The following is a 62,688-nucleotide window of genomic DNA, read 5'->3' on the forward strand; positions in this document are numbered from 1 at the left end:
CTCGAATCTCAAATTATATTCTAGACATTTTGGCTGATAACAGAAGCTCATCCATATTTCATTATTTCAAATGCATTTTCCATGAATTCAGCATGATTTTACCATGATAATATTAACAAGGTGATAGCCATGTCATCTATTTATTTTTCAAAATTTCAACAAGATTATCTCATCAGAATTTTACATTTTATTGTCACTTTCTGATACATATGCTGGGCGGGCTACTTGCCACTTAATAATGAAGCACTGCACCCGGGTGAATAGCTTAAGAAAGAAAAAGAAAAAAGAGGTATGGTCCAGTTTTAAGCCCACAAAGTGTTATAACGGACTGCAATGTTATCGGCCCAGATCTAAATTTTCCAAGGCCCACATTCCCGAAACGTAAACGTTGTCCTTAGGGTTTCCGATACGAAACACCCGAAACATAAACTAAAAAAACCGACACTTGCCACTGTTCTAAAGAGAAATAGATAAAAAAAAATTCACATTTTTTCCCACATTTTCAAGTTGAAATGTCTTGTGTGGAAAAAAACGCATTGAATGAAGAGAAAGTCGAAGGAAAAGATGGTAATGCAGAAGCTGGTGATAAGGTAAACGAAGAAGAAACCAAAGTGGAAGACAGTGAAGATGATGACAAACCCATTGGTAAAAGGATTATAAAGAAGGAACATCCCAAGGTACATTTAAAAAAAAAAAAATTATAACTTTTTGTTTTTTGGGAGTAATGGTTATGGTTTTCTTTTTAGATGGTAGAAGCTAAAGAGGTTGATAGTGAAAGGAATTTAAAGAAAGAAGAAGACCAAGTTGAAGATAGTGAGGATGATGACATGCCCATTGGAAGAAAGATTGTAAAGAAGGAACCACCCAAGGTATTTTTTTTTTATTATAAAGAATGTTGGTTTGGTTTTTTGTTCTTATTTTTTCTAATTAGAGTAATGGGCATTGTTGTGTTTGTTTTGGAATAAAGGAGAAGGTAAAGAAGGTAGAATCTAAAAATGAAGATAGCAAAGAAGACGAAAAACCTATTGCTAAAAGGAATGTAAAGAAGGATGACAAGGTGTTTTTTTTCCCCTCTCTCTCTATCTAGTTTTCGATTGGCCTAGTTGGTTTATGTTCTTATTTCACTTATTGGGCGATGGCCATGCTTTTCTTTTGGTGTTTGTGGGTTTTAGGGATTGAAGGGGAAGGTAAAGAAGGTAGAATCCGGTAGTGATGAAGACGATAAACCTATTGCTAAAAGGAACTTAAAGAAGGATGATAAGGTTGTTTTTTCCTGTAATTTTCAATTTTGTTATGTCGGTTTATGCTCTTATTTCGCTTATGTAAGTAATGGGGGTGTTTTGTTTTTTTGTGTTTGTAACTGAAGGGGAAGATTAAGAAGGTTGAACCTATAGCCAAAAAGAGCACAATGAAGGATGAAAAGGTGATCCTCTAATTTTATTTTATTTTTTATAGAGGAATTGTTGTAATGCTTTTATTCCCTTATTAAGTAATGTGGTATATTCTGTTTTCCTATTTGATTTTAAAGGAGGTGATACAGAAGATAAAGAAGGTAGTGGAAAAGAAGAAGGCCGTCACAGTGGAAGTGACGACAAAGAAGAGGGAGAGGAAGGTGTTTGATCTGCCTGGTCAGAAACGTGAACCACCTGAGGAAGTAATGATTTGTTTTTTCCAGTTTAAAATTTTGTTCACTTTTGTTTTGTTTTGGGGACATTGAAATATATCTTTCTTGTATTTTGGATTTGCAGAGAGACCCATTAAGGATCTTTTATGAAAGTCTGTATGAGCAGATACCTGATAGCGATATGGCGGCATTCTGGTGAGTTAATATTTGGATATTGTAACATATATCATGCATATTCTTCTACTTTTTCTTCTAGATATCTCAGGTAGATGCCCTCTAGGCCACTGACTTTGAACCAAAAATGTTGATTGGAGTAATGAGCATATTGTTTTCTAGTTAATTAGCATATTTTAGTCCCAACGAAAAGAGAGGGTAATATGCAAGAGAGAGGAAGCCAGCCTAATGAGTGAGCTCCCAAATTATGGTCATAACAGACAATCACAATGTTCTACGGTGTCTTCCAATTAAAACACCTGCTTCTTCAAATTAATGTGGACAACTGGACTGCATCCTTAAAAGATACATATAAATTCCCTTTTGAAGAAAGTTGTAACAGTCATAGCATTCCTTCAATAACCATGTTGCTGACTTCAAGGCCTTACACGTCATGTACCAAGGAGCTCAATGTCACATCTGTTCCTTTGGACCTCTTTGTCCCAACAATGATATTCTTGTTTTCTGGCTCCTTCAGAAAAAACCCTGCAAGGCCCATATTGATTTTGCTGCATAAATATGCAGCGGCAATGTAGCTTATGGCATCCAAGAGCCCTGGCAGTTACCCATCAGGAGTGTCCCTAGTCCCTACTTCATGATGATAAGGAGTGAGATCTTCCTGTTCCTAATTGAAACTGAGCACAATGAAGGTATCTTATACTTATAGAGAAAGGCCTTTTGCTCAATCTTTTTTTATCCCCTTTTGTTGGGAGATTCCACATCTTATATCAGCCAAACCTGGGAAAAGCCAATAAACTAGGCCTTGGTAGAGTCCGAAGTGTCAATTTATACTCTTACACTAGTGTCAGATAAATCAACAGATGCTGCTATAGATGAATTCAGGTTAGTTTGTTTTAACCCTTAGAAGAAATGAAGGAAGAGGAAGAAAAGAAAAAAAAAACAAGGAGATGGATGAGAAAAATCTTAGAAGAAGAAAGTCCAAGAAGAGCAATATCATTCTTGTGGTCTATATCATGGGCGTGTAGACAATTGACATACAGTTATGATTAGGTGATCTTGAGAACAAAATAAATCACATAGTGGATATTAATAGGAGTTTGTATTAGTTAATCTGAACACAGAATATTACACAGTTTTGTCCATGTATGCCAATTGCTGTTCGAGATGTCGTGTCTGACACTGATACACTTGGGGAAAGGCGAAATTTATATGTGTACTAGTGCTAACAGATCATTATTCGACTTGGGATCATTCATAATCAAGTCTAATTTGATGTTATTGTTGTATAGTAGATATTGGATAAACAAGTTCTGGAGCCCTTGATCAGCATTAATATGAGACTTTCTTATCGACTTCTTTGAGTCCATGTTCAGGCCCCGAAAATTTCAGAGTGCAACTAGGATTTTGTTACTGCACAAATTGTTGAATGTGATCCTGACTGGTGATTGAAAATCAATGGTTTTCATTTATGGTATTTTTATCTGTTTATATGGCAGCTTGTATTACTCCAAAACGTTAAGCTTTTGGAGAAGACATTAAAATTTACAGTTAAAAGAGTTACAAGTTTAGCAAGGGGCAATCACACTGCGAAAAAGACCCTTGGGGTTGGCAGTTGGCACTTTCCCAATAAATCTGACACCCCTACTGGACTAAGTCTTTAACCCACTAACTAAGTAACTAGAGCCAAAATTTTGCATATTCCTCATGTTTGAGTTTAAACCGTAAGGCACAACCTGACACTTCTAGCTTTTATCAATACCCTGCAGAACACAGTGAATTTCTTTTCTAGTGGGATTACAATGGTAGTTGCAGCCATCGGATAAAGAGCGAGTCATAGTGTCATGGTTCTGACCTTGATGTTAAATGTCTATATATGCTTCATTACTTTCTGGTTACATCTTATGAAAATATAACTGAGCGATGAACAGATATTGAGGGTATGAATCTGGGCATTGCCAATTCTCTGTTTGATGTACGCCATATTGTATTTAATTATGAAAAAAATCTTACTCCAATCTCACTATGATCACAGGATGATGGAGAGTGGGTTACTGCCCATGAATGTGGCAAAGAAGGTTTACGATAAAAAACAGAAGAAGAACCAGCAGAAGTTCAACTCGCCTATCAAAGCAGTTACTTCAGTCAAGAGAACCACTACCCAGTCTGTGATTGTTAAGAAAACCACCTCCTCTGCTTCCTCAGATAAAAAGAAGCCGGAATCCAAAACCGTGTCAAAGCAATCGAAGAAGCAAAAAGTTGAAGATAGTCAGTCAGAAGATGATGATGCTTTTGTACCTTCGGCTAAGAAGAACTCTGAATCCAAAACTGTGTCGAAGCAATCAAAAAAGCGAAAGGCTGCAGATAGTGAGTCAGACGATGATGATGATTTTGTTCCTTCAGCTAAGAAGAAAATGAAGAAATAGAAACCAGCTTGATCCAGTTGACTTATCTACCATAGAGCGAATGATGTTTCCACTTGGTGCTGGTCAATATTACATTAAAACAACTTTTCTAACTCTAATTTAGTGTAGGAGCTTATTTGACTTAGAAGCTATAGACACTAATGAAAGTTATTCTGTCTACATCACATTTGCAGGACTAAATTATATCACTGACTATATGTTTTTTGATGTCCCAGCGTGGACGCGCAGACGGGAGAATTGTTATACAAGCTTGGCTTCTGATTACTTCTAGTTACGTCATTTTGCTAGTGGTTTTAAGACTTTAAGTAGCGTGTGGCAACATAAATCTTTCAAGTAAATTATATTTTAAGGTTATCATAAATTATTACTCTCAAATACGTATTACTCGACTTGGAGATGATTCTGATATCTCTTACGCGCTGCATTTTTACACCTGGGTATCTCATGCTTTTACACTTTTACCCACCATCATTGCGCCAATTGCATCAGGAGTTACTGTTTATTGACAATTTATGCATCTCGTTAATTTGGATGGAGAGAAGAGCATCTAAATTTATTTATTATTATGTATGACTAGTTTCGTACATTGATGAATGATGGCTGTAGAGTCCCTCTAACTCTCTACAGTCGTCCTCGGTTTACTATTGTAGTTGTGTAGTCGACCTGTCGTGGATAGGTGATTATTAAAGAGTTGGAACTTTAGTGGTGTCGTGTTCTTATGAAAAGAAATCTATTTTTAATAGTTGTGGAAATTAAGTGAAGGGCGTGAAGGACAGGTACTGTGATGTGATATTAATAACCAAAGGAAGATTATGTTGTTTCATGTAGCCTTAATTTGGGATGCCTCGTGAAGGGCGTGAAGTACAGGTACTGTGATTTTTTTTTTTTTTTTTTTTAATGACTCGTAACTGTAGCCTTAATTTGGTTTGTTGTGTTGAAATCTTGAAGTCCAGTTTTCTTTTCAAGTGACAGAAGCTTGACAATGTGCTCCAACTCTCCGGGTGAATGGGTGAAGGACTAGTCAAGGAAGTCAAATCATAGACCGCGTTATTTAATAAATGGGTCAAGCCGTCAAGGAGTAGTCAAGGAAGCCTGATCATGGACAGCAGCATTTTGGTTAGCTCATTACACGTCTTTGTCGTATACTTGTGTTTCGCACATAGGACAAAGATATCTGGTTAGGGGTAACAACACCCTGAGAATTGTGTGAAGTGCAACTTTTTAGACTTGCAATTTTGCATACATAATTGTGTGCACCGACAGCACTCTCAATCTTTTTACTGAGTCTTTTCTAGGGTAGCCCTTTTCTATCTATCACAAGAACACAACTATTTTTGTTTTCTGTAAAAGAGTTCAGAGCCAACAACCCGCAGGTATGGAAGGCGCGTTAGGGTAAGTGACAAATGATATGAAATTAGGACTTGGACCAGGTGGAATCATCAATCATGTGGCACTACAAAATCGTGTTTTAATTTCCACTTGGACATCACAAACAAATATAAATATAAAGTAAATAGATAAAACCAATTACGAGAAGATTAATAAAATCTGCTGATTGATCTGCTGATTGATCGCCTGAACTTTAAAATTTTCCATATAATAAAGATTAACTTAAAATTTTCATTTTAAGGTTAAACTATCCCGTGTATCAGTGTATCCTCATATTTCATATTTTTTTAACTAAAACATAAAAATTATATGATATTTTTTTCTAATCAAACACACCATTGTTGTTTGACAGACCATTGTTCATAGTAGAGATGGAGCAAAATTCTAAGTCAGGGGTGCGAGATTATGTGCACACCCTACCAAAAAAAAAAGTATACAATTTTTTTTTTGTAAGAATAAAGATCAACAAAATTATAAATTTATTTCAATTCACAAAATTATAATGTGTTGACTACTAAAAATTTAATATGGACTAACGAAGTTAACTATTTAAGCACTTAAGCCATTAATTGATACTACTATGTCTATATATATATCTATATAATCTAGTTCACAAGTCTACAACAATTCAACAAATTATTAACTTTCTATAATGTTATATATAAGTCTATATAACATTACTATCATGTAGAAAAAACTATATGATATTAACATTGAAAGTAAAAACAAATATTTTATTATTATTTTTTTTAAGTGGAAATTTGATGATAATGATAACGAGTGATAACGAGTTTTACATATAATTCGGACAAGTATGCAACAAGTTGCGCCGCTCATTTCTAAATTTGTTTTTTGTTTTGGTTTGAGATACGTTTGTATAAGAATTTAGAGTGAAAGAAATGAGAGAGAACTTACGGGTTTGTTATAGGTGATTAGAATTATACAAGCTCACCGTTGGGCTTTGTGCCATTGGATATTTGTTTTAGTCTTATTAATTTATCAAACATTCAAAGACATTTGTTATTCTTTAGTGATTTTGGATTCAAAATAAATGATAATTTTGTAAGGGCAAAAAAATAAGTAAAAAAAATATTGGTTTATTGAAATATTTTTTATTAGTTTTTTTTTTCATACTATTTTTTTTCTGTTAATTATATTTTTACTATAATTATGAAAATCTTAGAGGTGTGGTAATAGAAATTTGCTAAAAAAAAATTGAGATGTGCGAGTCTTTATAGTTTGAAGATTTTTCTAGACAATTAGTTATGTGGTAGTGAAACTTTTATAATCTCAAGAGTGGGACCGACTCCCTGTTGTCATCTATGGTTCATAGCACATTGTGAGAAAATAGACACAGGGAGCCAAAATATGAATCTGCAAATAATAGAACTCCATGTATCTAAACCGTTAACCATTTTTTTTTTCCTCTTTCAGTAACCCCAAATACCGGGTCAAGACTCATTACCCCATATTGTGGAAACCAAATACTTCTCCACCAATCCTTTGTATTAGCTCCTTGTCACCATGATGATGTTGGTACAGTCACATAACAATTTTACCTTTTGAATACATCTGTGACAAAATCAACAGCTCTGATCCTTGGTTGCAAGATAATTTTTTTTTTTTTATTTTATCCAAGATAACAAGATAGCTAATGTCGTATACTCTCCATTAAACAAATATCGCCAGTTAGATTCTTGCAGTTAAATATCAATGTGAACAGAATCCAAACTAATCAATGACCATTACATAACCAAAAATGATTCGGTACACCACAATCCACATCACAAAATAACTCCCACAATCCAATCACAAAACTTTAAACACTTGTTAAAAGTTATGAAAATCAATGGTCAAGAAAGTGGTACAGCATTTAAGTAGACGTTGTGTAATAATAAAAGTTGAAAACAGTAAACAAAGAGGAAAGGTATAAAAAATGAAATCAAAATGTGTGTAAGTTGGTCCAAAAAACAGGGGGAGCTTCTCCAGCCCCCCTTCCTTCGTCTTTCTCTCTCATCAAAACAAACGAAGAAAAAAGTTTCAAACTTTGACCACCTTGTCTCTTTCTTCTCTTCTTCCTTCTCTTTGCTCAAAACTTTCACAATCATAATAATAATAATAATAATAATAATCTCTATGTATATTAATGTTGTGTGTTCATGGATATCATTCTTGTCTTTAAAGATACTACAATATTGAAGCTTTTTGCCTAATGGGGATCTGTTTTTCAACTAGTACTACAAAGGTAAGTGGTTCAAACAGCAACAACAACAACACGAATACAAGCACACCACCCAACAACAACAATAACGCAGAAGCAAACAAGAATCAAAGAGAGAGCACAAGGCCTTCTACACGAGTTCAAAATGCCCCACCATCAAGGCAACATAGCAGGATACCAAATGAAAGTCATAGAAATAATAACAGGTCACAGCAACAAAGGAATTCATCAGCACATGACCCGAATGCTAGTAGACATACAAGAAGGCCAAGTGGAGTTATTCCTTGTGGGAAAAGAACAGATTTTGGATATTTGAAAGATTTTGACGACAAGTATACTATTGGCAAATTGCTGGGTCATGGCCAATTTGGTTATACGTTTGTTGCTACCGATAGAGGGAATGGAGATCGAGTTGCTGTCAAAAGGATTGAGAAGAATAAGGTACTTTTTTGTGAAATTTTTATTTTTTATTTGTTTGAGCTCTTTTATGCATTTGGGTTTGTGTCATTTTATGTTTGGTTTTTAATTTTTTATTAAAAAAAAATCCTTCCTGTGTTTTGGTTGGAATTTGGATTGGTGAACTGTTCCATTTTTGGCTAGATTAATGTTGTTCATGGCTTGTTTGAAAATTTAATTGGTTCATTGACGATTTTTGAGTTATTGTTCCGGAAATGGTAGGAGGGTATGTCACATTTGCTTCTAAGATAGCTGGATACCTTATGCCACTGGGTTTTTTCAATATACCTGGATCACTTAGCAAGAAGGGCTTAGACAAATGAGTACATGCCCCTGCCTTGGGTGATCTTCATGTCCTTTTGGAGGGTGCTGTACACTCCTTCCCTCTGATGAGCCTGTATGACGTAAAGGAATTCAAAAGTTGTTTTAGCTTACAATTCTATCGCAATTTGCAATGTGATGGAGTGACTTTTAGGTAGGATGAGGGAGAGGGAATGGCAGATGGCGGGAGAAAAATATGGGGAAGTAGAACTCACCCACATTTGCCACAACAAATGTGGCAGAGGAAGGTAGAAAGGGAGGGAGAGTGACAGTTGCTGTGGGAGGAACTAGAAATCAGCAGAGAGGCAGAAGCAACAAGAGAGGGAGAGGATAGAAACAGACAGACAGCTAAAACATTTTTCTATCTAACCTTAAAGCATTTTATACCGTAGTTTGCTAGAGCACTCCCTTTGATCATGGATTAACCTTCCTTTGGATCTCCCAAAATCCAGGATTTTTGAGCAGCCGTGACCAATGTGGTCAAGGCACAAAGAGGTGCGAGGCGCGGAGAGAGCGCACCTTTAGTGCCTTGCCTCAACCAAGGCGCGGGTGCACACATAAGGTGTGTGCCTTTTGTTGAGGCACAAAGCACACAAGGTGTGCGCCTTATCATCATTTGCAGTTTTTATTGTTTTTTGTACACTTTTGGCTATATGTGACACATCCACACTCGATCCAATAGTTGGATGGTACAATAAATTAAACAAATTTTAAAATGTTATATTAGGGTACACTCTAAACTTGGATTTTTACAAGTTTTTGTTAAGTTGAATTGATTGAGAAAAAGATACAAAGATGAATTAAATGAAGTTTTATGGGTTTCCAAAATTTGAATCATGTGTTCTATTTCGTGAAGTCCTTTTGGCTCAGTTCAATTTGTTTGCTCCTTTAGTTTATTGAAGTTGAGCTAGATTGTTTTGAGAGATACAATTTTCATTTTGCTATTTAATTGTTGCTTACTTTTTTTTTTTTTTTTTAAGTGATTACTACCTAAATGATTCATGATTTTTTACGGGTGTTACTCAATAGCTGACATGTTTACAATCCTATAGAATTGATTTTATTGTTTAGCTATGCAAATCAGTGATAATTCATGTCATATATATATATATATATATATATATATATATATATATATATATATATATATATATATATATATATTTCTTCCATTTCTTTATTTTTTTTAATTACTGGGCGCCTCAGTTCAATAAGGCGCGCGCTGCGCCGTACCCCGCGCCTAAGACACAGAGAGTGATGCGCCTTAGGTGCGCCTTAATGCCTTGACTACACTGGCTGTGACCATATTGCTACCATTATGAATTGAAGTCCAATTCTTTACTCAGACTGGAATGGAAATAATCATTTACCGAACCTATGACTGACTTTTGAACTTGAGTATGTGAAATTACCTCTGCTTATATTCAAGAGAAGGTTATTAACGTTCCGATGAGGAATCGCCTCCAGAGTCCAGCCTACTGTTGTTCTGGCTAAGTACCTGGGAAGCACAGGGTGGAATGGTGGATTGAAGAAATGGAAAATCTAGATGTTATAGCAATCATAGTTGTTTTCCTTTTGGAACTGACATATAGTACAAGTGGATGATCAAGTGGATGTTTTTGCTGAAACATTGACGTTGTATGAGCCAACCATAGAGTCATAGGCTATAGTCTATACTCTGTTGCAAGAAAGTAATTAGATCGGTGTCATGAGTTCGTAATGCTTTTTCGTTTCTATGCTCATTTCTATCACCGATATTTGGTCGGCTTTGTAATTGTACAAGTCAATGAGTTGTTTATGTTGTTGATGCTCTTTTCATCTTAGGTTTTGGTATCACTGATAATATTTGGTGGCAGATGATACTTCCTATTGCGGTAGAAGATGTTAAGCGAGAGGTCAGGATATTGAGAGCTCTAACGGGCCATGAGAATGTTGTTCAATTTCATAATGCATTTGAAAATAGCGATTACGTCTACATAGTTATGGAGTATGTTTTCTATTTAATCTTTTGAGCTTCTTATCATTCAACCACAAGGGTCATTGCTCTAGTGTTTGACAATTTGTTTCTTATCATTTTATCAGGTTATGTGAAGGTGGTGAACTCCTGGATCGAATATTGTCCAAGTAAGTCAGCTCTTTAGAGATTAGAGGATTTTACTTTTTTATCACTCTAACAAAAATTCTAATTGGTATTTCTAGATTGTGGTACATACTATTAATTTCATTCGTAGTGTTTCATGTCTGCACCATGATTTTATCTTTCCACATAACACTAATAAGAATACAAATGATGTTAATTTTTTCCAGTGTTATTATCAAGTATCAACTATTGATCGTACTGAATCTGTGGCTGATTTTGTTTCTTCAGAAAAGATAGCCGTTATACTGAGAAAGATGCAGCCATAATAGTGAGACAGATGCTTAAAGTTGCAGCTGAGTGTCATCTACATGGCTTAGTACATCGTGACATGAAACCCGAGGTATCGTAGTAGAGTGCTGACATCGAAATGATAAGTTTATATATGTGTCATGTAGCGAAATACCAACTATTTTTCCTTATGGGGTGATGTTTTTGTTTGTAGAATTTCCTTTTTAAGTCGGCTAAAGAGAACTCACCTTTGAAAGCCACAGATTTTGGTCTCTCTGATTTCATAAAGCCAGGTCAGTACTAACATCTTTTTAATGTCTATTCTAGAGTATGATGAAACATTTGGATTTGCTTCAAATGAACATATGAAAGGGTAATGAACCGTACTTATATAGAAAAGCTACCTGTTATCACAGAATTTTGATTCTTATAGTTTTAATGAAAGCAAAAGCCCTATAAATTAGAAAGAAATGAGCGCTAAATGACCTCAATAATTTTAACTTCTATCTTCACGATTCCAATTTCTGTATTCTAGTGTGTCTTTAAATGACCGAGCATATTTGATGAGGCATTGTTTGTGTTGTTGTACATGTGTGTTACTAAAATATTGACAGCAACATGCTTCCATAGTTCCATCTATTTTTGTATATTCACTCCCCCCCCCCCTCGCCTTTTATTTTGGTTAAGTTGGAGAAGTCAAAACTCTCTCTCATGTCTGGCTGTTAAACTAAATTCAGGGAAGAAGTTCCATGATATAGTTGGAAGTGCATACTACGTTGCTCCGGAGGTACTGAAACGGAAATCAGGGCCAGAGTCAGATGTTTGGAGCATTGGTGTAATTACGTACATTTTACTTTGTGGAAGGCGTCCGTTCTGGGATAAGACTGAAGATGGTATTTTTAAGGAGGTATTTCATACTCTCTAACTCGTCTATTACCGAGAAATGTGAAGGGGGTACTAGAAGGCTACAAAAGATTCCTACTAGGAAACTCATTTTTAAAGCATAGTGTTCGACATGTCCACACCCTAACTCCCTCAGGGCTCAGTATTTAGCTGACTTATCTTTGGATATTATATGTTAGTTGTCCAGTGTCCATGCTACATATTTTGTTTGATTAATACTACTGATGCATATTTATTATGTTTTCCAGGTACTAAGGAACAAACCTGATTTTAAGCGCAAGCCATGGCCTAGCATAAGCGAAAGTGCTAAAGATTTTGTTCAGAAGTTGTTGGTGAAGGATCCTCGTGCAAGACTGACTGCTGCTCAAGCGTTGTGTATGTATATCATTTCTTATAAAATGTTCTGTACCATAAACACCAGTAAATTAATGAAACCCCTACATAGAATTAGGGATCTTCTCACAAACCCTAACTTTCAGAACTTCTATCGTTACATACTTTCATCTCTCAAAAAATTACATCTTAACAACTGATTTTTCTCTTTTACAAACCCTATAATATGGATTTACTTGTTCTTCTGCATCCTTACTATTCCTCCTTTTTCTAGCACACCCTTGGGTCAGAGAAGGAGGAGATGCTTCCGAGATTCCTATTGATATATCGGTATTATCAAACATGCGGCAGTTCGTGAAGTACAGCCGTTTGAAACAGTTTGCACTCAGAGTAAGCATTTTCATATCGTTTTTGAGAAATGGAAGATATTTTTGTGACTAGCATAGATAAGCTAGGTTCTACTCTCTTACTTTTATTCTCTTGAAGGCATTAGCCAGCACACTTAATGAAGAGGAACTGGCCGATCTGCGGGATCAGTTTGATGCAATTGACGTAGACAAAAATGGTGCTATCAGTCTTGAAGAGATGAGAGAGGTATGATGTTTTCTGCTTCAAGATATGCAGTTCTGCAGTTTTAAATGTGTACATTGACTATATGATTTGATCTGTTTGATTCATCTATCTACATTTAGCACGTCGTGTATGTATAAAATTTACCTGACTTGTCCTGTTGCAGGCCCTTGCGAAAGATCTTCCCTGGAAAATGAAGGAACCGCGTGTTGTAGAGATTGTACAAGCGGTATGACTAAATCACTTATATTGGCTAGCATTTCTTATACTACTTAGGGCGTGAGGATTTTGGACTACTCCTACCTAATCTGCATTGCATTATCTTTTCTGAACCATTTTCTTGGAATATGCCCTGCATTTTAGACACCTCTCTCTCTCTCTCTCTCTCTCTCTCTCATATTTTCCTTTGACCAGATTGACAGCAACACAGATGGGTTTGTGGACTTTCTGAATTCGTTGCTGCCACTTTACACGTCCATCAGTTGGAGGAACATGACTTGGAGAAGTGGGAGAAGCGATCTCAAGCTGCTTTTGAGAAGTTCGATGTGGATAGAGATGGATTTATCACACCAGAGGAACTTAAGATGGTTAGTAAATAAAGCTGCCATTCAGCCTCTCTCTTTTCTCTCTCACTCATTCACTCACTCACGTACATTGGAAAAAAAAAAAAATGAATGTACGTGTATACCAACAGAAATGTGTGAATGTATAATAAATGATGCTTCACTAATTTCGCCTCTACTGATAACAGCACACAGGACTGAAGGGATCCATTGACCCACTCCTGGAGGAGGCTGACGTTGACAAAGATGGAAAAATAAGCTTACCTGAATTCCGTAGACTCTTAAGAACGGCAAGCATGAGTTCACACAATGTTCCGAGCCCAGCAGGCTACCGAAACTCACGCAGAATACTGTAACATATGATATATATATCAAGCTTGTATGCAAGTGTGCTAAAAAGCTTTGTGCATGCTTACAACCCTTATCTACGCCGCAGAAGAACCTTGAATTTTGTAAATGCGAATGGCACCTAGCTCCTGAAGACAGATTGCAGTCAGAGTTGTTCAATGGAAAGCTGTTACGTGTTTGTATGCATAATTTGTCTTATAAAAAAAATTTGTGTAATCACGTTATTATTGTAAATCTTTTGCATGGCTGGGTTTCTTAAATAGTTCCCTTCGATCATATTATGTGTGTATATTATTATCAAGTACAAAGTTGGTGCCTCAGGATTGGATTGTCTTGTACACTTTGTATTTGTAATTTATTTTTCCCTGAGCTCATTTCTCATTTTATTTATGTTGTGGACCTTCTTGGACGTTGAAGGTTGACAAGTTTTGCGAAACTACGTGGCATTGGGCCAGTAAAAGTTCCAAATGAGGCAGCCCGGTTCCAAATTTGGCAGGAGTTTTTCAGGCCTCAACTCTTCTGGCCTGGCCCATTAAAAATATTTTTATAGCATATAGGTTTTCAATCTTTTATTTACTGTTTGTTTGTTACAGCTAATTCCAATGCTCATTTCTGCAACTTTATTTTTTGCAAGACCCAAAAATGATCTGCAATTAGATTAGCAACCAGAATCATGCAAAGTGTTTCCCTTGTTCGCCCTTGTTCTCTCATCAGGTTAAAAACTTTTGTATATTTGTTTTATTAACTTCAGTTGCGAAAAATATAATAATCATTTAAAGTTGTGAATATATTGCAGAAATAGTTCAATTAAGATTCTGTACCCGTGTCGAAGCGTTTCTTTTAAGGGCCCCCGGAGCTTTAAATTACACAAACAAGCTAGGCTATTTGCAGTAACCCCGAATACAGAAGATGGTCATGTGTTGATTCACAAAGAATTGCGGGCAGCGGAGTTAGAGCAAGACAAGTTATTGAGTAAATGGTCTCCTCCAAGATCACTATGGAGGGGACTTTCGGTTTTGATATTGGCAGGGCAAGTTATTATAAGAATTTTTCAAGGGAAAGTTCATAGAAGAAACACCCTTGAACAGCTTGAAAGAGTTGGGCCTAAGTCACTTGGGGTTTGTCTTTTGACTGCAACGTTTGTTGGTATGGCTTTTACTATTCAGTTTGTTAGAGAGTTTACGAGGTTGGGTTTGAATCGGTCTGTTGGTGGAGTTTTAGCTTTGGCTTTTATTAGAGAGTTAAGCCCTGTGATCACGTCCATTGTGGTGGCTGGGCGTATAGGGAGTGCATTTGCAGCGGAGTTGGGAACAATGCAGGTTTCGGAGCAGACTGATACATTGAGAGTTCTTGGTACTGACCCAGTGGATTACCTTGTGACGCCGAGAGTGATTGCTTGTTGTGTTGCTTTGCCCATTTTGACGCTGATTTGTTTCACGGTTGGGTTGGCTTCCAGTGCCCTTCTTGCTGATGGGGTTTATGGTGTTAGTATAAATATTATACTGGAATCGGCTCGAAGAGCTCTTAACCCTTGGGATATAATCAGTGCTATGATCAAGTCGCAGGTGTTTGGGGGAATTATTTCTATTGTCAGCTGTGCTTGGGGTGTTACAACTCTTGGAGGTGCTAAGGGCGTTGGGGAGTCTACTACTTCGGCAGTGGTGTTATCTCTTGTTAGTATATTTATTGCAGATTTCTTTCTCTCTTGTTGCTTCTTTCAAGGGGCCGGTGATTCACTCAAAAACTGTATGAACTAGTTGCTCTTGTCTTCTTGGTGAGATTTTGATATTTTGTATGTGTTTTCTTAGTTCTGTGTTATGCCTTCTATAGTAGTACCAGAAGCATGCAGATTGGATTTCATCATATATTCATAAACAAATCTAAAAGAAAATCTTGTAATGTGCCATGATTGTCAACTATTCAACTTAGATTTTCAGTGCCACATTACCTTCATATAGACATCTGCCTATCATGTCGTTGAGTTTGAATTCTATGCAGTGTGTGTGATGACTGATCAATGAACAAAACCACAAGTCACTGTCTAAAAGCATTAAGAACCATTTAACTCGTTTATGTTTGCACATAATGTGGCGGCGTGGCGCAGATGCTTTAAAGATGATAATGCTTCTGTGACGTAAAGTCATAAACATTGACCACTTCCACATGTTCATACTGGTTTAATAAAGAGTAGAGACCACAAAGTTGTATGGATTCCCATACATTTTTCAATAAAGGAAAGAACTTTTCCAATGCTAATTTAATTTTGGCATCTGTCAGAAGAAAAAAATATTGCTCAGAGTTCAAGCAAACTGGCATTACTCTTCGGTTTCCGGCACTGAGATCAACTGTCTGAAAATTTTGTGGGCGAAAGGCATGCTGGTAATGGATTACACTAACTGGAGTTTGGTTATAACAATGAGGCAGAGAAAGGTAGGGTGTGGTCACACCAAGGAAGTTAGGGTTGTCCTTAGGAGCGTTGGACAAGGTACCAACAGGTGATGGCATTGTACCATAATTTTCTATTGTTAACAAATGCTCAGTTGTCGTTTGCCTGATAATGGAATTGGTGGCACAGTGGTGGTGGTGGTAAGTGCTAAAAATTCGTCTATATTGTTGGTGTTGGTAGGTTGGGCATCGATAAGTTTTTGAACAATCTTACGGATAGTTTATATTTTTCCACTCAATTCCTACAGAGACAGTGATAGAGGGGAATCCTGCATAATGCAATGGTACTTCACTGCAGATTTTTCTGAGTAAATATCGAAAGGTTTTGAAATTTTGGTTATACTGCAGGCTGTGCAGTTTAAGCGCTAATCGGGAGCAAGTCGCTCCAGGAGCTTATAGCGATTAATCGGAAATTAATCGGAATTAATCGCCTTAGTTAATCTATAATATATTGTGGGTTTTCACTTCTCTTTTACGGTTTTGATTGTGTTTCTCGGTGAGCGAAACGTTTTCAATGAAATTCAATATTGATTCGTGGGTTTTTTTTTGTTTTGGGCTTTTTTGTGGACTAAAGTTTAACACTCTAACACACGGTCACACTGTCACACACACAAAACTGAAAAAACAATTAAGCGGCGCTTTTGTTAGACCGATTAATCGGAAATCGCCCGATTTTGATTTGTGGCACCCGCTCAGGCCTCTATTTTTTTTTGTGATCGGATCGGTCAAGTGCCGCATAGCGATTATGCGGTGATTAATCGGCGATTAAGCGGCGCTTAAACTGCCCAGACTGCAGGTGGTATCTAAATTTCTCAAAATTTCACCTGATTCGAATTTGAACTACGCTCCTCTGAGACACTGTTTGAGTTCTTGAACATCGTGTAACACGCCAAAATAAATATTTTGGAGATGTGGAAGGAGGTTTGTTCGATTTGCAACATTAACACATCATAGCCATCACTATCTATGGATAGTGTTCATGTGGGAGTGAATATAGTGCGGAAGAAGTGTAGTCCAATCTTTGATGACTATGTAGTTTGGTGCCCTGACATAAAAGGTAATTTTTCTACAAAGTCTGCGTATGAATATATGATGAGATCAGAACGAAAAAGCCTTCGGTTACATGGAGCAAATTTCTTTGGAATTGCCACATACACCTGAGACCTCCTGTTTTGGTATGGAAATTTTTTGCAAAAAGGGGTGGCCACTGATGAAAGAGTACAAAAAGTAGGTGTGCATTTGGCATCTTGTTATAGCTTGTGCATAAATGAAACTGAGACAAATGACCACCTTTTCTGGCATTGTTCCTTCCCCGACTGCTATGGCAGTAGATTTATACAGTTTTCAAGAAGAATCTAGTTATGAGTCTTGAAGATGCTATGAGAGAATAGAATCCTTGACTGAAGAAAATGTAGAATGCATGTATGGTGGCTGTTTTGGCTAGCATATGGAAGCAAAGGAATAAAGTTTTGTTTGAAGAAAAGAGACCTAATATAGTAGAGTGCAAGTAGCCAAGTGCTATGTTAGAACTCAAATAAATATCACAGGAAATCTGTCCAAAAGACATAGCTACAACTCTAGATTTGAATGCTCAGTTATGCAATTTTGGGATGTCAACCCTAGAACAAAAGGTGCACCAAAGATCAAAACATGTATTTGAATCTCCCCCCTCTCCGAACTTAATGTAATCAAATTGAATATAGATGGTGCGGCTTCGGGCAATCCAGGCCCTGCTGGTATTGGTGTTTCTTATGGAGGAAATATGGGAGACTTCAAGCTGACAATGTGGAAAAGTATTGGGACTGCAACAAGCATCTGGGAAAAGTGTTTAGCTATCCTTGAAGGTGTAGAAACTATCGAATCTAGAGGATGGCTCAGGCTTTGGATAGAAACGGACTCAGAAGCTGCCTCGAAAGCTTTTACAAGTGGTAATGTGCCATAGCAACTCCAAGCAAGATGGACAAACTGCACAGTCAGTGGCGGAGCCAAGGGGCCAGGTTACACTCTGGCTCATCCTGAGTTTTGGTAGAAAAAGCAATTAGTATTGGTAAAACTTTAAATTTTCACTTTCCTTAAGGGCTTCAGCATACCCATTATGTTTTGAATTGTCAATTATGCCTACAAAGAGTAAAATAGAGTAAGTGTCTCTAATTAGATAGGCTAAGGTAATAAAAGTAATTTTGGAATTTATTAGTTGTTTGACTTGAACCTGACGCATTTGAAACACAAGTCCACATGGGTTTCACACTTTCACGTACACTTCAACTAAAAAGATGGCAGTGCACTCGTGCCACTGTAAGTTTGTCATATGAATGTTTGCATGCTCTTCTAACCATCATAGGCCATGTGGTATGTATAGACATTTAAATGCACCTTATCAATTAACAAAACAAACAATTTGATGAACTAACCTATGCAATTAATGATTTTGTTTACTCCTTAAGAAGTATATTAGGTGTGAGTTACGATTGTTCTTTAAAATTAAAAAATTTGTTACCTAAACTTTAATATGATTTTGAATTTGAAAATTGACAAACTAAACTAACAATACAATTGTTTGTTTGCATAAAAAAAAAAAAAAAAAAAATACATGTACACTCTAATTGAATTGCGTTGAAAATTTGTAGTGCTAATCGGCTCACCCTGGAATAAATTCCTGGCTTTGCCTAACACATTGGCAAAGACTGCTACAACTCTCACAGAGAATGAGAAAGTTATTTTTGAAGGCAAACGAGTGGATTCACAAATGGAAATGGCCTTTCCAAACTTTTTATAGATTTTAGTGAAATGTAGTTTACTCCATAGTTAATGAAGGGAAGTAATGGATGCTCCATAGTTTACTCCATAGTTTACTCCTTAGGCAGCCTGTTGTCTCCATAAACGCCTTTTGTTTTGTTTTTTTTTTTTTTTTTTTAATACAATTTAACTTACCCAGTAAAAAAAAATAGCCGTCATTCTCAAAAATAAAAACACATATCATAGCCATTCATTCTACGGGTGTAAGAAATTTGAGTTAGCACTAGATTTCGAGTAAATCAAATTAGTTAGCACTAGATTTGATTTAGCACAAATAGTTCGCCTAAGCTTTCTTGTGTTTGATATATTGATTAGCCAAAAAACAAAGCTTAAACAGAGTGCCTTGAGCAATTATCTTGCAGACTCTCTACAGCAGTTTTAATGAAATTTTAGCGAGAGGGTTGCAGTGTTGAACAACAAGCCCGTGATAAGCTGCCATAGGGTCAGCACTTGGAACAAAATACCTACGAATAAATTATAATTGACAGGAGAATTCATTTAAGATCCCACCAATTGTCTGTGAATAAGAGCTTAAAACATTCGATTTTCTATCACAAGTTAGACTACAAATTCTGAATAAACATCAACAATTCAGAATTTTTTATTATTGCTATTAGAAGAAAATTGGGTAATGATCAAACCCCTCTACTGTAAATGCTCATAAATGGATTACAACATGATTGTGACAAGGTATTAAGACCCTCATTTTGGCCCTTATTCACGCTTTATTGGCACTGGAGTCTCCCCGAATTATTAAGCAGCCACCTTCTTGGATGTCACAGAATTGATAATCGTTGTGAATTCTGGACCCTGGAAAGGAAACATGCGTTTAAGATTAATAATGAAACACGATAAAATATGATATATTTGTGATTTTCCAGTGGGATGGATGTCTCGTCAAATTTGTTTCGACTGTTATTCATATGAGGTATGGTTCATTCCAATTCTTCCCAGCCTGAATGCACGCAAGAACATAATTTTAAGCAGTATGTAGCATGAGCATATATACCTTCAAGGAAGCACCTCCAACAAGAAAACCATCAATGTCTTCCTTCTTTGCAAGCTCCGCACAGTTGCTCCCGTTTACAGATCCTACAGAAACATAGTTTTCAGCTATATAATTCCAATCAATCCAGTAGGAATATATGCTTAGACATCGATAGAAGATTCCATCACAAGAGCACAACTATAATGCAGGACGAGCTAAGACGTAGGAGCCTAAGATTTCTCAGAAAGAGAAAACACTTCAATTTATGGGGATCATATTGTTGTTGGTTTAAAAAATCGATCAAACTGACAAGCTATACTTTGAAAATTAATAATTAAAATTGAGCTATGTTGTCGTTCCATTCAACAGGTCTAAGCTCAACTTTCCAATGATAAGCTTCCAACTTTTTTTAGCGCAGCATCCACAATGCGTAACTTCCCTATAGCATATGCATGAAGCAGAGTTGCAATCAGAAATTTAATACCTCCATAGATGATACGTGTTTTAGAAGCAACTTCAGCTGATACATTCTTTTTAAGCCAATCTCGAACAGCAACATGTACTTCCTGAGCCTGCTCTGGAGAGGCGACTTTACCAGTGCCGATAGCCCATACCGGTTCATAGGCAACAACTATATCATCCCAACTGGGAACACTATCTGCACAAAAATGTGTTGAGATTTTTTTTTGCTCGGTAAAAGTGATATTCCATTAATAAAAGAAAAGTAGGCTGAGAAGGCCTACATTACAAGAGAACAACCGAAAAATAAATATTTACAAGCAATGAAGCAAAACATAAGAAGAAAAAAAAAAAAACCCCATACATGCACCGTCACCCCATGTCTAAAAACATAAGACGATCCCATCTAGCAACAAAAGACTCAAAGACATATGTTGAGATTTAGTGTTCAAATTTAACAACTACCCATTGAAAAGTCCTATCCCCTCTAGATGTGTAATGGACAGCCCAAAACAATCTGTATAGTATTTTGTCTCCATTCAATTCCCTGGTGTCTTCAATATTTCAAGTACAAGTCAAATCCTGGAATAGGATGATAGATGCATTGACTATCTATCAAAACAATGGATCTAAATTACATTTTATATATTCTTTGCATTCCAGTAAGAAAAAAGATCCAGATGACATCGGTCGGGCATGGTTCTAACTTGTACCTTTCAAACCAAGTATTGTAGATGTATAACAGTAATAACCAATAAATAGAAACTGTAGCACTAGGGTTGGTCAACCAAACTATTAGTGAGGTAAAGCACAAATTCAGTCAGGCTTGTCCAACTCCGCTCAAATAGCCATATGAGTGTAATAATGAAATGGCTGGATCCTATATAAAACAGAGCTAGGTTTCAAACCTGAGTGGATCCATCTCCAAGTCGGACAAATTTTTTAAACCATATCCAGGGACCTATTATCCAATCTTGGGATCCTAATCAACTATTTTTGGGGTCAAACAGGTCAATTAATCAGATGAGATCCAACCATTTATCTATGGAGGTATTAAATTTCCAATCCGCCCCGGCCCTCAAAAACAGTTAAACCATATAGGAGAGAAAAATAAAAAACTTGCCTGCAAAAGCCTTCAATTGCTGGAAACAAACATCAAAAGTTTTCCCAGCTTCTCTTTCTTCAAGTCTTTCCCCAATGCAAGCTATTACTTTAAGATTCTCGCTCAAGGCATAAGCAGCTTTCTTCCCAATAAACTGAAGATATCATAATTTCCGTCAAGAATTAAGATAGAGACAGAAGATATAGATATTTACGCTTCATTTCATGACATGACCACATCCCCAAAATGGAGTGAATTATGAAGCTTACAAGAAATATTTACCTGATCATCCTCACCAATAACGTGTCTACGCTCTGAATGCCCCAGAATAACCCATTTGCAGCCTATATCTTTCAACTGCTCTACGCTGCACAATAGAATTGCTGATACGTTACTAAGAAGTTATTATGTCCAAAAATAACCCACTTGCAGCCTATATCTTTCAACTGCCCTACATTACACAATGGAAGTTAACCTGATTTCTCCTGTGAAGGCTCCACCCTTTCCAACCCAAGAATTCTGAGCTGATATCTCCACCCTATCAGTCAAAGTATTCTTGACCTGATCAAGGTAAACAAAGGGAGGTGCTACAACAACATCTGCAACGCCAATGCAGCAAACAATTATATATTTCACCGTAGTGATATAGAGTATCCAAGATGTATCGGCAGATTTCAAACTTATTTAAGGACCAGATGTAATTATATAAAAGCTTGAACAAAGATGTTATATGATTAATAACATAATTAAATCCTTCAAAAAAAAAAGAGGCGAAGAAGAACTTTCATGTTAAGGACATTTCATATCTTACCAACATCCGCTTCCAATGTTGCATTATTCAAGTCAGAAACAAGTTTGTTGATTGAGTCCTTTGTACCATTCTACATCAACCAAAGTCAGAAGATCAGGAAAAATAGGTATTAAAGAAATGTCAGAGTAGAAACCAAACTAAGAGATATCCCAAAATTGCAATGAAAAGGAAGAAAGATATTCATCTTTGTGTTTTAGATCAAATTTTGAATTATTTAAATATTGTGTCTAGATGTTCAGCAGCTGCTTTTCAACAACCCATGAACATTATATAAAATGATTACTATTACAGACTCAATTACTCATGTTGCCCCACTTGCACACAACTGCAAAAGTATCCACACATTACATTTATAAGACTCGACTAATATTTTCTAGTGCTACCTTGAATTCAATAGAAATACATGTTTTTTTTTTTTTTTTATTATAAGCGAGCGGAGAGTGCATAACATGTAGTCTTAAATCTATCATGTAAAAGGTATCCATATTCTTCAAATACCAAGACAACTAATGTGGTAGTATGGTAAAAGGAAGAAGAAGAAGAAGAAGAATACTTACACATTTCCAGTTACCGCCAACAAAAAACTGCAAGAACAGGAAAAAGGAAATATATTAATTTAGCAATTGAGAGCTCAATGTCCGGATAAATTAATGTTATATAAGTTGTACATTCAGATCTGGTGTACAAAAATAAAGCAGGCGATGAAAACAATGTAATTTAAAAAGAATAAAGAAAAACTAACCGTGCCCGAACCAGCCATGGCAACAACACCTCTGCAACTTTTTTTAGTAGAAGAGATACGAAGATGTGAATCAAACGAGTTTCTAGACTCAGATTGGTCAAACTTCAAACACGAGCGACGCAGTCCAGAAAAGGAGACGAGCTAGGAGGAGTAATGACGGCTGCTGCTGTTGATTTCGGGTTCGACGCGAGAGATGTGGAAACCAATGCCATTGCTCACACACGCACGCACCCACGTTCTTTCTTTTTCAGATAGAAATACGGACGAGGTTGTTGAGGATGATGTCTGTTTTGCTTTTACGAAGAGAACGGTTAAGTGGATCTAGCGACTCTTTTTTGTACTTGCTCTAATATCTGCCCTAGATATGGGATAATTCTCCTTCTGCCACATGTTTTTTCTTCTTTTTTGTTTTTTTTTAAAGTATATTACTGATGTTGACTTACCAACCATACAAAAGAATTTTGGATTCAATTTGATTTTTTTCAGTGTACACTTCGATTGTGCCAATGTATGGCTGGAATGGATATGTGAAACACAAAATACTGTCCCTTTACTCAAGTAGTGCTTCTGTGTGCTCAAAAAAGTTTTTCACTAGAATACTGCAAGGGGCTAACTACAAATGGATGAGCATCAGGCTGTCAGATGAATAAATACACACAGTTAACAGTAATTTTGATTCATAAGGTGGGTTACGCGACATCAAAAGGCTCATACCAATATCCTAGATGGAAGTAGTTAACAATATCTATACACAAATGATACAGTTACTGTTCAGAAGAAATTGTCAGTGGATGGTTGTGCTGCCGTAGTGCCATAAGCATGCAAAAAATGGTTTATACTTTATACATCATCTGCAATACCAAAATAATGAAAATGGGTAGTGGCTACAGTTTATGTTCATCTAAGAGAGTCCTTCTTATGTTCTGTGGATTACAATCACGGTACATATCAAGTTAACATCGTCAAATGGGGAAGTAAAACGTCAATATTAAACAACCCATATGGGGTCATATGGACAGATCCGTGCAAGTGTGAAGTCTGCTCTTTTGATAATCAGAGTCTGGCACTGTTAAAAAAACACATTAATAATTAATAACAAAGAATAAAACAAATCCTAAATAACATAAAGTATCCGTCAACCAAACATAACTAGAAACAAACATATTTGCCAAATGCTACCAACAGAACTAACTCGTTTATCATGCGCTAATATTTGTGGTACTTACGGGTGTGCCTCATACTTGAGGCACTTCAACAAATTGGAATATGGAGCCAAGGAAATGCGATCAGATTTGGGCATAAACGTTTGGCTATGTATTAATAATGGAGCATCAAGTATCAAAAATCCTGTTGTACTCATCGTTCTTGTTTATACTTTCGAAGCTTGTGCGGTTGTGCCTGGATTCTTTAGTAAAACAACTTGTCTCACACTCAAGTGTTAATGCACGTTAGCTAGTAACACAGTTTTAGCAAATCATTAGAGTTATGCATGTCGGTGATAGAAATCATAGAACTAAGGCTGGTGTAACAAGTCCTTAGTCACACAAATCAATTTTGACCCATAATGCTTAGGATAGTGCACGGTAGCAATAAAAAGACGTAATTTTCTGTTAATGTGATAAATTGAATAACTTGCATACATCTAATCTAATCTAGATGGATTTTGGAGATCTTATGAGACAATGGGCCTGATTATGCGTCTCATGCAATCCAAAAATAAGTCTTCCAGGTATGTTAGAGATGTTCAATCAAGTCAAGATAAAATTCACGAGCTCAAAATATGCATCCACAAGTTTGTATAGCAATGGTACAAGATAAACTACCAGATAGACAGGTACTAGGCACGGAGGTAGAGTAAAAACCTGAAGATTCGTCAATTGGCAGCCTTCGGACCACCTACACTGCCGGAGGAGCTATCTTGTAGACCTTGAGATGAACACCTGCTTGAACAGCTCCTCTCTGCTACACTACTTTGCTTCTTATGTGACTGTTTCCCTTTCTTTTCTCCAGAAGACAGCTCCTACAAAATAGTGTAAGAGTTAGACTGTGCACAAAATCAAGAGTGTGTGATTTCCTTCAACTCTTCATTTACTGCAACCAATTACAAAATCAGCATAATCTCACCTGGTCTGCAGCAGATCCAGGAGTCTTCAGTTCCAATTCTGTTGCTACATCACTGGAGTCGGCACTTCTCCCAGTATTGCTGCCCTTATGAAGAGCTGATGACTTGCTCTTGTGATCTTGTTTGTTTGGTGTGTGAGACCTACTGCTTGCCTGTGGATGTAGGGATGCATAATGGGTAGATGGCTGTTCAATCGGGGGATTAGCAGGGGATGAATAAGGGATATAAGTCGAGCACGGATTGGGAATGGCACCAGGGTTCTGACTTCTGAAGAAGGGGTATGGCTGCATAGATGGGTGCATGGGAATCGGGGCTGTAGGAACAGGAACAGGCATGGGGTAGGGATACGTAGGTGGTCCCATCATAACTGCAGGATCCATACCAGACCATGGGAACATAACTCTGATTCTTTGCTGGTACTGAACATTAAGGTTATCAATATCTGACTTTATCGAGGCTTTCTCTTCTCTGAGCTCATTCTTCTCCTGTGTTAACTGTTTAACAAACACAGGTAAGAAACAAATCCATATCAATGAATCCTTCAAACTTGCAGAATATTATATGAAGGTAGAAACATTACCTCTCGTGATTCTTCTGAGAGTGTTGCATACTCCGCTTTCAGTCTGTTCACCTGTGCAGTCAAATCCTTAAGCATTTGGACTGTATCACCTAGAATAGTTGCTTTGTCATTCTTCGGCCGATCAGGGTCTGCAATGTGAACGATAGTCTATCATGCAAAAGCCTTTAATCTCTTCAATCTCTTATTTAATGTATCCTCAGTACCCCTATAGAGACGATTACCACGACTACAAAAGTATGTGAGAAAGGATAGAGATATAAGGTAATATGGTACCTAGTGCATTCCCCAACTCAAGAAACTGTTCATTGAGTCGGTCCCTTCTCAACTTCTCACGGTCTGCCTTCTGAACTTTTCTTGCAGCAATAGGATCCTTCACTTCTACTTCTGTCCTTTGGCTGGAAAAAACAAACCAGTTATTTATTTTCCCATCTGTGTCTAAAAAGCTCTTCTAATTCTTGTTGCAGAATTAAATGCATAAATAATTGATAAATAATAAAATAAAAAGGCACTTAAAGCCCATTGAAATTATTATTATGAACAAACATAATTCAATGTTTTGAAAGGAAAAATTGCAAACCTGGACTCGGTTGGCAACATATTAGGTTGATGATGGTGATGAAAATCTGTAACAGAAAAATCTCCTTGAATTGATTGACAGAAACCTTCAGGCTTCCATTGATCCATTCCTCTTTTTTTTTATTCCAATTAATTAGAAAAACAATTGGGAAATCAATCTAATAAGGTTTCAATGAATTTTTCCTAAACCAAATAGATCACTTGCTTTTCATTCAAGTGATTTTTTCTGCTTCATCGAAACGTTTGCCACGTGGTTTTATGCTAAAGTTAAAGTGGTTTTATTCCATGTTGGGTTCGGGTTAGATTTTCAGGCCCGATATAGGTTTATGAACTTCGTGGGGAGTTGGGGTTACGTACTTACTACTTAGGGTGGATTTTAACAAATTGTTTTTTCTTTATTGGCGTGCGACCACTTTTTATTGGCACTTGATTTACAGCGTAACAAATGCAATTTCAAGTTTTCAACCACACACAACAAAAACATAGCTAGAATGCAAAATGGGACTCCTCAATCAAAAGATTGCAAATTGTTGACTTGAAAGTAGTATCGTAGCGTGAATAAGGGCTTCAGTTGAGCTTACTAAGAGTTAATGTTGGGCTTCAGTATTAAAAATAAATGTTGCACAAACTATTGTAGAAGTAGAAAATAAGTTTAGGAGAATGTTCGGAGAGTGAAAGATGGGATGGATACAAGAGGAGAGAATAAACTTTGTGAGAATAATATGATAAACTAAGCCCTTATTCACACTATGATACTAATTAAACAATTTTATTGAAGTTATTATGTGTAACTAAGTTATTATTTAGTTTAGCACCGAGTTGAAAAATCACACAATTATAGTTGAACAATGAAAATTTAAAATGGCATAAAATAAAACTTTTGTGCAAATTCAAAACTAAAATGAAATACCACATTTTAGCGGGAAAAAAAAATACAGCTTTGGTCAATTTAGCGAGAATATATGTCATCATTTTTAACTATTTTGAACTACAAATCTACTTACAATCTAAGTATTTTTTTTAGGTAATTACATTTATTTATGTATCAAATATTACAAAATGTACATATAACAGTAATATATAACAGTAAGATTGTTAAATAATAACTTAGTTACACATAAAAGCAGCTGTTAAAACCATATAGACATAATATCTAAAGACATACTAAGAAGATTATGAGGAAGATTTAGTCGATAAATTTTTGTAGTATGGATTAGCAGCCCAGTCAAAATTGCAATGAAGTTATCCAAGTCCGAACATCATCTGGTCAATCGACATCAAAAGGTGCGTGTATGCGTGGTCTTGACTCTTGACTCTTGAGCACTATTTCATTATTTTTCCTCAAAGCCAAAGAATGACACGCCACTTTCACCACAAAATTCATTTGGTGCCATTGTTAATATCCCCCTCATCTCACGTCATGTCGCCTCAATTATAGCAATCTTGACGGCACTCCTAATCTACTAAAAAAAAACATCCATTCAATCATCAAAAAAACTTTCTCGCGATGGAAAACAGTAAAGAAAGTAACGCAGAACCGAAATCGAATAATAACGAAAACCCTAATTCCGTTACAACAGAAATCGAACCCGAATCGAATAGACAGACTTCAAGAACCCCGTTTACCAATTTAAGTCAAGTCGATGCTGACATGGCTCTTGCTCGTACTTTACAAGAACAGGTTTGTTCAATTAATTAAAACTAATCAATTAATTATTGCTTTTTTTTTTGTTTACTAATTAGGGTTAGTGAATTTTTATTGTGTTTTAAGGAAAGGGCTTATATGATGTTGAGAATGAATAGTGGAGAAGGGAGTGATGATTATGGAAGTTCAGTAACTGGAAGTTATGTTGAAGAAGAAGATTTTGATGATTCAAATGATGATGATGATGATGATGATGATGAAGAGGAAGATGCATTTGATGTTCACGAGAATTTAGAAGAAGAGGAAAATGAACAAGTGGTTGAGTTTGATCCGTCTGCGTTTAGTAGTGACGAGGCGTTTGCTAGAGCTCTTCAGGATGCTGAGGAGAGAGAATTGGCTGTTAGATTGATGGCTCTTACTGGCGTAAATGATATAACCGGTTGTGAGTGTTTCTAGACTTGCCTTTTATAAGCATATGATAATGGAAGGTGTTGAGTAGTTGTTTAGTTATGGGTTTGTTTTGCTTTTGGTTTATATAGGGGTTGCGGATGATACTGAGGACAATGATGATAACTCTCAAGTAATTTTCCTTATCCTTGATTTTGATGTATTATGAGATTCAAGACTTGTGATAAGTTTGTGAGATGCAGAGTGAAGTATTAGCTCTGATATGTACTTTTGCTGCACTGAATTGAGTTTGATATTATTCACCCTTTAGTGGTTAGTACAACTTCCAAATATAGAATTTTCAAGTTATACTTTATCTATGTCTGGAATTTGTATTACCTCTGTATGGTGAACACTATCTTATCGTCAACACACTCTATACTGCAATATGTATTTGCAACTCAGGTATCTGCAGCTACAATCTTTATATATGGTTGACTGGTTGTTTTGGTCTTATTTTTATGATACCCATGAGTGTGTTTTACTACATGTTTGTTGTTTGTCTGTCTGTCTTGTCATTGCTGACATTTAGGCATCAAGTTCATGGCAGTAGAGTAGTAAGTAGAAAACAGTTAATCAAATGGGGAGAGGCTCAGTTTGGGCCGACTCTTCCGTATACTAATAACTAAAGATTAAATTCCATGAATGCTATTCTGACAAAGTGAAATTAATTAGCCAAGCCCAGTAATCAGTGATCACTCTTTGACAATGAACAACCCCAGTTTGATAATACTGCGTCATGTCCAAGTAACAACATGGTAGATATATATATGTCACCTGAACAGCTGAATGATGTGATCTAAGACAAATGGAACTGCAAACTTTGCCCTTAATATTTATTTTCCTACCAACACCGTATGATTTTGTTTTTATATGGTTTTCCTTGTAATTGCTTTTTAATCAGTATCATTGCTACTTTTACATTTGCATTGTTTAGAGTATTTGTGCTCACAAGCCGTACGCAGCTGACTATTGTCTTACTATATTGAAAGCATTGTTGGATTTCGTATTCATGTTGTTATTGTGATTTTTCTATTTTGTCCTATTGTGCCATAATTTCTTTGTTTTTACTAGTGCCTCAAAATGTAGTTTATAAACTTCAGGCAACCTCCCTACCCAGGCCAAACACCCTGACCATAACATTTGTTTTACTGCTCTAAGTGGTCATTTTTGAGTTACATGGCTGTATCACAGTAGTTTTGTATCATTAATCTTTAGTGAAAACCCTTTAATCCTGGGTTGTGCTGCATTAATGTCTGGATCATATATCTTTTTGTGTTTTCAGGACACGTGGGAGGAGGTTGATCCAGATGAATTGTCGTATGAGGTAGACCAATTTATCTGGTTGTTGCTTTATAAATTAGGAGCTTCACCGCGGTTTACATAATATAGTCTGCTTCTATCTTTACAGGAACTGATTGCATTGGGTGAAGTTGTTGGCACTGAAAGTAGAGGACTTTCTGCAGATACAATAGCCTCTTTGCCTTCAGTAACATATAAGGCTCAAAGCAATCAGGATGGTAGCGCTGAGCAGTAAGCACAACACGTGTCCTCAGTTGTCAGTAGTAGACAGTTTTTATGTGATTATGATATTATGGTTGTAATATACAGATGTGTCATTTGCCGGTTGGAGTATGAAGATGAAGACACCTTGACAGTGCTTTCATGCAAGCACTCATACCACTCTGAGTGTATAAACAATTGGCTTCAAATAAACAAGGTATGTGCTGTTGTTTACTTGTTTCTATCTGGTGATAAGCTAGTATTCAATGAGTGCTTTTCGTGCAATGAGGTAGTATTACAAAAAGGTGTGTGTGGTGTTCTCATTCTTAAGGTTGTTTCCCTTTTTGGTTATTTTCTTTAGTATGTGAACTGCTACTTTCTCCAGCGTTTAGGCATGGCTAGTCAGTTTGGTGCTTTAGCAATTACTTTTTGATTTATATGAAAGTTTCCGTTGCAATTCTATTTTCATATAAAATTGACATGTTTATAGTTGATTGAGCTAATCTCCAAATCGAAGGCATTTTTTGAGAGAATAGACATTATAGAAATAATTTGTAGTATATCTAAAGATTAGTGCCGGACTAGCTGAAAATCAGAGTTTATTGGTCTAAATTTCTCTAAAAATTAGCTTTTTATGATTATTTTCAATCAAACTTAAGCTCAAAACGAATAATCGGGGTTGAGGCACTCTTGCCTTTTGGAGTTAGATTGAAGGTCTGCTGCACTTTTCTGTATTTATATAGTTATTTTCTTTGTGTTGGGACTTTCAGTTGTTGGATCATAATCAAATTACATGACGAGAAAACTGATCTAGTAGAAGCACAACTCGAGGCACATTTTTCACTGGAGTAGATTACGGGTTTGTTGTGTACTTTGAAAAATGATTCTTGTGTTAAGATTGTTTATTGTTAGATATGATTTCCCTGACTCAGGGACTGTTGTATTTCTACTTTTGGTGGTGGAGTTGATGTAATGGTCTCCATATAGTAAGTATACAATTCACAGAAGGCCTTTTTGGAAACGCAAAGAATGTTTGCATCTGTTTAACCCTGGGGAACTACCTAGAGAACTACTCATTTGTTGTTCTTTGAGCAGACCTTGCCTCCCACTGTTGCGTCCACCTTGTTACATCAGAGAAGAGGGGTCAAGGAACTTGATAGGTTTTCGCCAGCCAACTTCTGGGGTTGAAAGGTCACATTTCTCCAATAGCCAAGCTATTTATCTTCCCATCCCCATTACCTCCCATTTCCCCCGAAACAGATCTTCCTTGTGGAACATATTCTTGGTTCTTAGTTTCCACCGGATTATTGCATGCATTTGTCCATAACTCCAAATTGTACCTGAAAGAAATCAATGACTTAAATTTGTCATGATTTTTTTTCCCGTTTTCTGATTGGTCAATCTTACAGCCTTCTTAATTCATATGGCATGATATTTTGGTAATATATGGGTTTTTACTCTGTAATTCTTTCACATGCAATGTGTGTTCTCAGCTGGATGGCTCTCATAACCTATGGGTCTATGATTGTGCAGGTCTGTCCTGTTTGCAGTACCGAGGTTTCTACTTCTGAGAATAGATAGAAGTGGTAATAAGAAAAGTTCAACGCTCCCTGTCCCTGTTTTCGGTATTTTATTCCCTCATTACAGGGGCATTTGTATTTTGTTATGCTTACAGACTTTCTTACTTGCTTGTCTAAAACATTCTTTAATGTGACAGTTCTTGGGCTTTGGTATAAATTGATTGTAAGACCATTCTTTCTTAGACTGTATGAATCTTCCCTGGGTTTCTGAACGGATTGCTTGGTTTCTAGAGGTGGTAAGGGTCATTTGAAAATGTTAATCGGTCTCGAAAATATGATTCTTGCAAATTCATTACTTGTTGAGAGACTCTTGATTTTGGTAGACTTCTGAAGTAAATCGCATGGCTCCTAAACCAAATATTTAGTTCATACTCTTTGATTCTTAACTTAATTTTTTTGATAAGCGATTCCAATGTGTTTTGTTTGGTGGTTTTTCTTTCGACGTTCAAGTCAACTACTGCTTTGTGAAATGAACCGAGCTGCTTTTCAGGATTAGGGACAAATAAATTCAATTTGCGATTTTCCAGACAGCACATCGAATTTTGAAAAATTGGTGAAATTTAATATAAACTGGATTCAGCTATTGCTCCCTAAAAATCATAGAAGTAAAGTGTGAAAAATGCCTCAAGATCAACTGTTTTCATTGTTCTTGAGAGAATGGAGTATATAACTTGTAGTTGCTGACTATCAAAGTCAATAAAATCTTTGGGTGATGATATAAGAGGTTTAGGGCTCGAATCCTATCAGCCAAAAAAAAATGGAGTGCATAACTTCTAGGGGGGTCGCAGGGATAAGCGCTCCTGCTCTCCCCTAAGACCTGGTTAAATTTGTTCACATTAGCTTACACATTTCCACGACACTTAATTTTTTTCTTATCTCATAGTCATCCAGTAAATCTGTCGAGCCCTGCTCTGCACTTTCTTTCTTGCGAAGTTACGGTTTATACAATTATACTAGTTTTCGAATCCATCCTACAAACGGGTGCCGTTATGTTAGATTATTCTAAATAATATTAGCAACTATACATAGCTATGAGATATGAAAATTATTTTAATCACTCATTCAAATTAAAAGAGAAGCAGCAGACATTGATAAAACCCATTAGTTAATATCTGATTTTATTTTTGTAATATACATTGATTAGAGCAATTTATCTGTTCAAAGATACCTGTCATTCTTTCCCTGTGGTTTGATGATTGGGGATAGCTCTTAAACTCCATTTGTACACAAAACCTTGACTAAAAAATGATTACATTTATTACTAAAAATATGATTCTATATGTATAAAAATGTCTGATAAGTCATCTCATCTCCAAGATCGAACAGATAATTACGTAGAGAGAATCATAACTCTACCATTCCCTCTTTATAATTTCCTTTAGATAATTTCTTCTTCCTAAATTTGTATGCACTGATTTCTAAGCATGTCGTTCTTTTCTGCAATCTGAAATTTGTTACAAATTTTTTCTATTTCTTCGTAGTTATAGTGTACTATTTCAAAGCCTATCTCACTGCGCATAAAATCAATTGCTTTTTTCGATGCTGAATTTTCTGAATCTTCTCGAGTTGTTGAATTTCCTTCTAATTGGTGATTGTCTTTGATGTTAAAGATTGGAACGTCAATTGATATTTAATATTTTGGTGCAGTGCATCAGCATATCTTTGAATTTTAGAGGGATAAGTTTTTGAAATTGAATTCGCTACATCAATTTATAGATCAATTTATTGTTAGGAAAACACTTAAAAATTACAGTTAAGCAAAAAAATATGAATGTTAAATCTGTTTACCTTTTTATTGAATTTGTTGAGACTCAAGTACCGTTCTTTATTCTCCTTGATCATGAGTTTGGTATTGTCTAAAATAATACTTCTAATATCTGTACTAGATATTCCGTGACGTGCTTCAATTCTTCCAACCTAAACTTTAAAAAGTTAGTGATATATAACATATGAAAAATCATATTAAATAAAAAAACTTGCCTCTGTTCGTTTTTTGAAGAACTTTCGCTTGATTTTCAACTCCTTGAAGTTGTAGTCAACAACTTCGAATTCATTAACTTTTTGTGTAAATTCAATTGCCCATCTTGCTGCAGTGTTTTCAGTCTCTTCAATGGATTTTGATGGTACTCCTTTAAAACTTATGATTTAAGACGCACCTTCCACACCAACTACATCATTTCTCACCCTGACGCTTGCATTGTACATTCCGTTATGTATTGAACTTTCGTAAACAGGTTGATCCAGATTTAGCTTTTTCATTATTTCTTCCAACATAGGTTTGAATGACACTTCAATCCCTCTTGAATATTGCTCTGTTCTCATCTCCATAGTGATCCTTTTATGTGTTTTTGTATAAGATAGCCAAGAAAAAATGTTATGTTCACATTGTAATAAGTAGAAGATTATTTTTTTAATTGAAATAACTAAATGTAGCAATACACATTCAGAAAAAAAAAAAATACTTGTTTTAAAAAATCGTACCTTTTATGCTTCTTGTAGATCCATATTTAGAACAATATATCAACTTATTAGACATGATATGGCAGAATTATAAAAATTTGATAGGCAATATTGGAAAACTTTATTTGATTCATGTATTGGTAAAACTACTCTGCCTTATGGATGTGGCATTTGGAGTAAAAATAAATGGGTGGCCATATTGTTATTGCCTTTGAAGCTAATTCTAATTTGTTTTGGGCTGAAAGATATGGCAACGAAACATTGGGTATGAATGATTTATTGGTTAAATATTGTGGGATTAGTGAAATTTGGGTATGACTGTTTTATTTTCTGCTTATTGCGTTGTCACTGGTATTCTTGCCATTGTGTTTTTACCTACGGATAGAATATCAATGGTTCAATTGGTTCAACCCAAAAATTTATTGGAATGTGTACCTTTTTTTTGTAGTATCTCTGAATCCTTGTTTATGATGTTAAGTTTTCTTAAAATTATTTTACTTGAGACATTGTTGTCATGTGGCTAGGCAGTGCCCAAAATTTGAATATGCCCAAAATCTAGATATTAATCTTCTTGGTGTTTTTTTTTTTGACGTAGTAATGGTAGATCTTCTTGGTCGTGATGGACATTTTGAAGAAGCCTTAAACCTTGCAGCCACGATGCCTATTGAGGTGTGTGTGGAGCACTCTTTGGTGCTTGTCGGAACCATGGAAATCCTGATTAGAGAAAAAGGAGTCAGAAAGAACCCTGGCTGCAGCTTGATGGAAGCAGAGGATGGGATTATACATGAGTTATTTGCTGGTGACATTACACACCCAAAGTCAAAAGAGATCAAGGAAGCACTGGAGGATCTTTTACAGATATCATTTGGACTATTTACTACGACTGCTAGAATCCCCATTAGGATTGTAAAGAAACTCAGAGTGTGTGAGGATTTCCACACTGTGATGTGTGGTGCGTCTCTGATTATGAGGAGAGAGATTGTTGAGGGATAACATGAGGTTTCACCATTTTCATAATCGATTGTGCTCTTGTGGTAATTTGTGGTGATTTAGGAGAGTTTAAATAATGGAGTTGCAAAACTGCCCCGATAATACTAAAAAAATCTAGACATCTAAGAATGTTGCTGACTGCCTAATTCTTTCGCACTTCCAATGGTGTGTTTTTTTTTAAAGATCATCTGGTATTTGAATTGGCATTAGAATACTGAAGGAGGAACTCACTATCTCATTAATATTTGGAAGACAATGTCCAGTGTTTACATTGTTGAATGTTCAGAGCATCCACTTATTTATAATTACCATTACTCACTTCTTTTAGAAGGTCAGCAAACGAAACAATGCTATGATACGAATACCTACTCCAAAGGTGACAAATGACTTATATTTTTTTCGATATCGAACACAATATAATTTGAAGTAGTCGAATTGGAAAAGCGAGCGTGCTAATATTATAAATTTAAACTAAAAATTAATAGACTCAATAGTTACAAACTTTCATAAATAAGAAGCGTTAAACCTCGGCCATTAAAAAAATATTATGTGACCAACATAATAAAGTTTTTGTATTAAAGTACTAATCCTCATGGTTTTCTTTTCTTTATTATGGAACTCTCCATGCCCTTCATTCCTTTAATTTTTTCTTCGAGATAATATATTTTATCTTTGTTGTGTTTATCATCAACCAAACAATCTAGCATAATATTTTTGAGGATGTCGAGTTGATTCTGTTTCTCTTCAACTTCTATTCTTTTCTTCATAAGTTCTTTGAAATTGAAGTCTTCAATTTTCATATCACGTTCATCCTTTATAAATTGTATTGTATGAAAAGCTGTTGAATCCTCTGCTTTTGCAACAGAATATGTTGGGCTTCCATCAATTTCTTTAACTATGATGTCTTCACTGTTAAAGAATAAGTCTTTTGGTACCTTTAATGTTACAGTGCTTTTGAATCGTCCGCTCTCTAATTCTGTGTTGTAGACCGGATCTTGTTGAATGTTAAGTCCTGTTTCTAGAATTTCCTTTAATATTTTTTTTTACATAAGCTGTAATTTTCATACGCCATTATCTACAATATACATAATAAAATGAAGTCAATAAATAATTGTAAATAATAAAGAAGAGGGAAGAAAATAGGCTACCTGGTTTTTCGATATGTGTAGTTAAATTATTTTTTTTTAGGTTAATAGATTATGTTTTACTAAGTGATTGGAAGTTGACTTTTCGTAGGTTTTTAGTTTTATATATCTCTTAAATTTTGATATTTTGGAACAGCGAGCTTCTCCTTTTTTGTAGCCTCCACTCTATTAGGAGCATGGATTATGACACGTGTCGGGTATTTTGAAATTTGGATTTTGAGTTTTATGGTGTGGGCACGTGCAAAATGTGTGAGGGGTAGTTGTTGCATTTTGAAAGGGCATCACACCAGACACACCACAATAGACGGTCAAACTTGGTAAATGAATCGTTAACTAACGATAGGGTTACCTAAAGCTAAGAAACGTAAAACTTTGGGTCCAATGCAAATACCCATATTATTGGGACGACCTAAAGCTAAATCACCATATTTTAAATTAGATTTTTATTTTTAATTAGGTAGAAGCTATTGGGCTTAGAAACCTATAAGTATACTATTCTTTTGTTCCTGTGAATGGACTTGCTTCACCATTTTCTTCTTTTGATTAGCATCTCCTGCTACCCATTCTTCCGCCCATCTGTTTTTTTGATAATATTCCCATGTCACGTAAACCTTAAGGATTACTAAATGTTTATCACCTTTTATAAAGGAGATTATGTTATTTTGTGGCTTAGAGTGCAAGTATAGGAATAGGAATTTATGAATTGTACTCAAATTGAACTCACAAATTTCAGATTGAATTAATGAATTAAAGTAAATAAATCCAAAGACACTACTAAATACCTCAAATAGTTTAAAACCTAAACATCATTAATGTATCTCAAAGTACAGAAGTTGTTGATGAAATATGAATAAATCCTAATAAAATTCCTAGTAATCTTCCATCCTAAGGCGATATTTTTCATCCTTTGATCTTAATTTACGGGATTTTTTTGATGGAGGATTTTCTTCAACATAGTCTTCATCGTCTTCTAATATATCCGTAACGCTGAATGAAGGGAACTTTTTTTTTATACTATACTCATTCAGCTTAACTTTGAAAATATACTTCTTCCCCGCATTCTTTTCAAGCTTTTCCTTAATTTCTTTAGTACTTTTTCCCTGCTTTTTGACAAAATAAATATAGGTACGGTTCAATTACGAACTCTGTATCATTTTATAAATTAATTTTTCGTATTAAGTCATGTACTTGCCTCAGAAGTCAACTCCATTATTTTTTGGATAGGAAACTCGACTATTTTCTGCGCCTTTTTACCAAAGACGACAAAAGCTATTTGATCTCCACTTTCATCTTGTACACATAATTTAAGTAGGTACCTGTTAATGTTTTAAAGTTGGAATTAGTGATGAATTATAAAACCGAAGATGTAGTATTTATTAGTGATTTCTTTACCTGTCTTGTGGAGTCTTGTATGTTGTTTCACAATTAGTGCAAAAAGGTTCCGATCCTTTGTCAACATGCTTATAAGTGCAGTTCTCGCATGATTTGTAACTCCACTGGTTTCCAAATATCTTCACAAACTTTGCCCTGCAAGTGAATTGCTTTCCCTGCAAAAAATATGTTTATTAGTTCAGTTTTTATTAATTTCAGCACGGTATTATTTATGCATTTACTTGGTATACCTAATTGTGTGTTTCTTTTCCTAGTGAAATTAGCTCCGAAATTGAGACTCTGTCTTGATTCATTAGTTCCTTCATTGAAGTAGGTCCGTCTGTCACTGCTTGTTCAATTTGAACTCTTGTATTTCTAATTTGATATCTACGAAAAATAAATTAGGGATAAGTCATATTTGTTAATGCTTTTGTGAGGAATAGTAATGCTTGTGTTAACGAATATCACATGTTTCTCATCTGGTCAACGTGGCCAAAATGTTCCAAATTCAAGTACAACTTTGTCGCAGATGTTAAACAAAGTTTGTATTCCTCTGTAAAATATGAAAATTCAAAACATTAGATTTGTACTTACTTCCATTATATATGTTTAACAGTCTATATAACTGATGATTAAGAATTGTACTTACTTCCAATCATTTTCAGGTATAATGATGTGATGATGAGCATCGTATCTTCTTCTTGATTGCTGATATTTGCCAGTCTATTGGAGTTGTCACCCCATAAAGCTATAGTAAGCTCACTTCCCCTGATTACGTATTTACATAGTTATCTGTGTAAGAAATTAAGTTAAAAAATAATTTATATAGATTTTGTTTACCTTTCGTTTTGTATTGTGATTTCCTTAAATCCCTGAGGTTTCTTTGGCCCGACTCTGATAAGTTTTCCTATGAAATCTGATTTGTAGACATTGTTAGAAATTAGTTATAATAAACAATAGGGTATGTATAAAGAACTCACCTTTGGTATGAAAAATTGAGATATCATTTGTTTTCATAAGATCTTCAAATTCTACGAACGAAAAATTATATCTGTTGAATGTCGTCCCAATTTCTTTCGAAGGAGATACTATAATATCTTTTATGAAAGAAATAGTGTACTTAGATCTTACTGGACGATATCTTCCGGTTGTTTCTTTGACTTCAAATTTATCAATTACAAATATGTCTCCTTCTATCAGTTTCTTTTCAAACATGTGTTGGATTCCTGGTGAAATCTTTGCATGAATTTGATTCGAATGTACAATGTAATATAAGTGGATTAAAATTCAAAAATTCTTTTGATATAAAAGAAGTAATTTTTGAGTCCGTTCTACCTTTTCGTCAAGTAGCAGCATGTGTAGACTATATGATTGTGTCTTGTCCTCAGATTAACAGCTTCCCACATTCTCCTTATGCGTGCTCGAACCTTCCAACTGTCAGATTTGTCGTTCACCTCATCGAAAAAATGAATTTTCCAAACATAATGTTCTCATTACGAAGATATCCAACTATTAGAATTACAATTCTTATCACAATTATGATGAATATACAACCGTTTTGCTATGTATGCATGGACGGATGTATTATTTATCTTTGAGTTCATGGATTAAAATAACAACAGTTTACTAATATTATTAAAAAATCTAATAAGATTGAAAAAGAAATTATTGTCATGTGTACCTTTTCTCTGTAGTAACTCTATAGTTTTCTGAAAATTATATTACTCGGAAGCATTGTTGTGTTGTATTTATAAGTTCCGAAGGTCTTGTTCTAGTTTTAGAAGTATACCTGCTTTGGACTTGTATCGTATGTAGAAGTTGAATTAAGCAACACTTATCTAAATTAGAAATTGAACGTATGTAGAAGTTGAATTAAGGAATACTTATCTGAATTAGAAACGGATAAGTATATAAAATAGATCGAATTGATTTTAGTATGGTAAAGGCCGGACCAATCCAAGTTTGGCCCACTCTATATAGTATTTAGTGTAAATCTAACTGATTTAACAACAATTTAAACTTGTACAAAGATTCGCTAGAACAGCTCAAACTCTAGGTGTTCTTCAGTGTTCTTAAACTCAGGACACTTGGCCTCCTCTTGTTGGCATGCCATTATTATATCAACTCGATCATCAAATTTTGGCAGCTCCGGTGGGACAGCACACCGTATCATTGCCCAGTTCCCCCTACCAAATCTATTTGTGTGATCATTCTTGCACATTAAGTACATCTGCGATCTTTAGAATCATAATGCTAGGAACAGAGAAGAGAATTGGTTGTGCTAAGAAGTCTCCATAGGTGGGATTTTCAACAAAAGTAAAACCCATGAATCCTAGAGCCTTGGTCGTGTCAATAATAGCAGTTACAGTTGAGAGGTTTGGTTGTAAAACCCAGTCGAGAACGTGACATACTCTTGTGCCATTTCCAAGGATACCCAATGAGATGATTGATGGAGAGGTCAAGAATGCGAAGGCTACTGAGATTGAAAAGAGCATTTGGGATCCGGCCTTCAAGAGAATTATTCCTAAGATTAAGAACTTGAAGGCTAGACATTTGGTAGAGGAACTCGGCAATTAAGCTGGTTATATTGTTGTTATGTAGATCGAGGTGCTCGAAGTTAAGCTCGGTTGCTAAGATTCTGAGTAAGGGACCTGAAAACTCATTTTGACATAATGCAAGTATCTTTGTTCCTAATGCAAAGTTTACTTTGGAACCTCACCGGACAATCTATTGGAAGAGACATCTACATAAGCAAGTAAAGCATTTGGACCAAAGCTTGGGAATGTGTTACCAGAAAATTGGTTTTGTGGACAGTCTAACAATAGTAGTTGATAAATTATTGAGATCGTCTTAGGGATGGGAGCTGAAAAGTTGTTGCTTTGCCAACATAAGTATCATGACGGAAGTTGTATCTCCCATGTTTTATGCAATTTGCGAGTGTGAGGTTGTTATCGATAAAATTATAGTTCGATATTACGTTCAAAGCAAGCCATTCGGGAAGTTTCCATCGAGCTCATTCTCGCTTAGATCCAAGAAATCAAGAGTCTTTTGAGTAGAGATCCATTTAGGAATTAGTCCAAAGAACCGCGACATGACCTCAAAGATAACCGAGACAACATGCACTTTGGAGCTACATTAGCATTGTTGTTCCAAGTAAGGTTGTTTCCTCCAAGGTTCAAAACCCTCAGCCTTGATATCCGGTAACTATATCGAATGTCACGATAGCAAGTTCTTTGTCTAACCTGAAGTGTCGCCAACTTGCTAAAATTTTGTAATGACAAAGTGATTCCACCAAATAACCGGTTCTTGCTTAAGGCTAGAGTTGAAATATTGGACAAAGTTCCAATGATGGTAGGAATTTGCATTGATAGAGAGTTGTTGTTGGAAATCCAATACTTGGAGCTCGGTTAAATGCAAAAGTGAATTTGAAAGCCTACCGAGAGAATCTATTACGGCGACAATTGTCGCAGCTGTGTTTATTTTCCAATTTCCATAGGAATCTCTCCATAGAGGAAATTTTCAGCTAAGTTCAGTACTCTCAAGTTCCAAAGGGCTCTTACTTCTTGACTCAGGATTCCATTGAACATATTACTATTCATATCAAGGTATCGTAGCCTTTGTAAACGGAACAATTTAGTAGGAATGGATCCATTGAAGCTATTTTCCCTCAAGTCAAGGTGAAGCAACTTGGTAAAGTTGACAATCCCATTTGGTGGGAGTTCACCTTGTATAGAATTGGAGGAGATGTCAAGCTTCATCAAGGTTGTTATAGGAAACAATGGTGCTAACACTGCTGAGTTTACAACAACCTCTGGAGCGAGTGAAGTAACAAATGAGTAAATATCAAGAGTGACAACATTTCTTGAAGGTGAGCGAGGGTTGCAGGTGACCAAGTCCCATTGACAACAATCTAAACTTGAATTCCATGACTCTATTCCACCAAAATCTGTCTCTAATGATGAGTTGCTACTAGTTTCATTGATGAGTTTTTTGTCTGTTTATGTTGTAACAATGAATTACTGAAAATCGGAACTTCAGATACACTCCATGTTTAGCCTTAGTCCTCTAACATAACATTATTTATTTGTTTGTAGTACAATATAAAGCAATGAAATTATTCTTCTAAATTATTCTTTTCTTCTTTTTTTTCTAAATGATCTGCCCGGACTTTATTTTTCACTTCATCTGTCAATCCTTTGTAGTCTTCATAATAAATAGTATTCTTGTGTATTCTGTAGTAACAGAGTCTGTTTTGCTCAATTATAATCCACGGATCACTTAATTTTTGAGTAATCATCATTCCATTGCAATTGAAACTATTTTCGTCAACATCTATGCTATCCATGTGATTTACTTGCATTATTTGATCAAATTTTAGTCACAATTAATATAAAATTTGATTCATATATAACAGAAAATATGAATATGATACTAAACTATCTTTTTCTTATTATTCAAATTATTTTTTTAACCGTATTAGCTTGTAAAACATGCTTTATTATTTCTATTGCTAAGAACAAATACAGCGAATAAATACCATGGTAGATTATGAAATTACCTCGTAGATGATCTTATCTCTTAGTAATAATCTGCAAAAGAAAATAAAAATTGTGTAAGTTTTTTAAAAAAAAAATCAATCACTGATACTTATGATAAGCTTGTATAAAATTGTCAATATATATATATATATATATATATATATATATATATATATATATATATATATATATATATATATATATATTTTTTTTTTTTTATTCTTTGCATTGTGGTATACGGGAAGTTGTGTTGTTAAATTTATAAGGATCTATTGTGATATGGTTTTAGAAGTTTAGTTAAACTCATCTTTATAGTGTTTCTCTTTTATGAAAACTCTAAGTAGGAGTCCATTTGATATGTAGTCTTTGGTGAAAGGTGTAAATGTGTCTACCGAAAATATTTCATGGCAATTACAGAGTCTTTTGTTAGAGTTGGTCACTATGCATTAGTGTTTTGAGTCTTGTGAAGTTGTCTTTAGTCCCAGAGAAATGATTCAGCATGCACACTTGCTAGCTGACTTATGGAAGTCTAATATTGATCTGGGTTGTAATTTGGTTGTTCCCATGACAGTCCAAATCTATTTCAGTCGAGTCCAACACTCATTATATGAACTCCTTGCTATAAGCTAATAAATTATGTTTTTGGTCAAAAAAATAAAAAGAAAGAAAATGGGAGAGAGGTCGAGATACCTTTAATACACATTACTTCTTTCTTTTATCAATCCTTATTCTTTCGGTTCCAGTAAACATCATTTCCTTCATGAGCTCTGGCAGTCCAATTGACTCCCATCAGCCCATAGCCAGTATTACGTTTAGATCACAATGATGATCATGTCTGGAAATAACACTGATAAACACCAGAACAAAGGACATACCACTACTTTGAAAATGCTCTATGTTTGGCAATATCTATTAGACCTGCCTTACGATGTTAAAGATCATTTGCACACAAAAAAATAGGTGAGCCCTGAAGTCAGAAGTTTAGGGCCTGTTTGTAATCAAAAGTTTAAATGTATGGAAGTTCCGCTCATTTTCGTTCAGGGTCATATTGGATTGAATCGTGGTTTCTAACATATTTCTATGTTTTTAAGAGTTCCAATTCTTGATTTTCCGAAATTCAACTTGATACAAATAAGCGATATGTTCCAACTCCTTAAATAGGCAAATAGGTGGAGCAAAGTTGGAACTGAGAGAGGTTTAAGATTGTTATATGGATGTTGGCGAGCGAGCTTCCAAAGAGTAGAACCTTGGTTTAAAGACCCTTTAAACAATCCTAAATAAAGTCAAAACAGAAAATATCCCTGACTGTAATTGGCTGAGTTCATGAGCATGAATACAGACATTCCTTTAGGTATTCTGCCAGAAATGTGACTACTCGCACAGTATGTCGGTTAGCTCACTGCGCAGACCTAGACCGGTTATGACATGCATAAACACTATTTTGGAGTGCATAAATAAGGTCCACACATGCACACACCTGACGCAACAAAGAGCTGGTAAAATAAAAAGATTTCAAGCTAGGTGTAGGAGTTGCGTAAAAGTAGAAAATTGGATGGTTTCTTGAGCAATTGCCAATGTTGTAGGTATTTATTAGGACAAACTGTCTCCGTAAAAGCTTAACCAAATTCGCATTCGCAGGGAACTGAAAAGTCGGATAGAGTGAGAGACAGGCCAGAAGCTTCCATGTGGTCCTTCAGAGAAACTACCACCCACTTCCCAATGGATGCGTTGAACTACAGATACCAGTTTCTGTTTGGATTATTTATTGGGATTGTACTTATACTAGTACTTATACCATGCAACTTAATCGTGTCCTTGCAAAACATGGTGTGAAGTAATTGTAAGTCGTAACAACAATAACAATAGGTAGCTTTCCACCAATGAAAAACTCGGGGCTCCAAACAAGTAGACCTTGAAGAAGTAAGTTTCCAATACTTTCGGTATTGGTATCATCCCTCCCTGCATGGTTGTAACCTCTCCAACTGCTGCTCCGGTTGCCTCTCCAACTGCTGCGGGCCCGGAAAGGCATTGGAGCGAGAATACTTCTTTTGTGGCCACCCTTGCTGCCTCAATACCCTTTGCAACCAATGTTCTTTCTTCTCTTGTTTGTCGAATATGCTCGTAGCATCGGTTTCCAACTCTACAATCTCGGTAGAGGTCGAAGATGAAACTTTAACTTTCTTGAATGTATCGGTCCTCGCATCCCCTTTCGCTTGGATCCGAAGTCGATAATACCTCGATTCGGTCGGTTCGCGGGTGATCCAAAGGCTGGTGCGCGACTTGGTAAGGGTGAGGTAATTAAACCTATAATCCATTCTTTACACTCTGTTCTATCATCTCTCTGGCCTTAATCAGTAATGCGTTAAAGGCGTGAATCTGATTAGCAATCTTCTCCGCTGTTTGTGAGTGCTCATACTGGGTTGCCCGAGCTCTAAATGAGTGCAAGTTAGATCGTTCTCAAGCTTACTCGGGGAAGAGTGTAGTTTTTCCATCTCGAGCATCACGGGGACCAGACCTTACAACACGGTTGTTAAGCTCTGCGATCGCTCCAATAACCTGCGATGAGAAACGAAAAAATCGAGAAGGACAAAGAAAGGTAGAACTAAATACATGCATAACAATAGTAAATAGGAGAACAGAAAGCCTCACCCCCGATAAGCATCGGCTATGTGGGTGTAAAGGCGTGATGCATCCCCAGATTGGGTGAAGTACGCAATGTCACCGGTGGGAGCCGACCTCCATGAACTAACCCAAGAGCAATGTCATCCATGAAAGTAGATTGGTCAGCTTTCAAGGGTCCCTTTTCAGGGATTTCCACCAATGAAAACTTCGGGGCTCCAAACAAGTAAGACCTTGAAGAGATAAGTTTCCAATACTTTCGAGTATTGGTATCATCCCTCCCCGCATGGTTGTAACCTCTCCAACTGCTGCTCCGGTTGCCTCTCCAACTGCTGCTATGGCTGAAAAGGCAATGGAGCAGAATCCTTCTTTTGTGGCCACCCTTGCTGCCTCAATACCCTTTGCAACCAATGTTCTTTCTTCTCTTGTTTGTCGGATATGCTCGTAGCATCGGTTTCCAACTCTACAATCTCAGCAGGGATCGAAGATGAAACTTTAACTTTCTTGAATGTATCAGTCCTCGCATCCCCTTTTCGCTTGGATCCGTAAGTCGATAATACCTCGCCCGGTTAGTTGCGGTGATCCAAGAGATCGGCGACTTCGTCCTGCTTGCAAGTATAAGGTTACTCATTACTATTAACTTTCACTTCTTGAGCCACTTATTAGTTAATCAATAATATGAAAGACGCATCACATTAAACTTTCTCGGCTTGTATTATTGTTTCTTTGCTAACTTCTGGTATAGGTTATTGATCGGGGATGAAACACCTTTTCTTTTACAATGGGGTCTTTGGCGAAGGCATTGGTAATGATGCCACATCGGTATTGCTTTTCAATGCAATCCAGAATTTCAATCGACAAACATCAACTACAACACCATCTTAAAGCTTATTCTGAACTTTTTATATTTATTTACTGTGGAGCACACTGGGAGTATTTGTAAGTCCCTCTCTCTCTCTCTCTCTCTCAATTTCTCACACACACAACACAAAAACTTTTATCGCTTTCTTCCTGCAGGCTGGCGGTGCTTAAAATTCTGAGGGTGTCTCTTTCTAAGTATCTTACATCGATCTTGGCTCCATTTCCCTCTTGGGTGCGTGGTCCGTTTATCTAAGGATATGCTTTTCCAAACCACCGTAGATCACTATCAGTATTAAAATCTAATCTATCTCATAGAAAGAAAAAACAGAAATAGAACAGAGAAAAGTACAAACCACATCCCACACTTAACTTAAACAAATAGAATCCTCTAACATATGTTGCCAAAAGCATGTTCACGACACTCTCATAGAAAGACAAATATTTAATTTTGTTTCTTCTTAATACACATATTTTACAGTAAGGTAAGTAAATGTAGGTTGAGGACATAGAAACAAAAAAATTGGGTGTTTGGAAGCATCGAGTGTTTAGAATCATCACCTTCAGCTCCAAAATGGTCTTCTCACTACATTGTTGAATGAGTACACAATCCAAACATTAATGTACTTAATAAAGTTTGCATGTTAAGAAGAATTCCAAACATTAAGAAGAATAATTAAGAATAGATAAGATTCCATACAATATGATTTAATAAAACCATGAAGAAGACAAAGTAGAAGGGAACGTTAAAGTAGATAACATTATCTCCAACTGTCCCTAGTACTACATGGCTTATAAAAAAGGATTAGTAGCAAAGCACTTAGGAAATAATCAATTACACTAAAGTAAGGAGGATTCGATCTCTGTGCTGTTTATGGCCATACTGTCTCTATTTGTTTTCCCTATATTCCGTTGAAAGGAGATTTTCCTATTAAACAATGTAAAAAAATTAAAATCAGTGTCTAAAATATAAAAAATATAATAATCATTTGTTTTAAGAAAATACCTTTGAGTGTAATAATCTTCAAATTGAATTGAAAACTTCTTTATAGACAATGTTATGTGTATGTCCTTCAGGCTCGTCCCCATTCCTTCTGATTAAAAACTTCAGTCCCTCTCGTGAGTTTGTTCTTGAAACTGCAACATAACTGGCCATGAGTGAAAACTGGCATTCACAAATATATTCCAACTTTTTCGAATGTTTGTCCCTGGCTTTTGTTTATGGTCATAGCGAAACAAACTTTAACAGGGAATTGCTTCCTTCTGAATTCAAATGGCCATTTCGTATCGCTTGGGGACAAAACTGTTTTTGGAATAAAAACTGGATATCCTACTCTGTTCCCTGTAATAATATCAGCATATATCACTTTGGAAGCCAATTTTGTGACGATCATCCTAGTCCCATTGCACAGTCCTCGACTCTGATTAATGTTTCTCATTAACATGATCGAACACCAACTTTTAAATCCGGTTTGTGGTTGGTATGCGGAAAATTCTAGAGTGTTTAAGAATTACATGGGGTATAAAACATCTTGTTCAGCACTTTTACCTTGAATTGGACTTAGTGAGTCTGCACTTAAGTATCTCTTTAGTTCTGTTGCGAGTTCTGAAATTATTGTGGAGTTAATTTCATCAACTGTTTTGTTCCTTGGGGCTAGAATGCTTCTTTCTTTAAGATACTGAATATCTATATATTTGTTGACCAAATCCGGATATATGCATGACACAATATCTTCTACTGGATTATCACTATCCGGAATAAGCAGGTCTTCGGGAATTTTGATCCAAGTTGATTCCACCTTGTCACTCATTCTAGAAGTAGGAAGATTTCCGTCTCCAAGGTCTAAAACCCATTTGCTAAACTTTTCAATAGACTTTGTTGTAGCTGATTCTATATTTCCATTCTTCAGTCGCATGTTCTCAATTAAGTGAAAGACTTTGCAGTTTTTCCATAATTTTGACTTGTTGATAGAAGCATCAACAACATTAGTTCTTGTGCCTCTTGGAATGACTGGTAATATCTGTCTGAAATCTCCTCCCATTAGGAATGTTTTACCACCAAATTCTTTGCCTTGTGATTTAAAAAGGTCCTCCAGTGTACGGTTTACTGCCTCAAATCCATGTCTGTGAGTCATTGGTGCTTCGTCCCACACTATTAGATCATCCCGTCTAATAAGGTTGTGTAATAATGTCCCTTGAGAGATGTCACAATTGGTGTTTTCATCAGTCAGAATAACAATTTTAAACCTAGAGTGAGCAGTCCTTCCACCTAGAAGTAGGAGCACAGCTATCCCAGATCGACGACGCAACTGCAAGAACAATCTTTCCTTCAGACCGAAGTTTAGATATAATTGTTTTGTAAAGATATGTTTTGCCAGTTCCTCCGCATCCGTACACGAAAAAAACACCTCCTGATTGAGATTGAACTGCATCATTAATAAAGTTGAATACCTCACGTTGATTAGCATTCATTCCGTTGTTAAGAATCTCATATTCTTTTCACAACTCATTGCAGTCGTAGTCTAATTCTTCAGCAATCAATCTGTTATCTGTGGAGATCCTTGAAGACATATTAAATTTTGGGAAATCAGGAATGTTTGTGAGAGATAATCCTTTTTCAGCCATAATTTGTTCAATCACAGAGAGTCTCATTTCTAATATGTTCTTCAGTGAGTTGGAGATTCTCATTATTGTTCTTCTTTCTATATCGAAACAAAATATCTTCTCCGAGGTGCTTTTGATGTTTCTCCCAAAGTTTTTCAGGATATGTCACCCCACAAAACAAAATCAATGTGACGAACAATTGTCTCAAAGATTTTGGAACTTGCTAATGAGCTAATGACTTGCTTCCTCCATAGCGTCATCCCATTCGCTGTCATCCTCAAGTAATCCATGTGCCTTGATATAAAAATGAAACATTAGAATAATAATGTAACAATATGAATTGCATTTTAATAGTAAACCATCATAAATGAGCTGAGGTTTTATAATTAATACGTACTATTTTTTTTTTTTGTTTTGAAGATCTTTTTCTGATGAAAGGTTTTTTGTATGTTTGATACATTATTTTTTCCTCAAGGGTATGACCACAATTGTATGTTTATCTGTAGTTTTCTTTTAATTTGATAAAGTTTGCATATAATTATCGAAGGCTTAATGTTTTGACCATGAAAAAAATGGGTCCTAACTTCGAGATGATGAGACTTATTATATTCACCTTCATTTGACTTCAAATGATTCTGATCTTCCAAAAACCTTTGGCTTAAAGAATAACAAAGTTCAAGAGCAGGTAAAGTATTACAAAGTTCAGGTATTTCATCATAACTAAAACCAAACCCAAGATCCACACACCCTTTTAAGTCATCAAGATCTTCATATGTTAAACTCATTGTTCTGGATACTCCTTTTGAAGATGACCCTGACCCTGAACCATCTTGGTTTTCTTCTTCTGTTACAGATTCTACTACATAACCTTCTAGAAACACGTGGCTTTTTTTCTTCTTTGTAAACCATACATCATCAAAACTACTTCTTGGGTTTTCTTGTTGGTCTTGGAAATCTAGGGTTTTGGTGAAAAAAATGGGTCCTAACTTCAAGATGATGAGAGAACATTCATTAGGAATGATAAAAAACGACAGGAGTTTTCACATTTGAACATTTTTAGTGAATTATACCTATCCTATTTTATCTACAACACAGAGAACTATTTTTTGGTAACTGAGGTACAGACAACTTCGAGATACAGACGACTTAAATTCATTGATGAGAGAGCATTCATTAGGAATGATCAAAAACGATAGGAGTTTTCACATTTGAACATTTTTAGTGAATTATACCTATCCTATTTTATCTACAACACAGAGAACCGAGGTACCCGAATGTAGCACATTAGAGAAAAGGTACACAGTTCATTCGGAAGTGAGATAGTTAAGAACTGCAGAGGTGAAGCATCATCTGAACCCTGAAGTCACGCTTCTATTATACAAACACCACTATGGTCACAGAAGCAAATGTCTACAATAAACTGCTGAAACATTAGAGCAAGTGCTTCTTGTAAAGCAATAAAAATACTCATCACCCCAGTTTTCTGTTATGACCTTACTTATATTTGAAATTCCAAAAATGTGCATGCAAACAGGCTCCTGAAAGCCAATAACAAAATGTTGTGTGCGAGTTGTGTGCTGGTTTTTAAAACATGAACATAGACTGGAGAGGTTTTGAATCAGTACATATGAATCAATTTGAACTTCTAAAAGTATATGCGACAGATTTTAGGCGAGAAAACAATATACAAAAAAAAGTTAATATGGAATATGTAATAAAATATACCTGACATGCTGCTCTGAAAGTTGGATAAACTTTTCCATTAACAGTTTTAATATCTTCATAAGACAAAGGACCTTTGATGATATTCAGCAACAGCCGCAAATAAAATCTCTCTCCTGAAGTAGGATGTGTGTAGTAGACACGTCCAATTTTCTTCCCATTTTTCCTTGGCTTCCACTTCCTTTCCTTTTTATCCCATACGAATTTAGTAGGAAAATCGACATACGTAAGACCCCTAGCTAATTCTGGATACTCAACATTTGCTTTAAACCACTCTCTGAACTTGGTTTTTGATGAAGATTTCCTCTTTACTACATCTCTTGCATCATCTCTCTCACTATAATAAACCAAATGCTCACCTTCAAGATGGAATGGTAACCTTTCAATGCCTGGTCTTCTGTACTGAATATCAAATTTCAATAGTCTCCAAACCACTTCAGAAGCAGATAAGAATCGGCAGTCTAAGAAATTTGCAACTTCATCAACGTCCTTTACTATTTGATTAGTACTATCTTTATCTGTAACCATGTTTTCAACAATAATTGCAGTAGCCCTGTCCCTTCCCTTGTTAATGTATTTGAAAAGGTATTTGATTGATCTTCCCTTGTTGTAATGTTCCATATTAATATGAGCTTGGTACTTAACTATCAAATCAACATTGTGTGGAACAACCCATCTGTTATCAATTTCTATATTCTTCTTCATTCCCTTTCGATTGTTATTCCGCCTCCTGTAAACTGTGAAGTCATTGTCGTCAATAGTTGTTTCTTCACTACACGGTCTTGGATAGAACTTAGTACACTTTTTCTCATTCATGCAAGGGGAATCTAAGTTTTCTATTCCACATGGCCCATGTATCATGAATTCTAGCACTGAATCATAGGCAATTTTGTCACCAATTGGGTCAGGCAACTCTGCTGATATAAGTTTGTTGATTAGTGAAGGAGTAGTAGGCTTCGAAACGTTGTCCAGAAAAAGTAAAATGTGAGCGTGTGGTAAACCTCTCTTTTGGAATTCAATAGTGTATAATGCTACAAAACATTAACAAAACCCGTATTTATTAATATTTTCATAAAATATTATGACTTTTTAAATTATTTAAAACAAGATATAGTATATAGGTTACCCCGCCCAAAGCTTCCCAAATTTCTTGTGCTTTTGTAAATCAGTCATCGGTTAGGTGCAATTTCATCTCAAAAACTCTTGCAACAATATCGGGGAAAGTCTTACGGTTTATAACCGGGAGCTATCATGTCAATACATCTCTCGATTTCTCGCCATTTAGGGTTGCATGTAAAAGTAATGAAGAGATCACGGGAACCCGTGTGCTGCATATTATTGCAATGGCATCTTGATAGTTCTGTACCATGTACCGCGGACCACCTGTGAAAGATGAAGGAAGAACTAACCATTTGCCTACAGTACCAGGCCTCATGTCACCAGCAACAACTACATCTACTAATCCTTGAAACAATTCTGCCCGAATCGTTTGTTGATTATTTCGAACCCAATCCATTCTATTTTGTTCAACAGCTGTATAAGCATCTACACAAAGTTGATGTCTCAATTTTTTCCCAAGAACTATAGTCTTGCCTTCATTGCGTCCGAGTTGTAATCTAAAAGCATAGTATTCTCTCATGCTAATATTTTTTCTTTTTCCAACTACTGCATTGTTTCTATATGGAATGTCAAGTCTGTATCCATCTTCAGCATGGGGGAACAAAAGTGGATACTACATTGCCATGAAACTTGGTAGCAATTCATTGATTCTCTTCAAGCTAAATCCTTTCTTGTCCACAATAACATCTCTGTGCTCGTTAAATTCATCACCATTGCCAACGATTAGACCAGCTATCTCTTTTGATGATGGCAAATTATAAAGTCTTCCATCTTTTTGTCTTCTATTAATCAATTGTATGCTGACGTCGGCCACATGACATTCTTTAAATCTATCCCTTGCCATTCTATAAGTCTTGGTGAGTTCGTTGGTAACATTCAACATATTTATCAATCCTTGAACAATGCTAGAATCTAAAGCATATTTTCGATTCCTCTTAAGAATTTTCTTACTAAGAGAGTTCAACCTGTGGATGACTTCATTTTCAGTATCATGTATGTACAACTGTGCAAACCTTGGATGTACTCCTTCACCTGGAAGCAATGTTCCAATTTTGTGGTGATTTTGCCATTTTATTTTATAAACAAAGGGTGCCTTTCCATCATTAACTGAGCTCTGAACTTGTCCACCAGTAGATGTGAACGCGAACATTGAGTTGTAAATGCTTATGTTTTTCATGTAATTTAATGATTTTGACCCTCCATTGCAATCCAAAAGATTCTTCAAAAATTTTGGAGTATCTTTTAGAAGAGGCAATTAAACCTTTCCATTTTGACAACATATGGAGAATTTAGGATTAATAGGTTTTTTGCTCCTATCATTCCTTTCTTCGTACCAGACAATAGCTCCACAGTGAGAACATATGGATGTTGGACATCCAAAATCCAAAGGCTCAAAACAACTTCCTACAAGGCAAAAAGTCATTTAAAATCAAAGAATTTAATTATAATAAGAATATAAAACATTGCTGTAAGAAAATTACTTTTATGTGAGACATCTATTCCACATGAAATGGAAACTTCAGTTTCATTGTCCACTTCAATGTTGGAATCTGATCCACTCATTTGTGATAGGTAATCATCATCACTTTCATCGTCAATGTAATTATCGTTTCCAATCCTCTTCAAATTTAGCATCTTTTTTCGTTTAGCTCTATTTATTTTAGCTTTTTCTTCACTTGTTCCGGGCATAGATACTATTTAAAAAATAATAATATGTCATTTAATAAAGTATTTGATGTTATAAGAACACTAAATTGAATACATAAGAAGAAAATATTTACCAAAACGTTTCATTCTACTATAACGATTAGATTTATAACTTCTTTTCTGTGTGTTTCCTCCTCTGTTTTCTTTTGACTGGGGTAGACTTTGTAGTTGTTGTTTTTCTAACTAATACTTGATGCTGACCTGCAATTTAAGAGTAATATTAGTATGATGAATATATAAAGTACTTGTTAGAATCGTTGCAAGTTAAGACATACTTTCTTGTGAAAGAACAATGTCACCAGAAGTTTCTTCCATATTATTAGGCTTGGTCTTCTTTGGAGAAATTTCAATCTCTACTTGAATTTCATCTGAATCTTTCTCTGCATTAATGAGTGCTTTTCTTTTCAACTTAGCACGCATGTTGCGAAACCAAGTAACTATGTTTTTTTCTGAAACATTACCGTGTTGATTTAGTTCAGCTTTCAAATTGTTAATTATCTCTTTATTTGGACTTCCATTGAATTGATCAAATACTTGATGCAGTTTTTCAACTTGGATTGTTGTTGGTGTCCATTGCTTTCTGCTGGATAAATTCTCGTCAACTGAAATCATGTAGAACAGAATACTGCTGGAAGCCTGGAAAGAAAAGGAGTTAGTTAAAGCACCCAAATGTGTTGTGTTGGACCAAATTTTAGTTGAACACTATAAAACTCGATGTTAATTGGAGGTGTCAGTGTGGATAAATCTGGAATTGGTGGACTGGGGCGTATTAGTGATGGTGGTGGTCAGAGTGGTGAAGTAATAGAATCAGCAAAACAACAAAATCGCAGCCAACATCTTAACGATGACATTATCACCAAAGTTCTTCTAGGAGTTCCAGCTAATTCACTAAGTGAGTTGAGGCGCACGTATGCAAGCTATATCAAATGCATTTTATTGGTCACAGAAACTTGATATTTTGATATCCGAGCATATGGAAGAAACTTATTTTAACTTATTTTTAAAATATCCGAGCATATGGAAGAACCAAATAAAATATCAATATATGCATTTGAAGAAACTTCAATATATGGAAGAAACTTATCAAGTTCTGGTGAAACATATATCCGAGCATATGGAAGAAACTTATTTTAACATGATATCCGATCCTTATTTCATACTCCAACACATGGTCACAGAAGCAAATGTCTACAATAAACTGCTGAAACATTAGAGCAAGTGCTTCTTGTAAAGCAATAAAAATACTCATCACATAATATGTAATAACAGTAAAAAAACATACTAACCTTCAGTGGAAAGAATTTGGAGTCCTTTCAAAGATGGTGTACCAGGGAAAAACCTTCAGTCCACGAAAAAAATACGAACCTTCAGTAGAAAGAAGTGGAAGGAATTCGTAAACCTTTCAATGATGGTGTGTGCTTCGTGAATATTGATGTGTTTTCTTAGGATTTCTTTATGAATATTGGCGTGTTTTCAATAGGTTTTTGTTGAATGCTTCATGAATATTGATGTCTTTATATATATTTTAATATGACAGTAGTTGTATAGCATAAGAATTCTGTTATTGATCCATTAACTAATTCGTATCCATATCTATTAATTAATCCATATCCATATCCAATAACTAATACATATCAATTAACTAATTAGCACGGAATAAGTTGTGCATTTTTATGGATCACAACAAAGCAAAATTATGCATTTTTTTTATCAAACTTGTTCACGGGATACTCTAATGGCAACTATAGACGATTGTATTACACGTATATTTTTTGAATTGCTGCTTGTGTTTTATGTATGTTCCTTCGGTGTTTCTGTTGTGCTAGGACATTATACATTCATTGTGTTATTGTTATACGAACTTTTCACTCATTAAGACACTACATAATAGCAGAAAAGTAGGACATTAATACACTCAAGTTTAAGGCATTTATATACGAACCGCATCAACCACTTATTTGCAATAGTTAAATTAACAAAAGTTTGTAATATTGTGATCAAGCATTAAGCATTTGCGGCAACAGGAAAAAAAATGACACTTGCCTTCATTTCCATGTGATTATACTCATACAGTTCAACCAAAAGATACAATTTCCAGTCAAGTGGTGAAATCCACCCTTGCACTAAATCCTTCTACAAAACAATTTGGAGCAATTGTGATAAGTTATTGCGAGGCTTCTTGGAAGCTTCATTTTGTTCTCGTTTTGATCCCGAAATCGCCAGTTGCCTTGCGGCAGATCATAGCAGCATTCTTTGTACCCACCTTAACGCTACCAGCAGCTTTCATTGCACTAGTCACTGCCAAATACAACTAATCCACCTGCAAATATAACCCTCAGAGCAACTGTTGGTTTTACCTCCATTTTTCTTCTAATACATGCGACCACAAATCTTCAACAGGGTTAGGATGGCATATGACATGGACCCAATTCACTGAGAACATAATAGACTTGAAAGCATGAATGTAAATCATATTTTTTGAAAAAGAAGATCACATGTTCATTATTTTTGAAATATGCCATCTTTCAATAACACACCAGTACCCTGGGACTGGGAGTCCTAAGCATGAGGCTGAGGGACTTTGGAAAAAAAAATTATTTCCTGTATTGAGTTAGATATATAGACATAGTACCTGACATTTCCACCAGCAGCAAAAACTGCAGCAGTCAATGGATGCATTGCAGTACCTGCGTTCCCTAGAAAAAGTTGAACTTCCTTTGTTGATTCTTTCCCAACTGGAAACTGTCCACCACATCCTTCAACAACAGCTCTATTATTAGCACTGTCTACTTCCAGCTTGTATCCCGAGAGTCTTCAAAGCACCAATTATATAATGAATATCCTCATTGTTTCTCATATCTATCTTCATAGCATATATGCATACTGATCTAGGCATACAAATGAAGCAAGCCCAAAGCAGCATCACCAACGAAATCTAAACGTTGGTTTAAACTTCTTTTTTATCACATTATAATATGTATCCCAATTGGTTTATTGCATCACTGTATTGAATCCGTAGCCCGGGGTAAATCCACCATATAGGTACCCAGGATACCGACCACGGCCACCATATGGATGTCTGGCATTATCGAACTCCATATCACTGAAAACAAAAACTTCTCAATCATCTTATCTTTATCCAAGTTTCCAGCAACTGTGACTTGTAAAAGCAGGTCAAAAACTTTATGAAAATCTGTGTTATATCCTGCTTCCATCCTTCGAATAAATTGAGTCTTGGAACGCAGATTGCCTCCTTCAATCTTGTGAAGCTTTGGATTCTCACTAAAGGTTATTACTTGTCCATTCCATGGGTGTTCACTCAGCTCAGAGAGCAAAAGACCGAGAGCTACACAGACCTCCATTGGCTCACCATTCATGCTTCCAAATACATCACAAACAGCAATACAGTTATGCAATTTACATTTTTCTAAGAGGTCATCTACCATTCTCTTCCACTGCAGCTCTACAACACGACCACCATCATTCTCCCCGTCGTTTAAAGCTTTTATGATGTCATGAGGAAGCGGTGCTCCATCCGCAATCTTTGCTTCTCCACGCTCAACCTTGCCTAAGAACTCATTGAAGCGGTTTTCATCGTGTTTCAAAAGTGCTTCTTGTAATTGGACATTGCGATTGAGGCAACTTCGATTATAAGGAAGGGAGTCCCACTTCTTAGAACTCATGTAAATCTCACGGTAATTCCAAAGATTGACGAAGTGGAGCAAGAATTTCTTTTAAGTCATCACAAACTCGTAAGCATAATGTGCATCTTCTACTCCTTCATATCCCGAATAGGACTCGCATGGAAAGACTTTTCTTGTAATGCTCTCACAAAGAAGAGTGGCCTTATCGAATCTAAAGAGGGACACCACTTTGATGCCAAACTGATAGTACCAAACTCACCAGATTTCAAAGACTTGATCCATCCCAGACTCGAAGAAAATATTGCCATAGCTCTGGATATTATATCATTGATAACTCGATGAGTAACGCGCGCCTTTGAGATGAAAAATGATAGACAAATTTCATATCCAAATAGAACTGCACGTGAATCCAACATGTTCAGAAGAAGAAAGGTCAAACTATTTGCCAGAAAGGAAATTGGAAAAGAACAACTGAATAACAATTTTAAAATATATGTTGAAGTCCAAGAGGGCCCAATGGCCGTTGACCATCCTCAATATCTTCCCAGAAGCTCTAATCATTAGAAAGATATAGGATAACGGTCTCTGTAAGCCTCATCAACAAAAGAGTCACAAATCGTTCCCTACCTACAAACATATCTGCTGCTATGCTCTCCATTCTGTTCAATTTTGTAAAAACATACCAACATGCAAAGTTCTTGAGCGTTTGAAGCTTAGTGAGATACTGAGATCTATCATCCTGATATTGAGTCTCAAAATTCAACTGTTACGACAGAAGCTAAAGGTTTTGATATGTCGACAAACGAAAATAATAAGTGTTCGTCAACACATCTGTGTCTAATGTTACAGGACCTATGGAATATAGTGGAGATGTCCTTGTTGGAGTTAAAATCGACACAGATATATTAACATGACCAGTGACACTTCTTCTGTTATGAATGCCCAAAGTGATGATGAAGAGTATAGAAAGGAAGTGGAGCAAATTGAATTCCAATATCAACAAGCATTAAACAAAATATCAGTGAAGAGGCATCAAGCTAGCTATCATGGAAGCAAATAAGAAGAGATTGCCACGGATAAAATAGAAGGTCTAGCATATTATTTGACAATCCAGACCAGCGATGCTTCTTCTGTTGTATACTTATATATGACCAAAGTGATGATGAAGAGCATAGAAATGAAGTGGAGCAAATTGAATTGCAACAACAGCAAGTCAGCAAGCACTAAAGGAAATATCAGTGAAGAGGCATCAAGTTCTCATGGAAGCAAAGCAAATATTGTCACGGAAAAGATAGTCTGCGAAGTTTAGCGATTTGATGCGACTCACTCAAAGATGGAAGTGGTAATTGAATAAGCAAGCGTGTTTCATGGATCGAACTCTTTGCACTCACATGTTGTAACTCTAATTGTATAGAGACTATAGAAAATTTGAAAAAAAAATCGTACTTTTATATTTTGATGATTAGATTGCTTTGTTGATGGAAAAAAGGAAGCACTTGCAATCATTTTAGTTAGGTAATCAGAGAAAAGCACCACAGTGGAGATGAGAGGGAGAGAGTGAAGAAAGATGGGTTTTTATTATGTGAGGTTTCTCTGTTTCATTCCGTCGCAGAGGGGACTGCTTTTTTGGCTCCTGCTTTCACGTAATTAGCTCTCCCTATTTTATCGTAATTAGTTTTGCCCACGTGGACACTCTCAAAACTCTCCCTCAATTGATGAGGGAGAGCTATAATATATATATATATAGAGATACTATGTGTTCTGGGAAATCTTAAAATAGTTGTGACTGAATTGAAGGGTATTTGTTCTTTTCATCGCTATTTTTAAGTTTATTTTGTGTTTCACCAGTCCTCACCATTTTCTCTTAAATTACGCAGCAACCGGGTTATTTTGCATTGCATTTTAAATTGCAGTCCAACAATTCTTTGCCCCACTGTCACGACCAGGCCAGGCTACACCTAGAACCTGAAAAAAACAAAAGGATTGGCCAGGGGATGGTGCACACGGTCAAGGCAACTTTAAGTTGCAAAAAAACCTTCCCAATACATGTGATTTTGAGGGGAAATAGCAATTTATCACTCTTATAAGCCAAAAACAATAACAATAGCTAACTATATAGGTAGCTTTTCACTAGATAACAATGATAGTAGCACTTGCTACTGAGATTGTCACCGAGTTGTGAACTCTAGATGGATTTTTTTTTTCCTGTCTCGTGTGTTTTTTTTTTTTTTTTTTTTTTTTTTTTCTCGGACGGAATGTTTCATTTTTCATTCCATTCCATTTTAGTGTAAAATACACAATCACCTTTGCATTGGGGCAATGCTTGGTAGCTTTTCACCAACAAAATAGTTATGAGAGAAAATAGTCCAATGTGGCACATATGTGGAGATAACAAGTTGTTACTTGCCTTGGAAATGCTCTAAAATAAACTCGATAAAAAAGAAAAAAAAAAGAAAGAAAAATGTTACATTTTCGAGATACTTATAACAGTTCAGGAGAAGGCACTGTTGTAGTACGAGGAGGTGTAGCCGTGTGGCCATTTGCAATCCATGTTTAGGTACAGAGAAATGGACTACCATCCATTCACCTTGGTGGCACAACGAAGAATTGAATCTAAGATATTCCTCCTATACCATTTCCTACCAACTTGGTGTGGAAAACACCTATCCCCTTAAAAAGTGAAAATTTTCTTCTATGAAGTTACGCTTGAATCCATTCTGATGCTAGGGAATCTCATTCACAGAGGTATTATGGTTAATACTTGATCTTTTGCAACACAATCGATGAGGACATAGCGCATCTGCTCTCACTTCTTACATTGCTCTTACGCATTACAACTGTAAGCTTTGATGACGCAACCTGTTGAAGTGGCTTTCCTCGTGCTTGCTTGTGTGGAATCATTAGAAGAGATGCTTAGGTACTAGCCAAAAAAGAGTGGAAGTTGTTTCGGTTGCAAAGTTTGGAGTTAACTTCCTTATTCTTTTATCTAGGTTTTGTGGAACACTAGAAACGATCGATTCAATTGGCTAAGGTACAATATTTGTGCAAGCCAATGATGGAAGTGGAAGGGGTGCTACGGTTCTGGATGTCTTCCACTGCACGTGTTTCTAGAGAGTGAACTTATTTTTTCGATAGTATCTAGATTCTAGAGAGTGAACTTGTAAGCTTAAGATTTATACTTTGATCATGTAAGTTTCTCATAGGCGTTGTGAGGATCTTCCTCACGAGGTTTGTAACTTTGTGCTTATGCACTTCCAATCAATAATGATTTCTTAAATAATAATAATAATAATTCTAAGTGATTCCTTCTGTGTTATACTGTTATGTAATTGCGCACACCGTGGGTTTCACATCACAAAATTTGGCTGCCTTGCCAATCGGCAATGCTAGCTCAAGATGCATGAACACAAATTAAGGATTGGTCAAGATGTATACTGAATTGAAAGATAGGGCATCACCAATGGGCCTTCATATGGACCTTTATCTTTAAATTTAAGGGACCAAATATAACAATAGGCTTCCAATGCATCCCCTATATGGGCCTATATTCCTACCATCCTTCAAACATATCTTAATTCCTACCGATTGTTTTAAGGGACTCGGCCGTTTCGCTAATTTTATGTCCGGTCCGTTTCTCAAATTTTATGTGAGTAATGAAAACATTGAATCAAAAAATTGCTTTTGTGAAGAGTCGAACTCACATCCTACTCACTCTCAAAATAACTCAAGACCCAAACATCTGCCACTATTCCAATAAAACTTGTTATGATAGAGTCTCTCACGATTTTATCTTACTTTTAGAGGTTGTATTGTAGAACCCCTCATTTGGAGGTCCTCAATATCATGTTTGTCCTTTGTCCTAACCTCTAAAATGCTGACATGGCCCTCTATTTTGAGGGCCTGCATTGGTGATGTCCTAATCATTGTTAAATTAACAAATTGTGAAACATGTGATATTTTAACTTGCATATGATTTAATTATGGGTTAGGATTACACTATTTTGGTGAAGTTTTATGAATTGTTAGAATATACCACTTTTATGAATTGTTAAGCCAACTTTTACCCATAAACACTGACTTAACAAACTTTTTTTTTCCCGATAAAGTACATGCTTTTTCATTTAATATCATAAATAGGACCATTACATCTGTTCATTATATCAGGTCTAGTGGCATAACCATCAGATCTTACAGCCCACTTAGCTACTTTATGGGTATCCCTGTTGAAAGTTCTACTAATCTAGGTGAACTTAACATGAAATCTAGACAGACTGGACACTACGAAATCCCTTAGTGCTACTAAGTTCCATTTACAGCTAGATTTAAGATTTTCTAGAGCTTCAATGATGGTATGGTTATCCCCTCTAATATCTTTAGCCACTCCTCCAAGCCTCGTAGTTAGGATAACTGCTACTTCTGCTACCTTGAGTTCTGCTTCAGCAACATCAAATGCTTTGAACTTCCTATAAGCAATTCCCCCAATGCAGCCATCAACATCCCAAAATACAGCTCCTACAGCAGCATTTCCAGACTCCCTGTCATAGGCAGCATCAAAACATATATAAGCTCCATGATTATTATTACTACTACTAGCGGTGTTATTACTATTAGTGTGTATTCTATCACTATGTCCCTGATTCATATTATTTGGTAGGCAATTGACATGGATTCTAGCTGACTGAATAAGAGAAGTAGTAGAAAGAACTCCCTGATTTTGCTATGTAGACTCTTTCTTGAACGCCTCCAGACTTTTCTCCCATAGCTTTTTTGTGCTGATAAGAAGGCTTTCTCTATTAGGGTGAGCTCCTTCAAACTTTATCCCATTTCTGAGCATCCAAATTTGGTATAAAAGTATGCAAGCATACACCCCCAGATCAGCCACATTTTCATCCTTATCTATATTCCATTGCATTATTTCATTCACCCAATCTAAAATATTCCACTTGTTATAGCAACTAGTCCTTAAAGCCAGGGGTGAGGTGAACCAACCCCCTAATCCACTCACAAGAACATAAAATGTGCCTTGTATTTTCCTCATGTATGCCACAAAAGGGGCATGAGAAGTCTTTTTTATTCCCTTATTCTTAAGCACATCCCCAGTAGCTAGTCCACCCTGGTACAACTTTCACATGAAAACTTGCCAGTTAGCAACTAACTTGGCTCTCCACACCCTCTTAATGGTTTTGTAGCTGTAACTAGAACAATGGCCTGGTTCATTCCCTTAACTTAGGGTTCTATAGGCTTTTTTAGCAGAAAAATGCCTTTATTTGCACTAAACCAAGTTAGCTTATCCCTCCCAGTCCCTGGCCTGACATTGATGTTCAACTACTTGTATGACTGGGCTAGGGAAGAGGGAATTGAGCTTATCCAGATCCCATTCAAAACCATTTGAGTTCCTCAAATCAGACACCTTGAGATTGAAAGAATTGGGCCAAGTGTAAGCATAATCACTTAGAAGGGCAGAAATTCCATTCATGATTATCCATGAATCATGAAAGACATTTACTGTCTTACCATCACCTATGCTCCACATAAAACCTTTATCAATCAACTCCAAATAGTTTGCCACCCCTTTCCAGAAGTAAGATGCATTAGGAGGTACGTATCTAGTGCCATTAGTTGGCCACCAGTTGTGGTATATGCTTTTGAAAGTTTGTGTCCATAGGGAATGAGGATCATGGTAGGTTCTCCAGCCATGCTTGGCAAGAAGAGCCTTATTCATGTCCGCAGCTTTTCTGAAGCCTAACCCACCTTGAGCCTTGGGTATACAAAGTTTGTCCTAACTTAACGTATGTATAGATTTGGTTTCTAGATCCCCATTCCACCAAAAATCTCTGTAAATCTTATCTAACTTATCACAGATGCTCTGAGGCAAAGTGTAAGTAGACATGGTGTATAATGGTATGGCTTGAGCAACAGCCTTAACCATTACAGTTCTACCAGCTTGAGAGAGCACTTTTGCTTTCCAACCTTTAACTTTTGTGTGGACTTTATCCACAATGTAACTGAAGTTTTCAGATTTCCTTCTTGACAGAAAAATAGGTACTCCCAAGTATTTCTTTTGTGCACGAAAAAGTTTAACCTCCCAAAAGTGAGTTAGGGTGGCTTGTTGTTGTGTATGTACATTCTTGCTAAAGAAAATACTGGACTTGTCATAGTTTATTTTCTGACCAGAGGCCACACAATACTTATTCAGAGTGTCCTTGAGATTACTTGCTTCCTCCAAAGAAGCCTTACAAAAAACAATAAGGTCATCCACATAGAGTAAATGTGAAATGGATAGTGAATTCCTTCTCACTTTGATTCCATGAATGAAACTATCATCTTCTTGTTTGATAATAAGTCTTGATAAGGCTTCAGACACTATTATAAAAAGATAAAGGGACAGAGAGTCCCCTTGTCTCAACCCTCTCTGGGGAAAG

The 62,688-nt window shown here is 36.0% G+C and overlaps 9 protein-coding genes across 11 annotated transcripts; 5 read left to right on the forward strand and 4 right to left on the reverse strand.

Annotated features, from left to right (window-relative positions):
* The first annotated feature begins 415 nt into the window (after positions 1-415).
* LOC147519778 (nucleolin) lies at positions 416-4,485 on the forward strand. The gene is made up of 8 exons (XM_086591326.1): positions 416-677; positions 747-869; positions 968-1,057; positions 1,173-1,262; positions 1,367-1,423; positions 1,529-1,654; positions 1,749-1,819; positions 3,831-4,485. Exons 1-8 carry the CDS (start codon positions 513-515, stop codon positions 4,219-4,221), a joined length of 1,113 nt encoding a protein of 370 aa, XP_086447452.1. The 5' UTR covers positions 416-512; the 3' UTR covers positions 4,222-4,485.
* Positions 4,486-7,679: 3,194 nt separating this feature from the next.
* On the forward strand, positions 7,680-14,013 carry LOC147519779 (calcium-dependent protein kinase 28-like). Its single transcript, XM_086591328.1, is given in 13 exon segments — positions 7,680-8,272; positions 10,465-10,595; positions 10,691-10,732; positions 10,977-11,088; positions 11,191-11,269; positions 11,714-11,883; positions 12,128-12,254; positions 12,487-12,602; positions 12,699-12,806; positions 12,949-13,011; positions 13,197-13,227; positions 13,230-13,369; positions 13,534-14,013. Coding segments are annotated over 13 exon segments (1,737 nt in total). The 5' UTR covers positions 7,680-7,822; the 3' UTR covers positions 13,702-14,013.
* A 216-nt stretch (positions 14,014-14,229) lies between these two features.
* LOC147519780 (protein TRIGALACTOSYLDIACYLGLYCEROL 1, chloroplastic-like) lies at positions 14,230-15,594 on the forward strand. Its single transcript, XM_086591329.1, has 2 exons — positions 14,230-14,407; positions 14,490-15,594. The coding sequence occupies exons 1-2, from the start codon at positions 14,367-14,369 to the stop codon at positions 15,448-15,450; spliced, it is 1,002 nt and encodes a 333-aa protein (XP_086447455.1). The 5' UTR covers positions 14,230-14,366; the 3' UTR covers positions 15,451-15,594.
* A 3,801-nt stretch (positions 15,595-19,395) lies between these two features.
* Positions 19,396-23,402, reverse strand: TIM (triosephosphate isomerase). The gene is made up of 9 exons (XM_086591334.1): positions 23,037-23,402; positions 22,852-22,878; positions 22,295-22,364; positions 21,959-22,082; positions 21,766-21,850; positions 21,505-21,637; positions 20,407-20,580; positions 19,944-20,026; positions 19,396-19,744 (listed from the first exon to the last, which is right to left on the reverse strand). The coding sequence occupies exons 1-9, from the start codon at positions 23,052-23,054 to the stop codon at positions 19,688-19,690; spliced, it is 771 nt and encodes a 256-aa protein (XP_086447460.1). The 5' UTR covers positions 23,055-23,402; the 3' UTR covers positions 19,396-19,687.
* Positions 23,403-23,741: 339 nt separating this feature from the next.
* Positions 23,742-26,738, reverse strand: BHLH121 (basic helix-loop-helix (bHLH) DNA-binding superfamily protein). The gene is made up of 6 exons (XM_086591330.1): positions 26,316-26,738; positions 26,012-26,133; positions 25,739-25,866; positions 25,161-25,652; positions 24,899-25,056; positions 23,742-24,102 (listed from the first exon to the last, which is right to left on the reverse strand). Exons 1-5 carry the CDS (start codon positions 26,420-26,422, stop codon positions 24,910-24,912), a joined length of 996 nt encoding a protein of 331 aa, XP_086447456.1. The 5' UTR covers positions 26,423-26,738; the 3' UTR covers positions 23,742-24,102; positions 24,899-24,909.
* An 894-nt stretch (positions 26,739-27,632) lies between these two features.
* Positions 27,633-31,671, forward strand: LOC147519783 (RING/U-box superfamily protein). 3 transcript variants are annotated; one of them, XR_015212336.1, is made up of 8 exons: positions 27,669-27,995; positions 28,086-28,401; positions 28,499-28,539; positions 29,692-29,733; positions 29,818-29,939; positions 30,018-30,126; positions 30,680-30,895; positions 31,005-31,095. XR_015212336.1 is itself a non-coding variant. In XM_086591332.1 (7 exons), the coding sequence occupies exons 1-7, from the start codon at positions 27,822-27,824 to the stop codon at positions 31,488-31,490; spliced, it is 852 nt and encodes a 283-aa protein (XP_086447458.1). In that variant the 5' UTR covers positions 27,633-27,821; the 3' UTR covers positions 31,491-31,671. The 3 variants fall into 3 exon arrangements, 2 of the variants coding, with proteins under 2 accessions (XP_086447458.1, XP_086447459.1); XM_086591332.1 differs by lacking the exons at positions 30,680-30,895; positions 31,005-31,095 and adding an exon at positions 31,443-31,671 and having other exon boundaries at positions 27,633-27,995; XM_086591333.1 differs by lacking the exon at positions 31,005-31,095 and having other exon boundaries at positions 30,680-30,930.
* A 2,875-nt stretch (positions 31,672-34,546) lies between these two features.
* LOC147519784 (pentatricopeptide repeat-containing protein At5g48910-like) lies at positions 34,547-34,942 on the forward strand. The gene has a single exon (XM_086594187.1). It carries the CDS (start codon positions 34,547-34,549, stop codon positions 34,940-34,942), a length of 396 nt encoding a protein of 131 aa, XP_086450313.1.
* Positions 34,943-44,456: 9,514 nt separating this feature from the next.
* LOC147519785 (uncharacterized) lies at positions 44,457-47,902 on the reverse strand. Its single transcript, XM_086594188.1, has 3 exons — positions 46,986-47,902; positions 44,910-45,075; positions 44,457-44,549 (listed from the first exon to the last, which is right to left on the reverse strand). The coding sequence occupies exons 1-3, from the start codon at positions 47,900-47,902 to the stop codon at positions 44,457-44,459; spliced, it is 1,176 nt and encodes a 391-aa protein (XP_086450314.1).
* Positions 47,903-48,305: 403 nt separating this feature from the next.
* LOC147519786 (uncharacterized) lies at positions 48,306-51,435 on the reverse strand. Its single transcript, XM_086594189.1, has 4 exons — positions 51,180-51,435; positions 49,800-50,827; positions 48,659-49,060; positions 48,306-48,368 (listed from the first exon to the last, which is right to left on the reverse strand). Exons 1-4 carry the CDS (start codon positions 51,433-51,435, stop codon positions 48,306-48,308), a joined length of 1,749 nt encoding a protein of 582 aa, XP_086450315.1.
* Between the last annotated feature and the right edge of the window lie 11,253 nt (positions 51,436-62,688).

Source organism: Coptis chinensis, chromosome 2 (genome assembly GCF_015680905.1).
Source record: "Coptis chinensis isolate HL-2020 chromosome 2, ASM1568090v1, whole genome shotgun sequence".
NCBI classification, from domain to species: Eukaryota; Viridiplantae; Streptophyta; class Magnoliopsida; order Ranunculales; family Ranunculaceae; genus Coptis; species Coptis chinensis.

Coding starts and splice junctions, on each gene's coding strand:
- LOC147519778 (XM_086591326.1), top strand. CDS start 513: ATGTCTTGTGTGGAAAAAAACGCATTGAATGAAGAGAAAGTCGAAGGA. Junction 870..967: donor TAAAGAAGGAACCACCCAAG/GTATTTTTTTTT, acceptor TTTGGAATAAAG/GAGAAGGTAAAGAAGGTAGA. Junction 1,058..1,172: donor ATGTAAAGAAGGATGACAAG/GTGTTTTTTTTC, acceptor TGTGGGTTTTAG/GGATTGAAGGGGAAGGTAAA.
- LOC147519780 (XM_086591329.1), top strand. CDS start 14,367: ATGCAAAGTGTTTCCCTTGTTCGCCCTTGTTCTCTCATCAG. Junction 14,408..14,489: donor CGCCCTTGTTCTCTCATCAG/GTTAAAAACTTT, acceptor AATATATTGCAG/AAATAGTTCAATTAAGATTC.
- TIM (XM_086591334.1), bottom strand. Junction 22,365..22,851: donor TTGGCGGTAACTGGAAATGT/GTAAGTATTCTT, acceptor TGGTTGATGTAG/AATGGTACAAAGGACTCAAT. Junction 21,851..21,958: donor GCCTTCACAGGAGAAATCAG/GTTAACTTCCAT, acceptor TCTATTGTGCAG/CGTAGAGCAGTTGAAAGATA.
- BHLH121 (XM_086591330.1), bottom strand. CDS start 26,422: ATGGATCAATGGAAGCCTGAAGGTTTCTGTCAATCAATTCAAGGAGAT. Junction 26,134..26,315: donor ATGTTGCCAACCGAGTCCAG/GTTTGCAATTTT, acceptor TGTTTTTTCCAG/CCAAAGGACAGAAGTAGAAG. Junction 25,653..25,738: donor TCTCAGAAGAATCACGAGAG/GTAATGTTTCTA, acceptor TTTGTTAAACAG/TTAACACAGGAGAAGAATGA.
- LOC147519783 (XM_086591332.1), top strand. CDS start 27,822: ATGGAAAACAGTAAAGAAAGTAACGCAGAACCGAAATCGAATAATAAC. Junction 29,734..29,817: donor CAGATGAATTGTCGTATGAG/GTAGACCAATTT, acceptor CTATCTTTACAG/GAACTGATTGCATTGGGTGA. Junction 30,127..31,442: donor ATTGGCTTCAAATAAACAAG/GTATGTGCTGTT, acceptor ATGATTGTGCAG/GTCTGTCCTGTTTGCAGTAC.
- LOC147519784 (XM_086594187.1), top strand. CDS start 34,547: ATGGTAGATCTTCTTGGTCGTGATGGACATTTTGAAGAAGCCTTAAAC.
- LOC147519785 (XM_086594188.1), bottom strand. CDS start 47,902: ATGCAGTTCAATCTCAATCAGGAGGTGTTTTTTTCGTGTACGGATGCG. Junction 45,076..46,985: donor CAAGATGTTTTATACCCCAT/GTAATTCTTAAA, acceptor CTGAGATTGTAG/AGTTGGAAACCGATGCTACG. Junction 44,550..44,909: donor CCGGAGCAGCAGTTGGAGAG/GTTACAACCATG, acceptor TTCTCATCGCAG/GTTATTGGAGCGATCGCAGA.
- LOC147519786 (XM_086594189.1), bottom strand. CDS start 51,435: ATGAGAGAATACTATGCTTTTAGATTACAACTCGGACGCAATGAAGGC. Junction 50,828..51,179: donor TCTTCCTTCATCTTTCACAG/GTGGTCCGCGGT, acceptor AATGTTTTGTAG/CATTATACACTATTGAATTC. Junction 49,061..49,799: donor CTTTCAGAGCAGCATGTCAG/GTATATTTTATT, acceptor ATCATCTTGAAG/TTAGGACCCATTTTTTTCAC.